General features: G+C 46.1%; 2 protein-coding genes across 3 annotated transcripts; both read right to left on the bottom strand.

The window, feature by feature from the left end:
* Window positions 1-4,421: 4,421 nt before the first annotated feature.
* Window positions 4,422-9,146, bottom strand: LOC120703312 (aspartyl protease family protein At5g10770-like). Its single transcript, XM_039987329.1, has 2 exons — window positions 8,980-9,146; window positions 4,422-6,022 (listed from the first exon to the last, which is right to left on the bottom strand). Exons 1-2 carry the CDS (start codon window positions 9,074-9,076, stop codon window positions 4,731-4,733), a joined length of 1,389 nt encoding a protein of 462 aa, XP_039843263.1. The 5' UTR covers window positions 9,077-9,146; the 3' UTR covers window positions 4,422-4,730.
* A 19,336-nt stretch (window positions 9,147-28,482) lies between these two features.
* LOC120703311 lies at window positions 28,483-35,045 on the bottom strand. Of its 2 annotated transcripts, XR_005686877.1 has the most exons (3): window positions 34,905-35,045; window positions 32,430-33,967; window positions 32,050-32,339 (listed from the first exon to the last, which is right to left on the bottom strand). XR_005686877.1 is itself a non-coding variant. In XM_039987328.1 (2 exons), the coding sequence occupies exons 1-2, from the start codon at window positions 34,999-35,001 to the stop codon at window positions 28,726-28,728; spliced, it is 306 nt and encodes a 101-aa protein (XP_039843262.1). In that variant the 5' UTR covers window positions 35,002-35,045; the 3' UTR covers window positions 28,483-28,725. The 2 variants fall into 2 exon arrangements, 1 of the variants encoding a protein (XP_039843262.1); XM_039987328.1 differs by lacking the exons at window positions 32,050-32,339; window positions 32,430-33,967 and adding an exon at window positions 28,483-28,934.
* Window positions 35,046-65,169: the final 30,124 nt, after the last annotated feature.

The raw sequence follows: 65,169 nt of genomic DNA, 5'->3' as shown, positions 1-65,169 counted from the left end.
TGACGTAATAGGAGTGACCCCTTTGGAGACAAAAGGAGCAGACCCCATACATCAGAGTGAATGAGATCAAAAGGACGTTGCGATACAGAATCACTCGATGGATAAGGGAGTTGCAACTGTTTACCGAGTTTGCAACCCATACAATGAAGTGCGGCATCACCAGATACAGGACCTAATGCACCACGGCCCACAAGAGTGGAAAGCCTCAAACCAGAGAGATGGCCAAGGCGATGATGCCACTGAGCAAAGGTAGGTGCAGTAGCAGAAGCGGCAACCACAGGGGTAGGTGAGGTGGACGAGGGACTCGCCACAGTGGACGAGGGGAGGCGAAGCCAGTCAAGCTCCCAAAGAAGCTGAGAGTCATGACGCCGAGGCCCAGTCCCCACAAGAAGGCCCGTGCGAATATCCTGAACACAACAAGAGTCTGACTCAAGAATGATCCGACATCCATGATCAGTGATCTGGCCAGCAGACATCAGCTGCATAGTGAGGTTAGGAACTTGTGAAACTGTAGGCACATGAAAGGAAGATGTTGAGAGAACACCCCTTCCAGTAACAGGAAGAGAGGTGCCGTCAGCTGTCTGAACAACGAGAGGGTGATCAAGAGAGGACAAGGAAGACAGCTGGGTAGAATCTGGAGTCATGAAATGAAGCACCAGAATCCAGGAACCATTGAGACGATGTGTCTTGGTAAGGATGCAATGGTGGTAAATTAGATGCACGAGCAGAAACAGCTACATTGAGACGGCGGAACAACGTGAGCAGCTCTTGCTCTAGGGCAGAGCCAGAGACAGTGGTGGAAGAGGCCATCACCGAGACCAGAACTGCTGAGCTCACTCTGTACCTTTTTTTTAAGAGCTGGGAGGCTGGAGAGCAGAGCAGGGACTCGAGCAGGGGAGTGAAGCAGCGAGGGCTCGAGCATGGGAGCGCTGGAGCGTAGGCCCGCGAGCAGAGGCGCGCCGGGGCGTCGCAGGGGCGGGGCCGCGCGGAGACGAGCAGATCAGGCGGAAAACACGCCGTGCAGGCGCGGATCCGGGCAGGCGGTCGGGTGGTGCGCCGGCGGAGGAGCCGGGCCGGCGGTGGAGGAGGCTCGGGCCGGCACTAGGCGGGCGGAGGCGCGGGACGCACGGAGGCGCATGGAGGCGCAGGCCGGGCCCAGGCCCAGCGGATCCAGGAGGCGCACGGGCCAGGAGCGGCGCGGGCTCCGGCGGCGCGGGTCCCCTGCAGGGAGATGGAGCAGAGGAGCAGCAGAGCAGAGCGCCGCGGCCAGGGGCCCAGCGCGCGCGGGGGTGCAGCAGAGCACCTGCTGCGAAGGCCCAGCGGCGGCCTGGCGGAGCAGAGGAGCAGGGCTCGGCCCCTGCCTCGGGGCGCGTAGGCACGGGGCCCGGGATGCGGAGGCGCGAGCGCCGCCGGGGCGCGCAGAGGCGCCTGTGCGCGCGGAGGCGCGGGTGGGGGAGCGGCGGGGGAGAGGAAGAAGAAGAGAGGTGGAGCTGCTCTTCGCCGGCCGGCGGTGGCTGCTCACCGGCGGGTCGCCGGTGGCACGCCGGCAACGGTGAAGGACCTAGGCTAGCCTTAGCTCTGTTACCATGTTAGAATGAGCAACTCAATCTATTCCATGGCCCAAAGGGGCAGAATATACATGTGTACAATATGCAAAGAGGCCCTCCAACTAAAGGGAAATACAAGAGAGATACACACAGCACATATATATCTAACAATAACAATAGTGTCTCAATATGATTCCAATGAGCAAATCTCACTCTGTATTGAACTGTATCATTGTTTTAGTCATTCCAAGCATTTTGCTTAGTTCATTATAGTGGCTTAGATGCTCTGTTCGGCAAGGATACTATTACGATCTACCAAAGATAGTATGGATTAACACAAGGGATAATCATAGCATGGGATCATGAAGCTTCTTTCTGTTTATGCATTAGGTCTTTTGTTATTCTTTAAATTACAGCGATCAATTAACATTTTGTTACTGCTGGAGATTTAGTTTTGTGTGGCTGAAAGGGAAGAATTAGACTTACTTAACTCACTGATTTTGGAGGTATTGATGTAATGGATTTTGTCTTCTTAACGACAGATTTCTTAGGTATTAGCTGGCCAAATGGGCCACTCAGCATTGCACAGCCTGGATGGTGTAGGAGCTAGAGGTCTTTATCAAGATCAGCTGATCATGATGAGTTTAGATAAATTCAGTGGTAAATCACTGCGCTCAGCAGTCAATAACCCATTCCTTTTGTGGAGACCCCTATGATCTGCATGCCTAGCTCATCCACCATCCCAGGCACAAAGCTGGCACAAACCCATCAGCGAATTTGTGGCAGCTATGTGACAGCTATTTAGTATCTTGAACAACACTATTGGTATGGCATGGCCCTATGTGAGGTGCGATTACCAGGGCTGACCTCCCCACAATGGAACACAGTATGCCTGCTATGATCCTCAACTTGTGCCTCATGTTGTCACGCATGCACATGGCCACACCGCACATTTCTATGTTCAAGGTGAGCAACTGGACTACCTATCCACCATTCTGTGATGGAGCTCAAGCAACAGAAGCAGCTCCTCCATTGTCAGATTTCAAGTGCCCACGTGTCATCAAATATTGAGGGAAAAAATCGAGATGCGCACATCCAAAGTGTGGCAAGCTAAATGTATGTTATTCGAAGTGTAATATGCAAATGTGAATTATTTACAACCTAAAAAGCAGCAACCAAAATGCACATGAAGCAGACTATCTCGGACAAATACATGGTTAGAATTTGTAATAATTATGAATTGTTCCGTGAGGCCTGTACTTGTGGATAGTCTGCGTCATGCTATTCCATTTCTTTTCTAGTGTTCCAAGTTTGCAGATCATTCATCCATATATTATGCTTAGCGAACATAATTTGTCTCAAAAGATATTTCTGGTAGGTTTTTACTATTATTACTGATACTTGACGGCGCGTGAGCATTTGTATACACTGACAGTGGAGTTTTTGGCCTGCTGGTTGTGTTGCTTGAGTTTCAGCTTTGCCCTCATGACCAGGATTGTAGGGGTGTTTGGCAGAGCTCCCGTGAGCTTTTTCTGGAGGAGCCGTGGCTCCTCCAAATTGGCTCTGACTGCACTGTTTTACACTAGAAAACAGCTTTTGAAGGAGCCGGCGGTGAAGCTCTTCATGGAACCGTGCAAAAAAAACCCCTTGGAAGGTGGATATATAGTCCCCCTTCTCTCCTTATAGCATAAAAATAATAACCGATGGTCATAACTCATGAGATCCATCCTCAATGGAATTACGATAAAAGAATTGGAATTATTGACATGATGATTATTATATTTAGAACTATGAGTTTTGATGTGAATACTTACCTTGATCATCTCTTGAGATAAGTCTGGTACTTAATCTTCAGGTTTTTTTTTTCTGGCAACAATCATCATGAAGTTTGCCAAATTATCATAAGAAAATGAGAGAAGAGTGAGAAAAGAACAATGGGCAGATTGACACCAGGCTATGGCACCATGCTCATGCTGGTTCATTTAATCCTCTTAACTTTTTCAGCTTGGCCAGCTCTGAAAATTCAAAATTGTGACTAACGAAATGTTGAGCACGGCTGCTAGAAGTCCCACATGCAAGCCCGTTTGGTCCCTTTCAAAAGCACTGGTGGACAGTCGGGCGCATGCTGAATAATGCGGTCTTTCTTTGACCTGGCCCAATCACTTCCATAACCTTAATAGGGCCCTGACTGAAGGTGATATATTACCAATAAACAAACTCTGAAGGACTCCTAGTGCCATCCGTTGGTACTAGTCGAAATGCTTAGTAAATCATTTCAGCCGTGTCAAAGGTCCATGAAGTAAAGAACTTAGCAATAATGTCAAAATCATGATGGTGCAGAGCGTTGCACCATCTGCTTTTGCACGACACAGGGACCACTAATATCGTAAATCATTTCATCTGATAATACAGAAAAAAGCTCCTAAATTAATTAATTTGTTTTCTAAACCAGGATCAAGGGTGCATTTTTTTTCTACATGATCCATCATGAAACATGATTGCTTCATGTGGACATGTATGCTATTTGGCTTGAAACGCGTCATGTTATGAACCTCCAGTACCATACGCCATCTCCTACAACTTGATCGATTGAACTTCAAAGATTTGATATTTTTGCGTCTATGATGGTCGCAGGGTGCGTCTATGCAAGGAATCCATCGTGCAAGCCATGGTGTACGGTGTGCATTCTTAGGGGTACCAGTTTTTATTATACTAAAAAAAAGGCAGATATCGGGGCATCTACGTCATAAAGTTGCTTCCCATAACGTCCTGATGCTACAGTAACGACGGCAATGAACAGAAAAAAGAATTGAACAACGGGCTTGGGGATTTGATCATTTGCTATCTATTAACAAGAACGTGCATAAGGATGTATAGACCAAACCGTACAGTCATCGCATTTCTGTGTTTGTTACCATACACTTGTTTGACACTTCGAACGAGCTGTATAAATTCAGACACTCATTTTACCTATAATTGATGTACAGTTTACAGGAGCATAGAATCGACAATTCGGTAACTTGTAACACAATAACCTTCATCAACTTGAAATTTACATGTCGATGAGCATGTTCCAATCAATTATAGGTATATGCATTTCCAATCAATTACCAAGCCTGAGCTGACCCTGCCATGGCATCGCTCACATCCACGCGTGCTGCGGTGCAGTGTAGTGTTCGCCCTTCAGCTGCAGCCTCCGGCCGCGAAGCCGATCCTGGACCGCGCGACGTCGTAGACGACGCTGAACGTCTGCTGCTGAGTGTTGCCGACGATGGCCGTGCTGTCCGTGGGCGCGAACGCCAGGCACGTGGTGGAGTCGTCCACGTCGATGAGCACGTTCCTCGTCGGCAGCTTCAGCGCCGCGCCGCCAGCGAACGCCATGCCCACGGCCGGCGCGCGCAGCCGCGACGCCTGGCCCTCGAAGCACGTGTCGAGGATGGAGAACGCGGGGGCGCGCGCCGCCCCGCCCATGGCCGCGGCCACCGCCTCGCTCAGCGCCGAGTACACGCTCGTCGGCAGGCGCGTGATCACCGTGCCCGAGTCGATGATCGTCGGCAGGCTGCTGTACTCCGACGGCGAGACCGCGAGCGGGCTCCCGCCGACGGACATCCCGGACAGGGTGACGAAGTAGAGCGAGGCGTCGAGGGAGCTCGACGCCATGGGCGTGTACGAGTACTGCCCCGGGTTGTAGGAGCCGATGGTGAGGTGCCCCGTCGACGCCGACGTCGGGAGGCAGTAGGAGAAGGAGTAGCCGAGGCTGGGCGCGAGCTGGGAGAGCAGCGAGAGCTTGTTGCGCGCGAGGCCGATGAGCCCCGCCGAGCGGCCGAAGAGCCCCTCGTTGTCCTGGCCGCAGCCGTAGTAGAAGCCGGGGAACCTGCTGGAGCCGAAGGAGACGGTGTCCCTGCTGAGGTAGCCGACGGAGAAGGAGCTGTCGCCGTAGCTGGCCTGGTAGACGCAGACGTTGGAGACGGAGCAGGCGGACGGGTTGAGCGTGGCGGCCTCGAGCTCGTCGCACTGCGACGCCGAGCACGGCACGGCGGCGTAGGTGCTGGACGCCCTGGGGTCGAAGAGCGGGCCGGCCTGGCGGTGGCAGGACACCACGCAGGGCGAGCACTGCAGCCAGGTGAGCGACGAGCCCGTGTCGATGACCATGGCGTAGGAGGTGGCCGGCGTGCCGAGGCCCAGCTGGGTGATGTAGTTCCCCACGCCTATGGACGCGCCCGGCGAGAGCGGCACGGTGGCCAGGGAGTCGCCGAAGTGGTCGCCGGCGGCGGCCTTCTTGCGGAGCGACGTCGGGCGGCGCAGCGGCGCGTCATTACTGGTGGCGAGGCGGGAGGCGAGGTGGGCGGCGCGCGCATCGTCGTGGGAGAGGATGGTGGAGAAGGGGAGGTCCGACGGGAGCGGCGCCGGCGAGCAGGGGCTCTGCGGGTGGTGCAGTATCAGGTGGAGCCCCGAGCTGTTCCGGTGCGGGAAATCTGCAAAAAAAAAAATTGTAGACGCCTACAAAGTTAAAAAGGAGTGTTTACTTAGATTAGATGTGTAAAAATAATCTTGATACTACCGAAAGTGCCGATCTAAATTTAAAATCCATGAGCAAGGCCGCAAGGGGCATCGTTGTTGGTTGCAAACGAACTCCATCTCTACGACACAGTCAATCTTTAAGATTTCTCTGTCGTTGGTGTGTTTGTGTATGTGCACACGTACGTGTTTATGAGTACCGTGTTTTCAAGTAAAGAGGAAGTAGACTTTTCTTTCGGTGCCTTAGTTTCGACATACTGCATCTGAATATGCAAGGAGTAAGCTGCATTAGAGAAGAACTCAAGACAGTGGTCCCTTATCTGATCGCTGGTAGGAGCCCATCTCGCGTCACTGTTCCAGGCAACAGTTTAATGCAGCTACCAGCTAATAAAGCCCGTTGTCAAGCTATAGGGTAGTTGCCGTGCGCCGCTGCCTCTTGATGATCACTGTGCCCCAAATTCTGGCTGCTGGTGCCGTCTGCCGTGGTCTTGTCGATCGCGGGAGGTGACTGAGACAGCGACGCACCACCAGTTGAAAGAGATTACGCAGCAGCAGTGTAACCTCGCTACTACATTGCAACCCTAGCTAGCTTACTTGATACCTTGGCACATCTACATCGTCCACGTTCTTGAGCATCTTTGACCCCATTTTGTGGCCCATATGCAGGCCAAATCTGGTTGCTTTGTTTGGAACCTCTCGGTGTGTTTTGAATTCCATGGTTAGGCCGATAGTTTTGGCATTAGCCAAGTGTACCTTATTATTATTGATAGTGCGTGCCAACATGGACGCAAGTGGTCGCTAATATATATAAGTGCTATTTTATTTGGACATCGGAGTGGTCCCAGAAACATAATTTTGACTAGTATTTTTTGTTATTATTACAACAAGATATATACAGAACATAGAAAAAGTACACATTAATTTACGAAGCTAAATTCTTAGGCACATGCTCGTATCATTTTCCAACACGCAAACTAGCTAAAAAATGAGATGATTTACTTATAAATAGGATAACCCATGCAAAGAATGAAACCAAAAGTAATGTGCAACATGCTGAGAGCTAGCTTCCGTTAGTTGGAGACAAGAGTCTAGCTATCACCAATAAGCAACATGGCTTACGCGCGCGCTAGGTACGTTTACACCTATCATGACCCCCCAAAGAAAAACGTCAAACCGGGTAAAAAGGCGAGGCTGACACTTGATTTTTAAAGGATGGAACGGAAAAACGGCTCACGCAAACATCTAATAATTTGCTCTCCTTTTTCTGCCTAACGTACAGACGTACGGCACAGTACCAAACAAGTACAAAACAGTTTGGAAATGTACTGTATGATGTGCTGTAGCTTGAATAAGCAATCAGGCCAATCTCAATAATGGGAATATTATAGGAGTGTCATAAGCATTATTAAATTTGCTGATATGACAGACTCATTATGAAGAGACAGATCATGAAATGTGAGAGGAGTGTCATCAACATTATACGCTCCTCCAGCTCAATCAGGCCAATCTCAATAATGGGAATATTATAGGAGTGTCATAAGCATTATTAAATTTGCTGATATGACAGACTCATTATGAAGAGACAGGTCATGGAATGTGAGAGGAGTGTCATCTCCATGATACACTCCTCCAGTTCAATCAGGCCTAAGGGTGTCAGTGTTGCTAATAAGATCAGAGTACAACAAACTTCATCTTTCTGAAATCTGAATATATATAGTGCTCCCTACCACAAGACGCCTGGGAGGATCGGACCACAAATACACACTATTTTCTAGTCTCCTTCCAGATAAAATCTAGTATAGGACAAATATCGTCATGCGTTTTGTTGAAATCTTTTTGTATTATAGGTCCACTTGTACATTGGATGCCTGGCAAGAAATAATAAAAGGAAAATTGTACGTACTATGCTAGGTTATAACATCAAACTTGAAGACAAACATTTTTTTTTCATCTATACTGATTGATTTCTTTGGATTAGAGAGAACATGTTAGATGATATATATAGCCAAATTAAAGATTGGAATAATAATTATAGCACCCCTGGGTCCATACTGGCATCACACCAGCCTAGCCTATCACAAGCCAAAGGACAAAATTAAAGGTGCCGATTAGAACCACTAGCTATAGTCCACAATGTCATAATCACTAATTAATCAGAATTAAATAAGAAATAACAAAAGTAATGTGGACCTAGCGACTGAAATTTGACACACCATCTACTACTATATTTGGCCGGCCATCTCGATTGTACGCGTGCATGCAACACGCATACATGTGTTAGTTGGAGCGGCTGATCGAATTGGTAGTGGCAACCATTGATCGAGCTCGATCACGAGCTTAAAGGCTTGTGGATAATCATGGTGCAAATCTGGCCGCAGTAACGCACCGCCGCCTCCCCAGAATTCAATGGATGCATTCAGTGAATCAGTGTGTCACGATGTCTTAGACAGGAGGGAAAGTCGAGGTCAATAAAAGGACATGTGATCTCTGAAGAAAATCTATGCTAACTGTTATAAGTTTGTTCTATGTTACGAAGAAGACTACTACTTTAGGCCTTATAAATGTTTCTAAAATAAAAATATGCGGCTGCAGAGAACTAGATTTATATCTCGATGAAATCAAGAACAAAATTTCGTTTCACATCTCTTAAACTGTCATCACTGTTTTCCTTAAAAAAATTGTCGTGATTGTTCAAGTTCAGAAGCTCTAGCTGCCAACCGAACCTACTCTGGGCCGTATATATAGGACCTGGGGTAAATGAGTAAATCTAGTCCTGCTGCTCAATAATGTACTATAAATGCAAGAGGGCGCAGTTTATCTAATTATTAACACAATGGTTCAAATTAAAGTCACTGACATACTGTCAAAATAATTACCAGCGCACTTTAGCTACAGTGTAGAAATTTATATGTACCCCTGATTTGGGAGGCGCAGACGCTGGTGATGTCCCGGGCAGGAGCTGCGACCGTGAACAGGAGGGAGCCGGCAAGAAGAAGAGGAAGCAGCTCCATGGCGTCCTGAGAAAAGCCAGGCCACGGAAAGCTTCCTCTTTGAGGCCGTGCCGTGAGCTCAGGCCATGGTGCTTTGTGGCCTTTATATAGTGAACTAGAGATTCCTGTGTGATGCGTGCGGTGAGTGGGAATCTCGCCAGTAGCTTTCATCATCACCTCTAATTGAGTTGTCATTTCGTCTCCCAAATGATTTAGTGTGCTAGCTAGTTTGGTGAAGAGGACCAATCATGCCCGCTAGTATATAGTTACACAGTTTAATTTCTTTGGCTCAGTTGTGTGTAGACTGTAGAGACGCAGCCAAACATCTGCAGTGCTATCTAATGTTCTGATGATTGATGAATTTACATGAAACGATTGAATGCCTTTGTTGCGCCTGCTCTAGGGTTATATGGCAAAATTTATCACAAGCCACTGCACTTTGCTGTAATTTATGACAAGTATCATTACACAATTGTGGATTTTGCCACATGAGAGATTTTTGAAAGCGACTATTGTTGGAATATTTGGGCTAGATCCATTTATTCAGGGCTCGTTTGATTTTTTGAGTTTAAGTCATAGGTCCCGTCACATCGCATGTTTACACACCAATTAGGAGTACTAAATATAAATTTGTTACAAAACTAATTTCATAAGTCACGACTTAATCACGAGATGAATCTATTAAGCTTAATTAGTTCATAATTTGACCATTAGTTGCTACAGTAACTATCCGCTAATCGTGCATTAATTATACTTAATAGGTTCATCTAGATCCCTAATTATAACTTATGCAATTAGTTTTATATTAAGTTGGCATCTGAACAATATTTAAATTGGCATCCGAATATTCGATGTGACAGCAACTTAAAAGACTAAACGAGGCCTTAATAATGAATTGAGAATTAAAAGACTGGTGATTTAATGCTAGGGAATTTTTTCCATTGGAAAGTAAAGACTGTTAAATGGTGTTGAATTGAGGGAATAGTGGTGCAAATTGATGGCCATTGGAAAGTTAACATCCATGTATGTGCTGATGTATCCTCATTAGCAAGACTGGAGGAACATTGCGGGTAAAGTAATGCCCACAGTTCTTTCAGTATGTCAATCATCTGAATGGTGGGTTGACACGAGAGCTAATATCCATGTATGTGCTGATGTTTCCTCATTTTCTTCTTATCAGTTCGGAGGGACTTACTCCTTGCTGATGTGGAACGGATCGTATGTGCGTGTTCTTGGTGCTGGTACGATCGATCTCAAGCTTACTTCGGGAAAGACCTTGTGGCTGAGGAACGTGCAACATGTCCCCACCATCAAGAAGAACTTAGTCAGCAGCTCTCTAATGTGTAGAGATAAGTATGGGAACTTTGTTGGTAAGGTCTATGATAGCGGAGATTTGTTCTGCTTTTCTTTGTCTACTGATTGTAATAAAGTTGTGGACAATATTGTTAACGTTGATGAATAAATTGTTTGGCATTTGAGGTTTTGTCATGTTAATTTTGGTTGTATGATTCGGTTAGCAAATTTGAGTTTAATTTCTAAATTCACTTTAGTAAAAAATTCTAAGTGCCATGTATGTGTTGAATTAGAACAACTGCGCAAGCCTCATTTGGTTGTGGAGGCGAGAAACTTGGCCCTCTAGAATGAATTCATTCTGATCTGTGTGAATGAAACTTGCAAAAAAAAATTTCATGACTACGATGGATGATTCGACTAGATTTTGCTATATTTATTTATTGAAGTCGAAAGATGAAGCATTACACTATTTTGTAATCTATAAAGCTGAAGTAGAGAACCAACTTGAGAGAAAAATAAAAAGAGTTAGGTCAAATTGTAGTGGTGAGTACTTCTCAAATGTTTTCACTTTGTTCTATGAGGAATATGGTAATATTCATGAAATGACGCCTTCCTATTCACCTCAATCAAATAGGGTTGCCGAAAGAAAGAACCATATTCTAATTGATTTGGTTAATGCCATGTTAGATACAGCGGGACTTTCCAAGGAATGATGGAGTGAGACCATTTTGAATACATGTCATGTTCTGAATTGTGTTCCTATGAAGAATATAGAGAAAACACCATTTGAAAAATGGGAGAAGAAAAGGCTAACACTTTTTTACTTACGTACTTGGGTCTGTTTGGCAATGGTTAATGGGCCCATAACTAAAAAACGTAAGTTCGAGCCTAAAACTGTGGATTGAGTTGGTTATGCTATTCATAGCAAGGATTATAGATTTTTAGTAGTAAAATCTGGAGTACCAGACAAGCATGTTGGCATAATTATATAGTCCAGATATGCTACATTCTTTGAGGACATCTTCCCTATGAGAGAGGAAACCAGCATGGCTATTCTGAATTGTCTATTAACAAGGAACCTGCTGTTTTGATAGAACACAATGAAATACACATGAGGAAAATCCTAAGAAGGATGGCAATGAAGCTCTTACAAGGAGCAAGAGACAAAGGTCTACGAAGTTCTCAAAGTCCTTTGGTGATGATTTCATTGTGTACCTTATGGATGATACTCTTAGAACCATCGAAGAGATATATTCTTCTCCAGATTCTGACTACCAGAAGGAAGTAGTACGAAGTGAGATGGATTCTATTATATCCAATGGTACTTGGGAAGTAGTCGAGATGGGTGTAAACCTATAATATGTAAGTGAGTGTTCAAGAAAAAGTTTAGGCTCGGTGGTATGGTTCATAAGTACAAGACGAGGCTTGTAGCGAAGGATTATAATAAAAAAGAAGTATACTTTTTAGATACTTATTCACTTGTGGCCCGATTGACTACAATTTGAGTGCTCCATTCCCTAGCAACCTCTTATGGTCATCTGGTTCATGGGATGGATGCCAAGATAGCTCCTAAATGGAGAGTTGGATGAGGAGATCTATATGGATCAGCTGGATGGGCTTGTAGAAAAAGGTCAAGAAGGTATGGTGTGTAAATTGATTAAGTCTTTATATGGCCTAAACCAAGCACACAAGCAATGGCATGAGAAGTTAGACAGAACTCTAACGTTAGCAGGATTTGTTGTAAATGAAGCTGCCAAGTGTGTGTGTACTATTGCTATGGTAGGGGCCAAGGAGTGATCTTGTGCTTGTATGTGGATGACATACTAATTTTTGGGACAAACCTCAACTTGATTGAGGAAGTCAAAGAGTTTTAGTCTTAAAATTTGAGGTGAAAGATCTAGAAGAGGCTGATTTTATCCTTAACATAAAGCTGGTTAGAGAACGTAACGGTGGGGTGACTCTTTCACGGTCTCACTATGTGGAAAAGGTTTTAAAATGCTTTGGATATAGTGACTGTAAATTTGTCCAACACCTTACAATGCCAGTTTGGTCTGAGGAAGAACAAAAGGATAATGAGAGATCAGCTGAGATACTCTCAAATCTTTGGTTCATGATGTATCTGGCTAGTGCCATGAGACCTGGCATCTCGTTTGCTGTAAGCAAACTGAGCTGGTTTGTTTCAAACCCGGAAGATGATCATTGGAAGGCTCTTGAAAGAGTAATGCACTATCTAAAAGGCACAATGGACTATAAAATTCACTACATCGGGTGGGTACTAGAAGGGTATAGTCATTAAAATTGGATTTTTAATGCTGACGAGATAATAGCCACAAGTGGATATGTGTTCACACTTGAAGGGGGTGCTGTTTTCTAGAAGTCTTGCAAGCAGACCATCTTAACAAGGTCAACAACAGAAGCAGAACTCACAGCATTAGACACCGATACTGTTGAGGATGAGTGGCTTCCTGAGTTCCTAATGGATTTGCCGATAGTTGAAAAATTGATACCGGCTGTCTTAGTGAACTGTGATTGTCAAAATGAATAGTTCTAAGGACAACACGCTACTACACAAACTTTAACAGAGGCGGGCAAGGCAACTGCCTCGCTCGCAGGGCCTTGGTTAATCGAGGCCTTTACCGAGGCGGTCAGTCAATCGCCTCAGTTAATATATTAACCAAGGCAGTTTCCTTAGGTTGCCCGCGTCGATTAATGTATTAACCGAGGTGGTTGCAAGGCCGGTAGCCCTGCCACCATTAACGGAGGCAGGCTGCTGGCCTACCCGCCTCCGAGTTGTTTTCAAAGCGTCTCGGTTAATCCCTTTTTGTAGTAGTGACATGAAGTCTTCAAGGCATGTGAAGAGGCAGTTAAAATCTGTCCGAAAATTGAGAAACTCTGGAGTGATAAGCTTGGATTATGCTCAAAGGGCTAAGAATCTGGCAGATCAATTCACAAAGGGTCTTTCACGTAATGTGATAGACAATGCATCCAAGGAATTGGGATTGAGACCATGTGAGTTACTCAATAGTTGTAACTTGTCCTATGTGATCGAAGATCCTGTGAGTTAGGATGGTGAGACAAGCTATTGACTGACTGAGAGAAGAGAACCTTCAAAAAAGGCTCATTCCAGCGGAGGTGCATTTCTCTTCTAAACTGTGTGACAAGTTGGTGAAAACCTTAATGTGATCCAAGTGGCTCAGTGGAGCAGAGATGTTGGCCTACAGAACATTTCAAAGGATTGCACCTATATGAGTTCGACTGCTATAGTCACACTCTATGAGTTTGGGTAATCTCTACATACTCATGAATAGGCCCGAACTATGACTTATAAGCTTGAAACCGCGAGGATGTTGTTGCAGTCCAGTACTAGAAAAAGGGTTTTTGGTAAAGCTTATTCGCACAAAACTGTTAATTCAAGGCATAGACAATTGATCAGTTGTGAATGAGTGTAGCCTTTGCTCTATGTTGGTGTTCAAATTCACAGTCCCCATCGAAATACTAGTATATAAAAACAGCAGTGAAACTGAGATCATTTCTCATGTGTCTTGTAATTTTTGCTGGGGATTGTTGGAATATTTGGGCTAGACTCATTTATTCAATAATGAATTGAGTATTAAAACACCGATGATTTAATGCTAGGGAATTATGATACATGAGTAATGGTTATGGTACAAATTGATGGCCATTAGCGCAGGCTGGGACATTCGCACCTATATAACGAGGCAACCCCTCTCATTCTGCGACTCCTGCATGATCAAGATATTGCTTCTAAGGAGATCTCTCACTTCTCCCTTGTTTTTTCTACTGGTGCTACACTTTCATTCTCAATGCAACTTTCTACCCACATAGAAGCTTCCGTTAGCAGGCCTCCGCAACCTCCTAGTCTATGTGATTCTGCTCGGGATAGACATGCAATAAGGTTTTTGGGAAGTGTATGTGTACGTGACTGCTTGTTGTTCGACTACTTCAAGCTTCAACACATGCACGACAGCTTCCGACTACAACACGACTTGTTCGACTACTTTCTGTAAGAGTTTTGTTGACGCTGATCTAGTCAACACACCGGTGCGCTAGAACACGCGGATCGCAGACGATCTTCACCGGCGAGCTTCAGACGGCAACCAGTCAGATCGGTAGGGGTCTGACCCTAACCCTTCAACTCACACGACAAATCACTAAACCCAAATTTTTTCCTGTCAGTTTGGGCCGGACCGGTCTGACCGGTCTGGGCAACCGGACTGACTGGTTGGGGCTGAGACAACCGTTTTGTTGGGGCCCGCAGCATTTAAATCACTCTCTCTCTCTCCCTCACCAACTCACTCGCCTCTATCGTGCTCAGTTCGCCCTCCCGAGCTCTCCCCCTCCCCAAAGCCCTAAATCCCCAATCCATCATTTCCATTTGATTCCAATGCCTAGGAAGGACCAAATCGGCGAGGGGAAGCTTCCTCTTCGCGATTCCCTCCCTGGGGAGCAGTGGATTCAAGTTCTTCGCATGAAAAGGACTCATCCAAGGTACTCTAGCTAGGAACGAATCGATCTCCTTTTCTAGATGATCTTAGGTGATTTCCTCTGGTCAAAAACGTCTAAATGTATCCCTGAACTAGTGCCTAGAAGGTTTTTAGAATTTGTGGCGATTTTCGCCGCGCTAAGGATTCCATCTTTTGGTCTGGGTTGGACCGGTCTGACCGGTAGGGGTCCGGACAGTCCGGCCATTGGATCGGAAACTCCGGGTTTGTGGTGATCTAGACATTTCAGAGTTAGGTCCGGATTCTCCGGACTTGGGAGAACGGATACTCCAAGAATACGTCAGGATACTACGGATTTTAGGTATCGAGGCGCGCACAGGCCAGACCGGTCTAACCGGTGCTAGCAGAGCTGAGAGGGTTGAGTTGGGGTTAGTTGGTGCAATTGGTTAGAAATTAATGTGGTTAATGGTTACTTGTAATTTTTATAAATCATGCATGACTTTCTCATGTCATATGCATATGCATACATGTAGCAGCTGCCGCGGAGGAGGTGATATACGAGGTGGTTGCGGAGACACAGGAGCCGCAGGGGCACGCACCGCAACAGGAGGATCGTAAGGAGTTGGACCAAGGCCCAGCTCACCCCAGTTCTGAGCAGCAGACTCAAGGCAAGCCCCGGTGCATGACCTACTATTTTAAATTATGACTCACTATATGTATTTATTACTTGTGCATTACGTTTCAGTTGTTGTTTGAAACCTTAGTTGCATGATCCCTAGGTTTTCCTGGGCCTTCTACTAGTATGGATAGGTCGGTAGCATTGCTATGCTTAATAGGGCTCGATAGAAGTCTTGTGATTTTTCTGTCACTCGCGAGATATAGGATTTTTCGAAGTCGAGTAATTTCCGGTTACTCGCGAGATATAGGTTATATACTTATATTACAGTATCTGAGTTATTGAATTGGATATGGAGGGTTGAGACCGAGCGGGGATGATGTATAGGTATGACAGCAGGACAGGGTTCCTGGGTGCCTTAGCCCCGTCTATGTCGGTTAAGGACCGGTCGTTGTCGGCAGTGCTGATCGGGGATTGAACTGAACTAAACGCATGCCGGGAGTAGGAGGTAGTCGAAACCGGTAAGTCTAGTACTGCCTCGCTTCGAAAGTACAGAACTGCATCACCACCCCTTAGGACGAGTCGAGTAGTCGCGGAGAAACGGGATGCATATGTTTACTTTTGGTGGTCTCACGTTGAGCTCGGCTGACTATATGAAGGTGGGGTGGTTCTGTAGTTCGAGGCGGGGAGGGGAAGGGTTGGTGCGTATGGTCCGACGGGGCATACGCGTGCCGTGTTGGTTAGGTCTACCTTGCAAGGTTAAATCGAATCGATTCGCCGTGTCTCGCGGTTATGAGGGCCTTGATCTCTTTGCTGCATCGTAGTCTCATGATAGAATGAGGAGGATATGTATAAATATGACAATGAACACATGGAATTATTATTTGATTGCACCAACATGTTTGCTATAGTTGATTCATGCAAACATTAGATTGGAGTTAATTTGTATAGAATCTGGAGCTAAAATACTGAAAGTAAGGAATTACTTTAGTCGCTTTTCTGCAAAATAACCACCAGCCAAAAGCCTTGCATGTCTAGGTATGTGGGCTATGTTCACCTGGGCACAGTTCAAGGAAGCTGTCAGGGCACATTATATCCCTGCAGGGGTCATTCATAGGAAGTTCACAGAGTTCTTGGCCCTAAAATAGGGTAACAACAGTGTCGTACAGTATGCTCAGACCTTCAACAATTTATCGTAGTATGCGGGCTACCATGTGGACACAGATGAGAAGAAGCAGGCTTTCTTCAGGTAGGGGATCAGCAGTAAGCTCCAAGATCGTCTGGCTATGGTCAACTTTGACACCTTCAGTGAGCTGGTCAACGGTGCTATCATTCAGGAGGGTACCCACTTGGCTCACAAGGCAGAGAAGAAGAGAAAGGCGTCGACGGTGAGATCTTCGAGCAGTACTTCCCAGAGGTTTCGCTTGGTGCAGTCGGGCCCACAGCGTGCCCCCTTTCAGCACTAGCCACTACAACAGTGGGGATACAGGCCCCCTCAGTACACTCAGCTACAGGGGACAGTCAGACCTCCTGCCCCTCAGCAGAATGAGCAGAAGGTCTGGGTGCAGCAGTCGGGGGTGCGCCCCAATTTGTTTCCGTGTTACAACTGTGGGCAGCCGGGTCACTTTGCACGGAACTGCCCAATGCCACCCAAGCAAGGCCAGCAATCGAGCCAGCAAAGTCAGAAGCAGAGTGTGGCCCACTTCAAGTCGGGGCAAGTGCACTACACCACCCTCGAGGGTATTCCTGAGGGTGCTCCGGTGATGTCGGGTACGTTTTCAGTGAATGAATATCCTGTTACTGTCCTGTTTGATTCTGGAGCGTCTCATACTTTTATTAGTAAGGAGTGTGCTATTAGACTGGGGCTGAAGATAGAGAGTATGCCCAAGCCGTACCATATTCACTCACCTGGGGGAAAGTTAATCACCAATCAATTTGTCAAGCAAGTACCCCTACAGTTGCAAGGAAAATTTTTTCCTACGGCCCTGATAATGTTACCAACCCAAAGGATAGATATGATATTGGGCATGAACTGGATGGAGGGTCAGGGAGTTAGTCTAGACACGACCTCACAATCTGTGCACATCAAATCTTCTATTCATGGGTGTATGACCTTACATTTGAGAGATCATATGTCTTTGACACCTACGGTGAATCAGATTGAGGGTAAGAAACTAGCAGGCATACTAGTGGCATGTGAGTATCCGGATGTCTTTCCGGATGATTTGCCTGGAATGCCTCCTGATCGTGATGTGGAGTTTGCCATTGAGTTGCAACCGGGCACGGCACTCATTTCTAGAAGGCCTTACCGGATGCCACCCAATGAGTTAGCCGAGCTGAAGAGGCAATTGCAGGAGTTGCTTGATAAGGGCTACATTCGTCCTAGCACTTCACCATGGGGTTGTACTGCACTCTTTGTCAAAAAGGACCAGAGCCTCAGAATGTGTGTGGATTATCGGCCTTTGAATGCTGTCACAATCAAAAACAAATATCCTCTACCCTGGGTTGATATATTATTTGATCAGCTAGTCGGGGCTAAGGTGTTTTCAAAGATTGATCTTGGCTCGAGTTATCACCAGATAAAAATCAGAGCTGAAGATATTCCCAAGACAGCCTTTTCTACTAGATACGGGCTCTATGAGTATCTAGTCATGTCATTTGGGTTGACAAATGCTCCTGCTCACTTCATGTACCTCATGAACTCGGTATTTATGCCTGAGCTGGATAAGTTTGTCGTGGTTTTCATTGACGACATTCTTGTCTATTCCAAGAATGAAGAAGAACATGCAGAGCATCTTCATATTGTTCTCCAGCGCCTCAGGGAGCATAAATTGTATGCCAAGTTCAGTAAATGCGATTTCTGGCTTAAGGAGGTTCAATTCCTTGGCCATGTTATCTCTGAGGGCGATATTTCTGTTGATCCTAGCAAGATTCAGGATGTCCTGAATTGGCGGGCACCCACATCTATGTCAGAGATTCGGAGTTTCCTTGTGCTAGCAGGATATTATCGCCGTTTTGTACCGGACTTTTCAAAAATTGCTAGACCCATGACTGAATTGCTTAAGAAAGGGTGAGATTTAATTGGGTTGACAAATGTGAGCAGGCTTTTCAGACCCTGAGAAAGCTTCTGACATCTGCCCCTGCCCTGGCTCAGCCGGATATTACTCGGCTCTTTGATGTATATTGTGATGCATCAGGTACGAGTCCCCACTGTGTCCTCACCCATGTTTAATCCTACCGGCTATTATTCGGCCCTTGATATGTATTAAATGTAACAGGTACTGGCTTCGGCTGTGTACTCGTGCAAGACCAGAGGATAATTGCTTATACTTCCAGAGCCCTCAGGCGGCATGAGGAGAATTATGCCACACATGATCTGGAATTGGCAGCAGTGGTGCATGCATTAAAAATCCGGCGCCATTATCTTCTGGGCAACCCTGTTCATATATACTCAGACCATAAGAGTCTCAAGTATATCTTCACCCAGAGCGAGCTAAATTTGCGCCAAAGGCGATGGTTGGAGTTGATAAAGGATTATGACCTGGAAATTCATTATCACCCGGGCAAGGCTAATGTTGTAGCCGATGCATTGAGTCATAAAGCCAGTTGCAATTTCATCTCAGCCACAATAGTGCATGACACTTTGTGCCAAGAAATGGAGAAGATGAACTTGACTATGGTGTCTGAGGGTACTCTTGCTAATCTTACCCTCACTCCAACACTTCGAGATCATATTATTGCGGCTCAGAAAAACAATGTTGGAATGGGAAAGATTAGGCAAAGGCTTGGAGAAAATGACCCTCGAGTGACATATTTCCATCTAGATGACGAGGGTGTTTTATGGTTTAAGAACCGACTAGTGGTACCTAAAGATCTGGAGCTTCGAAAGCAAATTCTCGATGAGGTTCATCTCTCTAGGTATTCTATCCATCCAAGCAGTACTAAAATGTACCAAGATTTGAAATAGCGGTTCTGGTGGACAAGAATGAAGCGAGAAATTGATAAATATGTGTCCGAGTGTGACACCTGTAGAAGGGTTAAGGCGAGCCACTTGAGATCAGCCGGCCCTTTGTAGCCATTGAATATTCCATCCTGGAAGTGAGAGGACATTAGTATGGATTTCATTGTCGGTCTACCCAAAACTTCCAAGGGGTATGACTCGATATGGGTTATTGTGGATCGTCTCACCATGTTGGCCCATTTTCTACCGGTAAAGACCACACATACGGTGAAGCAATACGCTCAGTTGTATATGGACCGTATAGTGAGTCTTCATGGAATTCCAAAGACAATCATTTCAGACCGGGGTGCTCAGTTCATTGCCCGGTTCTGGGAGCACTTTCATGCCGCCCTCGGCACTCAGCTCCTCCGCAGTTCGGCTTATCATCCCCAGACTGACGGCCAGACAGAAAGGATAAATCAAATATTGGAGGACATGCTTAGAGCATGTGTGCTCACCTATAATAAAAAATGGGACGAGTGCTTGCCATTGGCCGAGTTTGCTTATAACAAGAGCTATCAAGAAAGCATCAAGATGGCTCCATTTGAGGCCTTATATGGACGGAAATGCAGAACGCCATTGAATTGGTCAGAAGATGGGGAGAGAACTTTCTTTGGGCCCGATATGGTAAATGAAGCAGAAGAGCAGGTTCGGGTTATTCAGGAAAATTTGAAGATTGCCCAATTCCGACAAAAGAGTTACGCGGACAAGAAGCGTCAATCTATCCTGTTTCAAGTGGGGGATCATGTCTATCTGCAGGTATCTCCAATGAAAGGGGTTCAACGATTCGGTGTGAAGGAAAAGCTCGCACCTCGTTATGTTGGGCCTTTTCTTATTGTTGAGCAATGTGGGCCAGTGGCATACCGTCTGGAACTCTCTGCTCACTTATCCGCAGTTCATAATATATTTCATGTATCTCAGCTCAAGAAATGCCTCCGTGTTCCCACCAAGATTGTTGCTATAGAAGAGTTACAATTGGAGCCTGATCTGGTATATCCATAGCACCCAGTGAAAATTGTTGATTGCAAGACTCGAGTCACTCGAAATCATACTAGCAACTTCTATAAGGTGCAAAGGAGTAATCACTCCGAGCGGGAAGCTACTTGGGAGACGGAGGAATTTGTTCGGACTAAATGTTCGGAATTGCTACAAGCCTATCGAGGTACACACCAATTTCTAACTCTCCCTTTAGCCATTCAATAAATCTCGGGACGAGATTTCTTTTAGGGGGTAGGATTGTAACACCCATGTGTTAATCCTCGGTAATTAAATTAACCATGGTCATTAGTTCAACTCACATGACAAATCACTAAACCCAAAATTTTTCCTGTCAGTTTGGGCCGGACCGGTCTGACCGATCTGGGCAACTGGTCTGACCGGTTGGGGCTGAGACAACCGTTTTGTTGGGGCCTGCAGCATTTAAATCACTCTCTCTCTCCCTCACCAACTCACTCGCCTCTATCGTGCTCAGCTCGCCCTCCCGAGCTCTCCCCCTCTCCAAAGCCTTAAGTCCCCAATCCATCATTTCCATTTGATTCCAAGGCCTAGGAAGGATCAAATCGGCGTGGGGAAGCTTCCTCTTCGTGATTCCCTCCCTGGGGAGCAGTGGATTCAAGTTCTTCGCGTGAAAAGGACTCATCCAAGGTACTCTAGCTAGGAACGAATCGATCTCCTTTTCTAGATGATCTTAGGTGATTTTCTCTGGTCAAAAACGTCTAAATGTATCCCTGAACTAGCGCCTAGAAGGGTTTTAGAATTTGTGGGCGATTTTCGCCGCGCTAAGGATTCCATCTTTTGGTCTGGGTTGGACCGGTCTGACCGGTCGGAGGGACCGGTCTGATCGGTAGGGGTCCGGACAGTCCGGCCATTGGATCGGAAACTCCGAGTTTGTGGTGATCTAGACATTCCAGAGTTAGGTCCGGATTCTCCGGACTTGGGAGTCTGGATACTCCGAGAATACGTCCGGATACTACGGATTTTTTATATCGAGGTGCGCACAGGTCAGACCGGTCTGACCGGTTTGGTATACCAGTCTGACCGGTGCTAGCAGAGCTGAGAGGGTTGAATTGGGGTTAGTTGGTGCAATTGGTTAGAAATTAATGTGGTTAATGGTTACTTGTAATTTTTATAAATCATGCATGCCTTTCTCATGTCATATGCATATGCATATGTGTAGTAGCTGCCGTGGAGGAGGTGATATACGAGGTGGTTGCGGAGCCACAGGTGCCGCAGGGGCAAGCCCCGCAGCAGGAGGATCGTGGGGAGTTGGCCCAAGGCCCAGCTCACCCCAGTTCTGAGCAGAACACTCAAGGCAAGCCCCGGTGCATGACCTACTATTTTAAATTATGACTCACTATATGTATTTATTACTTGTGCATTACGTTTCAGGAGTTGTTTGAAACCTTAGTTGCATGATCCCTATATTTTCCTGGGCCTTCTACTAATATGGATAGGTCGGTAGCATTGCTATGCTTAGTAGGGCTCGATAGAAGTCGAGTGATTTTTCTGTCACTCTCGAGTTATAGGATATTTAGAAGTCGAGTAATTTCCGGTTACTCGCGAGATATAGGTTATATACTTATCTTACAGTACCTGAGTTATTGAATTGGATATGGAGGGTTGAGACCGGGCGAGGATGATGTATAGGTATGGCAGCAGGACAGGGTTCCTGGGTGCCTTAGCCCCATTTGTGTCGGTTAAGGACCGGTCGTTGTCGGCAGTGCTGATCGGGGATTGAATTGTACTAACCTTATGCCGGGAGTAGGAGGTAGTCGAAACCAGTAAGCCTAGTACTGCCTCGCTTCGAAAGTACAGAACTGCATCACCACCCCTTAGGGCGAGTCGAGTAGTCGCGGAGAAACGGGATGCATATGTTTACTTTTGGTGGTCTCACGTTAAGCTCGGTTGACTATATGAAGGTGGGGTGGTTCTGTAGTTCGAGGCGGGGAGGGGAAGGGTTGGTGCGTGTGGTCCGTTGTGGCATACGCGTGCCGTGTTGGTTAGGTCTACCTTGCAAGGTTAAATCGAATCGATTCGCCGTGTCTCGCAGTTACGAGGGCCTTGATCTCTTTGCTGCATCGTAGTCTCATGATAGAATGAGGAGCATATGTATAAATATGACAATGAACACATGGAATTATTATTCGATTGCACCAACATGTTTGCTATAGTTGATTCATGCAAACATTAGATTGGAGTTAATTTGTATAGAATCTGGAGCTAAAATACAGAAAGTAAGGAATTACTTTAGTCGCTTTTCTGCAAAATAACCACCAGCCAAAAGCCTTGCATGTCTAGGTATGTGGGCTAAGTTATACCCACTGGTCGGGTAAGTCTTGCTGAGTATTAGTTGCTCAGGGTTGTTGCCACCATTAATTTGTTTCAGGGCACCCCGACGTCGATTTCTGCCCCTGCTGCGTCAAATTTATCCGCCGAGATGCAGAGGGGTGGGAAGTTGTGGAGAGAGACCAGTAGACTATAAAGACGGCGGGTTGCACACTTGAGGGCAGAGTGTGCCGTCCTCAGTTTTGTTCAGACCGGTTTGACCGGTCTGTGGACCGGTGTGACCGGTCTGTGGACCGGTCTGACCAGTGTATACGTGGGGAACCCATGCACACCGGTCTGACCGGTGGGATGCACCAGTTTGACCGGTGGTGTTAGGCAGAACCTCTAGGGGTAATGTAGTATAGTCTTTTCCTAGTGTAAATTCTAGTTTTATTTATTGGAAGACTTGTATATCAAGTATGTTTTTAAACCCGGTTTATAAAATTATTGTATCTGAATTTGGTCTGTAAGAAGTTATGTATTATTTGTGTCGCGTTGTTCTATTTTCAAGTGTTATGTCGTGCTTGTACCATCTGCGCCCGCCTTCGCGTGGGACTACCGGTGTTGTTTCGATCGGGACATGGGTTGAGAAAGGACCGTCAAATTAAGCCATTAAGCTAATGTGCCCGATGTGTTCAAATGACGGCCATTACACTTAATTTAGAGTTTTAATTTGACAGTTCCGTCACAGACGTACCCCTTCAAAATCGGGTTACAAAAGGACTCTTAATCTAAAACTCTTATCCTACTCAGATTACAGGCCCAGACCGGTCTGACCGGTCAGACCGGTCGGCCTCGGTTATTGCCAATTTTGGCCTCGAACAAGTTCGACTGGTTCCTCAACATGTACGACTACTACAACTATTTGGCGTCGCAATCAACTACTTCCAGAAGTCCGTACAACTTTTTTTTACGGTGGCCGGTCAAAAGGTAATCCGCTCCCACAAATGGAGTGGGGCTACTATAGCATTTGACCCGTCCTAATAATGCATTTCTAAGGGCGGGTGACGCCATCACCTGCTTTGCCTGTGGAGATAACTACTATTTCTAGGGGCAGGTGATGGCAACATCCTCCCTACAAATGCATTCCTAGGGTCACCGCTCTAAAATGATTTTCAAGGATGGGTGATGGTATGACCTGCCCTTACAAATATTCTCAAGCAAAAAAATTCATAACTTCTTCATATGATCTCGGATCACAGCTACAAAATTCTATTTTGCGAGGCACTTGAAAATCGACTAGGAGGGGGGCACAATTTTTGACCGCCTCAATTAATGCCTAACCGAGGTGGTTATTTTATATTAATCGAAGCTGTTACACTAAACCGCCTCGCAAAATAGATTAACTGAGGCGGACGCTACTAATGTGACCACCTCGGTTAATAGACATTAACTGAGGCGGTCATCCTTATTTAACAGCCTCGGTTAAAGGTTAACCGAGGCGGCCAGTGTAACTCAACCGCCTCGGTAAAAAAGGTCCAGCCCGCTAGCCTAAATGGTCCAGTTGCAGGCACAAATATATATAGCTCTTAGGGTTTGGAGTCCACATTTCTCACTATCTCTCCCTCTCCTTCTCCACAACCGCCACCACCCCCTCTCCCTCTCACCCTCCCTCTCCCAGATCTCCCTCTCACGCTCCACTAGCAGAGGCAGCCCAGAGGGGCGGCGGCGGCGGCACCGTGGCGCGGTGGCGGCAACCCCGCGGCTACTCGGAGCGGGGGCGGCGGCAGCCCCGAGCGACGGCACCGCGGCGGCGGCTCTACAGCTGCCCGGAGCGGGGGTGGCGGCGGTCCCGAGCGACGGCCCTGCGGTGTGGCGGCGGCGGCCCTTCGGCTGCCCGGAGCGGGGGTGGCGGTGGCCCTGAGTGATGGCACCGTGGCGCGGCGGCGGCGGCTCCCCAAAGCGGGGGCGGCGGCGGCCCCGAGCGACATCACCATGGCGCGTCGGGCAGCCCCGAGCCGTGGCGCGGCGGTGGTGGCAGCCCCGAGTGGCGGTGACGGCGGCGCGGTGCGCTGGGCAGCACCGAGCGGCAAAAACAAAAACCCATGACGGGCAAAACACCCGAGCGGCGCTGGGCTTTATTTTATTTTTTTATTTGATTAATAGAGGCGGGCAAAAAACCACCACGGTTAATGCCGCGATTAACCATGACATTGGCTCCGAGGCGGTTGCAAAAGCCGCCTCGGTTAATGCTTTTTGCCCATCATGGTAAAGATTTGTGTTGTGGTGGATGAAGATAAATTTTATACCAAAATTGTAGAGCTCGATGAGATCTTAAATTTTGTAGTTGAGAATTTTTTCATTCTAGATCATTTAGTAGTCCCAAAAATTACTATATGTTCTCTAGATTCAAAATCTACAAGTTTGGATTTGTTTTCAAACAACTTTGGATGTAGAATGTAGAGTAGTTACATATCAAAGCTTTAGTAGTAAGATCTAAATAAAATTTTAAAGTTTGTACATTATTCATTTAAGAAGGTTTAGTGTGACAAGATCATTGGTTAGCTGTGTCCTACATATGGCTATGACTATAACTTTGTAGTGTGGTGGAGAGGAGGGTACATGCGAGGCTTGAGGTAAGCGGTTTGAACCTCTATTTACGCAACTGGGCATATTTTATCAAAAAAATTGTACTTCAATAGTAGAGCTAGGTTATTTTTCCTTTTTAATTTTTCTGACTTAGAGTTTTTTTCTATTTTTTTATTTTCTAGAAAATAATTTGTAGGGGCATGTTATGGGCTTACCCGTCCCTACAAATTGATTTGTGGGGGCGGCAAATGTATTTGTAGGGGCGAATAACATATCCGCCTCTACAAATCAATTTTTAGCTAAGAGAATTAGGAGCAAGTATCTCACCTACCCCTAAAAATATGTTTTTACCTGCTCTTAAAAATTCTTTTTGTGATAGTGACTATATCCCAAAATTTCTAGAATGAAAAAAATATTATGGGTATATAGTATGACAACAACTACTCATACAATGGTGAGTACGTGGTCTCATAATTCTTAATTTTTTGTCTATGTGGTGGTTTTTTTGCAAATTGTATGAGTAGTGTGACAACAACTGCTCGTACAATGGTGAGTACGTGGTCTAATAATCTCTCCTCCCACTCTTTCTTTCACATCATAAAAAATCCTACGTGGATATGTATGAGACAACATATATGAGATTGTTGACGTGTAGCAATGTGCTTGCCCTAAGTCAAGGTGCCTTTCTGCTCCGCTCTATGGGTCGGCCTTGCAGCATATATGCATTATTTCTATGAAACACATTATTAGGTCATTATTTCTATGAAATTTTAAAAAGATGAATTTTTTATTATATAGCAGATTCTTTTCTATAATAACCATGCATCTATCGCAACCAATACAAAATGGTCTTTAGGCCAAAACTGTTGTTGACCCCCCCCCCACACACACACACAAAAAAGGTTTGTCGCTCACTTGAAATCAAAGAAAAAATTCTAATGCATAGTCCTAGGGCAAAAGATCCACGTGGTGCCATCAAAGGTGCAATGTCTACAACAAATTGCAGGCAATCGATGATGAAATGAGCCGACGCTGGAAAGGAAGAGACGAAGGAGTATGTCGGGCCTTTGGGGCCGAAACGACCCTAAAAGAGCGTCGTATCCGGTGAAGCAGAGGAGCTGACCAAGATCGCGTTGGCAAGTTATCATGTAGGTCGCATCGGCAAATGAGTCTAGGTTTAGGCTATAAATAGTAGACCTCCGTCTTTTATAAATTTTGATCAACCACATTCAAATAAAAACCTTTACCTTTACGCATCTACTTTTCATATCGGTCATTTCGCCAAAACCCTAGTTGCAGTAGACTTTTCTTTTATGAGTCCTTCTCAGCAAGCAAGGCTGCATCGGCTTGGACCTCTGGTCTGTTGGTAAGTTTCGAGCTGAGTCGAGTTGTGAAGATAGGCCCAGGTTGAAAGCGTATCGCTTCTTTCTCTGTCTATAGCGCTCAAGTTATCGAACACGTTAGATCTTAAGTTTGCAGCGCCTCGCTCTTGCCTTTATCAGATTTGTTCACAATTTTGTCGATAAAATTTATCACCTTGTTAGATTAATCCACTTAGTCTAGCTTGTTTTAGCTTTTATCATAAGTTATCGGTATGTGCTTAGATCTTACTAGGTTAATCAGTTTAATCTAATTTTTTTTAAATTTTTACAAGTTATCTAGCTTAGATCTTCTTGCTGTCAGCTCTCCTCATGATCTGATCACTGGAGTTGATTGGATCTGGATCTAGGTGTTGCTCTCAAGTCACGTTGCTTTAAATGTAGCTTGGTCTCTTAAATTGGCTGGCTAGCCGATTGCCTTTCGGAATTTAATGCTTTCCTCCTTGTCAATTGCATGTCAAATTGACTGGCATGCCAGCGCACACCACGCGCGCCGACTTGATTCCGTACTACGGAGAAAAGTAAATCTCCCCGGCCCTAGCGTACGTGGTGCGTGAACCATGAAGATCTATTCGGATAACGGATTTTTGCGTCAACACATATAGTGGTAAGGCTTCATATCATTCGAGTTTTGACTAATTAGGTCAAGATGATGGGTATAGGCTCCATGATATGTGTCATGTTGGTTTCATGATCAATAGCAAGAAAGCTGCCATCTTACCAACCACATGGCCATGTTGCGTGTACCTTGAACGGTGGGGTTATCAGAGCTTCAAGTCAGAAAGAAAGGACGTTCGTTGGGCATGTCCAAGAGTTTTGGTGGCTGCTTTTGCGGCTATGCTTGTATGCAATCGGTGCACCCTGATAAGGATTTCAAGTTGTGCTGTACTGCGGAACAGCTAGCTTGCCCGGAAACAGTATCACGAGACTACCCATCGCGGTCAAGATAGCAGTAACAACGCAAATGATTGCACCAAACCCTGTTTTGAATGAGGTTTGAGGAAGCAAATCTCTAGGATGCACAATGTGTAGTAGAAACTGAATCCTGAATATTTCAAGAACGTTCTCTCTTCAAAACGGGTCCTAAAATACAAAAATATATGTATTTCAAGGTCAATATAAATATACGTTTATCGTGACTACTGATTACACTTTTAGCATGCCTGTCAACAAATAGAGTTTAAGCAAATTCCTATTCAAGCAATGGATTATATTGGACCAATCCAGGCCAATAGAGTTTATTAAGTGAATTCTATCCACTTAGCTCCAGAGCTTCTATCCACTTATTGCACATGAGATATTAATTGTGCACACATTTCAAATATAGTAGTACCAAACTATCATGTGTTTTAAAAAAATCGTATCGTACCGATAGCATCACAACAATGCAAACAACAATTTCGTATTAGGTACATATATACGTTGAATCGACCAAGTTTTTTAAGTCCTTAATTACACAACCAAATGTACCAAAATAACCAAAATAATTTATAGCATTTTACTTGCTAAGCAATAAGGAATCACCATCTGATTGGTAAAATAAAAAAAAAATTCTAGAGACATTATCGGGAGAGCCTTTCGTCCCTGGTCTTTTTTGCTATAAGCTGATGTGCGTGGCAATTAAAGGAGAAACTTACCAACGTTTCAAATTGTAAGGAAAATGGCCTCATTAGACCATTATTGATATGTTCTGTTTATGTCCTGCGTTTTGATTTTATTAATGCATTGAGTCGAAAAAGCTTGGGTGTTCTTTTTGACAGGATTTGCTACCATCTTGTTGCTGACTTATAGCATTGCTTCTGCTGTACCGCCACTTTATATGGTGTCACAAGAAAACTCAAGGATCGGTTTCTTATAAATATTTGTTATCACAATGATTGTGATTTGAATCAGAGTTGCCGCTGAAATGGCCTACATGGAAAATATCTTAGGCTTTATCCCTTATCCTCAATTTCTATATGTCAAACGCGCACCGCTCGGTGGCCTTCTAGGCTTTCCACGTCAGTCAAAATAATTTTTATCGTCGGATGGCAAATCAACTACTTGGCCTCCACGACTTGGCGTCTTCAACTGCCGTCCGCCTCCTTGGTTTTGTGGCGCAAACCAAGAAACCCGCCTTCCGTCGCCGCTTGCGCCCTCGATCCAGGAGTGGACGCCACAGCTGCCGCCCGGTCCGAGCTCCGGTCCCGGCTGCCCTTCACCGCTGTCCACCGCACGGTCCATCGGCCACAGCACCTCCACGGCAGCTCCCCGTCGACACTCGACGCCCGTGTACCTGCAATCCAAAGACCAAGCGCATGATCACACCGCACGGTTGACAATTCACTCATCACAAGCAGGATAGAGTACTCAACATTCCTCAGAGGTGAGACAGCGACGCACCACCAGTTGAAAGAGATTACGCAGCAGCAGTGAATCACCAATAATACTGAAGAAAACGGCCGCCAAGAAACAATGGCTGAGATATATAGGGAGTGCGAGTGACCCGGCCGTGACTAGCTGTAACCACGCTAATACTACAATGCAACCCTACCTGGCTACCTAGCTACTTGATGTATACCTTCGCACATCTACATCGTCCACGTCCTTGAGCATCTTTGACCCCATTTTGTGGCCCATATGTAGGCCAATCTGGTTGCTTTGTTTGGGACCTCTCGGTGTGTTTTGAATTCCATGGTTAGGCCGACAGTTTTGGCACTAGCCAAGGGTACCTTATTGTTGATAGTGCCACGCAAGTGGTCGCAAATAAGTGCTGTTTTGGACATCGAAGTGGTCCCGGCCGGAAACATAATTTTGACTAGTATTTTGTTATAACAAGATATATACAGAACATAGAAAAATATACTTTAATTTACGAAGCTAAATTCTGAGACACATGCTCGTATCATTTTCCAACACGCAAACTAAAAAAAATGAGATGATTTTACTTATTATTTATAGGATAACCCATGAAAAGAATGAAACCAAAAGTAATGTGCAACCATGCTGAGCTAGCTTCCGTTAGTTGGCGACAAAGAGTCTAGCTATCACCAATAAGCAAGATGGCTGGAGCGCTAGGTACGTTCGTACACCGATCGTGACCCCCAAAGAAAAACGTCAAACCGGGTAAAATGGCGAGGCTGACACTTGATTTTTAATGGAGGGAACGGAAAAACGGCTCACGCAAACATCTAACAATTTGCTCTCCTTTTCCTGCCTAACGTACAGACGGCACAGTACCAAACAAGTACAAAACAGTTTGGAAAGGTACTGTATGTGCTGTAGCTTCAATATGCTATAAGGGTGTCAGTGTTGCTAAGATCAGAGTACCACAAACTTCGTCTTTCTGAAATCTTAATATGTATATAGTGCTCCCTACCACAAGACGCCTGGGAGATCGGACCACAAATACACACTTTTTTCTAGTCTCCTTCCAGATAAAATCAATAGGCCAATTGTCATGCGTTTTGTTGAAAGCTTTTTGTATTATAGGTCCACTTGTACATTGGATGCCCGGCAAGAAAAAAAAAGGAAAGATTTGTACGTACTATGCTATGTTATGTTAAACATAAAACTTGAAGACAAACTTTTTTTTTATCTATTTATTGATTTCTTTGGATAAGAGGGAACGTGTTAGATGATATAACCAAATTAAACATTGAAATGATAATTGTAACACCCATGGGTCCATACTGGCATCACCAGCCTTATCATGACAAGCCAAAGGACAAAGGTACCAATTAGAACCACTAGCTAGGCCACAATGTCATAATCACTAATCAGAATTAAATAAGGAAAACAAAAGCAACAATGTGTATAATGTGCTTAAAGGCTGATCGAATTGGTGGTGACAACAATTGATCGAGCTCGATTACGAGCTTAAAGGCTTGTGGATAATGATGGTGCAAATCTGGCAGCAGTAATGCACCGCCGCATCCCCAGGATTCAATGGATGCATTCAGTGTGTCACGGTGTCCTAGACAGGAGGGAAAGTGGAGGTTAATAAAGGACATGTTGTGATCTCTGAAGAAAATCTATGCTAGCTGGTATAAGTTTGTCTGTTCTCTGTTACCAACCGACACTTGTGAATGCTCTAAAACAAAAATAGGTGATTGCAGAGAACTATATTTATATCTCGATGATTGAAATCAAGAGCAAAATTTCGTCTCTTAAACTGTCAGCACTGTTTTCCTTGAAAAATTGTCGTGATTAAGTTCAGAAGCACTAGCTGCCATCAGAACCTGCTCTGGGCCGTGAATTTTTTATTTTTAACATTTTTAAAGATTATTTTAAGTTTAAACCGGTAGAGGTTATATTTTCACCTCATAGCCTATTTGGTCGCGCCGCTTCCACTGGCGCGACGGGTAGGCTCTGTCGCGCCACAGCATGTGGCGCGACAAGAGGGCCACGCTGGCCGGGCGAGCCAGCGATGCGCCATGGCGGCGCTGATGTGGCGGCCCTGTCATGGCGCGACAGAGAGCTTGTCGCGCCATGCGGCCTGGCGTGACAAGGTCAATGGCCTGGGCCCGCGCCGGCCCCCTCCTCCACCACCCTCCCACTGCTCTCTCCTGTCCACCTCGAGCTCATGCGCGCCTAAGCGCTCCGTCCCCACCTCCCCCCCCCCCCAAATCCCCCCAAATCCGACCATTTTGGGAGGGATAAGTTGGGGGAAACGTTTCCCACTCGTTGGTGAAGGTATTTCCTTGTTTCTTTCTTTGTTTTAGTGTTTGTTTTAGTAGTTAGTAGACGAAAATAGTGACCTAGGGTTTGAGTTGTTGAGAAATCTTGAAGTATTTGAATGTTTCCATTAGATCAGATGTTTAGATGACACACAAGGGATACTCTGCCCGCAATTTTGACGTTTAGAATTTGTTGTATTTATTGAGTTGTGAAGTTAGTAATATTATTATAGGCAAAATAGTATATTTTGGATGTATGCAATTCAATTTTATTCCATAGTATATAGGCAAGCTAGTATAATCCTTATTTTTTTTGTTTCCTTGAGTATTTTGGTTATTTCACATGTCAATGGAATTTGTGTAGCTACAATGAACGATGCCCGGTACAAGCGGCTTGGTGGTGGAAAGTACCCATCCGAGTATGATGAGGATGCCCCAGTCCCTCCTACCCTTCCAGTTCTAGTCTGTCGTTATGAACCGGGCAATCAACTAGCAGTAGTGCAGCAATCGAGGTATTCCAAGACTGCCGGTAGAGCATTCTACATATGCAAGTGGAATTATCTAGGGAATCCTTGCCACTGCTTTTCTGCTACGTGCCCCCAAGAGCTGCTCGCCATGCACTGCACGAAAGCCTAATCGCCGAATACAAGAAACCCAAAACGGAATCCAACAAAGACGAGATCACAGGGACATAGTGCAACGAGCATACAAATAGTGCATCACACACAGAAATAGTGCAAGATCAACACAATTTATAGGTTTGATAGTGCAAGTTCAACACGCATACAAATAGTGCATCACACACAGAAATAAGTATCTAGGTTTGATAAGATCAACACACAGAAATGATACACGCACACATAGACGATCACGAGCATCTAACGGCGGTGACGATGTTGCTCCTGTGGGCTGAACGTCTCGTTACGCCGGCGTGCGTGTCCAGGCTCCGTGGGCAAGACATTGGCGCTACCAACATCGGTTCGGTCACATGCACGGCGTGGAGGTGCTGGAGTTTGCAGCGCCTGCATGGTTGAAATTTGGGTATATACTCAACCTACACCTAACAATATCATTTTGCTCAATGCAACAAAGAGTGCTTGAAATAACTGTACCTGGCTTGATTCGCCCTGAGTCTATGTGCTTGGAGGAGCATCGAACATCTGTGACATCCGAAGAACCTCAAAGTCCGGGTCTTCATCTCTTGAGTCGCTTTGCGCGTCGGAGTCGTCCGTGTGTTGTGGAGACTGTATAGCTTTGCCCCTAGAACCGGCACGTGACCCCGTCCTTGATGTCGAACACGAAGGAGTTCTAGCGGTCGCCTGACCGTAGTGAACGCGAAGGAGTTCTAGCGAAGGAGACTGCTGTTTCGCATGCCATGCCTTCGAGTACTTTACCCTGTAACAACTAAAGGCAAAAATCGACTCCATAAGAGAAGGAACCGATGTGTCACTATCTTTCTGAACAATACCAAGTATCCGGTGGGCAAGATAACGTGCGGTGCACTGTGCATGAACTTGCTTCGGTTTCGAGGATGAGCAAGTGTGAGGCTGCCTTACATTGGTGATCCTCCACTGACCCATGCCCCTAACAATTCGAGCCCAAACACCCCAGAGACAACCCTGCTTGCATAGCACGTCGTAGCGTACTCTCTTGTCCGAATGAACCACATTAAATGGCTGATGGTGACACACTGCATAATCTGCCAAAAAAACTGTAACTCCTGAAGGGAATTGAACTTCATGCCCTTATGAATCTCTAGACTGTCACTGTCAATTACACACTCACTTTTAAATATATTTGAGTCACAAATGGCTCTATGGATCCTGCTAAGGTCCTTTTCCTTTGAAACCGCTAGAACTTCAACATTGGCTAGCTTCAACATGCGCAACTCTTTGGCGGTGTAACAAAATCGTGCATCATCTTTATTACCAGCCCTACCCATTGACCCATCCCTACACTCCCCATCTCCATGTTCTTCCTCATTAGTTGCCTCATCTCCAGCGCCATCATTATTTTCCTACTCTACTTGGGCTCCAACTACATTACCCTGCGGTTCTTCTTCCCCCGTCTCTTCATCATCATCCTCATCATCACTACTATCGTAATCATTGTCCTCTGAACCCAAAGAAATATCATCATCTTCATGCTCCGCTTCCACCGCCTCCTCCTCCTCAAAGGTACCATCGTCAAAATCATCGGAAGCGACGGCCTTATCAAAATCAGAAGCACAAAGCGTAGAATCCACATTTGGTACATCTTCACAAACAGTAGACCCTTGAGTCAGACTATCAATACAAATTGAAATTTCATCTACTCTATCAAATGGGCCCTGTGATCTAGTTCTACGAGTTATTTCAACAACCACCTCCTAGCAAACCACATTTGTATGGTCAACTATATCCTTATACTGCCTCCAATGCGTCTTCGATTCCAATTTCATCAATACATAATGTGATCTAGCTTTACCATAGTCAAATCTGCCCCTCAAAAAAATTTCACATGGTTCACAACAATGCTTTGAAACAACACGGTCTACCAAATCTTTGAACGACGGAGGATTATCAAATAGTTCGACATCCTCCATCATATTGTCAAACTCTCCATTTTCCTTAACACTACCACCGTGAAACAATCGAACTAATCGGTCCATCTACAAAATAAAAACAACATCTTATAGCTTGTTCACTTATAAACAAAAAATACACTACACAAACAAATTCACATCACCTATTATCCATGAATCAAACTCATATTATCCTTTCCACTACTCAATCCTACAAATTATATTAAACGAGCCATGCAAGTAATTCCTCACGTCAAAATCACGAGAAGAGTACCATCTGCATATCACCTAAACCTCCAATCATGATTATACTAACAACAACACCACCATTTCTCACATCAAATACAAAACCCTAAACACCACAAACCACTAATAACTACAAATTTACATGATTAGAGGAAGAGAAAATGGGAACAATACCTTCGAGGAAGGGTGGGAAACGTCCCCCCCACTCCCCCCCTCTCATCAAAATGCCGGATTTGGGGGGCGGCGGCGACCTGGGCGCCGGTCTGCTCGGGGAGGAGGAGAGAGGAGTGGGAGGGTGGGGGAGAAGGGGGCCGGCGCGGGCCCAGGTCATTGGCCTTGTCGCGCCAGGCTGCCTGGCGCGACAAGCTCTCTATTGCGCCACATGCGTTGGCGCGATAAGGCCGCCACGTTAGCGCCGCCATGGCGCATCGCTAGATCGCGCGGCCAGCGTGGCCCTCTTGTCGCGCCACATGCTGTGGCGCGACAGAGGCTACTCGTCGTGCCAGTAGAAGCGGTGCGACCAAATGGGCTATGTGGTAAAAATATAACTTGTACCGAGTTAAACTTAAAATAATCTTTAAAAAAAGGTTAAAAATAAAAAAAATTCCTGGGCCGTATATATAGGACCTGGGGTAAATCTAGTTCTATTGCTCAATAATGTACTATATCTGCAAGCGGGCACAGTTTATCCAATTATTAACACAATGGTTCAAAGTCACTGACATAGTGTCAAAATAATTACCAGCACACTTTAGCTACAGTAGAAATTTATATTTACCCCTGATTTGGGAGGCGCAGACGCTGGTGATGTCCCGGGCAGGAGCTGCGGCCGTGAACAGGAGGGAGCAGGCAAGAAGAAGAGGAAGCAGCTCCATGGCGTCCCCAGGATAAAGCCAAGCTGCGAAAAGCTTCCTCTTTGATGCCGTGCCGTGAGCGCAGGCCATGGTGCTTTGTGGCCATTATATAGGGAGCTAGAGAATTCTGTGTGATGCGTGCGGTGAGTGGGAATCTCGCCGGTAGCTTTCATCATCACCTCTAATTTAGTTGTCATTTCGTCTGCCCAAATGATTTAGTGTGCTAGTTTGGTGAAGAGGACCAATCATGCCCGTTAGTATATAGTACGCAGCAGTTTAATTTCTTTTGCTCAGTAGTGTGTAGAGCGAGTTACGCAGCTAAACATGTGCAGTGCTATCTAATGTTCTGATGATTGATGAATTCGTTGGAAATATAACATAGAGGCAATAATAGAGATGATCATATTTTTTGTATTCATAATTAATAAAGTGTTTCTTGAATATCCATGAAAGGCAACTTGTATTGATTGACAATTATGTGAATTGTTTGTGAGACTCTTTACTTGTATGGTTATTCTAAATTTTATCCCTAGGCGAAGTTTATGTGAGGATACACATGAATATCAGACTAGCACACATATTGGTTGATAACTATGTTTCACAAGTCATGGACATAGAGATGTCAAACCAATGATGTGGGCACATGTGTGGACATGCGTCTAGATTGACCCAACATGAGAAGTGGTTCTCTATTTACACAATATGTACGCTATGTCCTTAAACCTGAGATTGTCGCATGTACTCAAGATGTGAACCGACTTACTTAAGAGCCATCAAATGCTACTCCGTAACTGGTTAGTTATAAAGGTGGCTTTCGGGTTTGTCAAGAAGCATGCTGTGAGACATGGTCAGTCGAGATGGGATTTGCCCCTCTCTATCTGAGAGAGATATCTGGGCCCCTCGAGTGAGACAGATCAAGAAGTGCATAGCTATGCTAGGGTTAAGTGTTAACTAAGGATCTGAATCACGGCATCGAGAAAGAGAGGTCAGCTTAGAGCTAGACCAAATATCGTGAGGCAAAAGGAACATCATATATATGATATTGTGACGGCTCGTCTAATATGATCTTTACGTGCGCATAGAAGTTGACATGTCTTGCTAGAGGCCGCTGTCTACTATTGGGCCGAGTAAGAGTACTCGGGCCATGTCTATTCGCATGTGAGCCCATAGAGTCACACACTTAAGGGGATTGAAGCCCAATGAGGATGAGATTCGAATTGGACCTGGGCTTAGGTGCACTAATGGGCCTCAGCAAGGAAGCCCATTAGGGGGCGCCCAAGGTACCTATATAAGTAGGGGTGGGGCGCATGGAATTGGAACCCTAAGCCTTTCCTCGCGCCTACACCTGCCGCCGCTCGTGTGCCCAAGCCCTAGGTCGCCCTTGCGGACCTAGCAGTCTGGAGCGTGACGCTTCCTTCACCGTACGTGTGGATACCTTGGAGGTGCTGCATATGCTGCACAAGAACGAGCAGCACGTAGGGAGGTTTTTGCAACTGCACTGCCGGTTTCCACCTGCACTATACCGACGCGCTTCAGAAGTTCCACACCTGCGCGTCTAGTGGTATTCCCGTGATCTACAACAGCAGTAGTTCCTGGTTTATGGGGTAATTTTTTTTTTGTTTTCGCTACCCATATCCCTTCAGAATTTACATGCAGCTATTGAATGTCTATGTTGCACGCGGGCTGTGGTTAGAGCATCTTTAAGAGAGTAGCTATTTTTTTACTCTCTATTTGACTCTCCTTTTAACTCTCCATATTGAGTTGCTTAGTCCAACAGACTCTCCATTTTCCATTCTCCAAATCCTAACTGCTCTTTCAACTCTCCCTCTCCACACACACACTGAAGTGTAGGTCCCACGCATCATCTCCTTTCTTTCCCTTTCTTTCTCGGGCGGCGTTCCCGAACTATGAGGATTGCTTGCTATCAAGGGGCATACCACAGTATTCTGCAAGTCGAGGCACATGTGGTGACGCACTTGGCGTGAACAGATGATGGCTGGAGCTCGCCGGAGATGAGGTAGAGCGCAGCGGCGCATGCTGTCAGCGTGGCTGTGGTGGTGCACCGGCGGGGAAGCATGTTCCTCGCCAAACGAGCTGCTAACGCGAAGAGTTAGTGGAAGCACATTGATCTAGTCGTCGAGGCGAACCCATTTTTGGTATCGATTGGCCCTGTTTTGAGAGTTGGATGGTGGCTCACTGTTCTGCTAGGGCGGCGCCATGGCCGGCGGTGAGGGAGCTCCGTCACGCGTCCTCTCTAGTGGTATGCATGGCCAGTCGGTGGTGGGATTCGGTGGAGGTCCTCGTAGGCTAGCTGTGGTTGCGAGCTGGTTTTGGTGGGCGAGCTGGGAAGAATCAAAAAGGGGCGGTGAGCTTTGTTCCGGGTTGGCAATGGCGAGAGAGGCGGCGATTCGCCGATGCACAGCTCCTTTGGTGGGGGCTTGGTGTGGGAGGGCGCGGGAGGGCGGGAGAGGCGCGTGCCAAGCGAGATGGCGAGGTGGACTGGCTCGCGATCTTTGACGAGCGAGGGGGACTGGATGCCAAGCCTGTTGGATGACGACTTTACTGATCATTTTCTTTTTTACTGATCCCATCTGGGATAAAGAGGCCGTTGAAGTTGCTCTTATATGGAAAAATTTATCACAAGTCACTGCACTTTGCTGGAATTTATGAATTCATAGTTTGACATGTAACATTACACAATTGTGGATCTTTTCCACATTGAAACAGCCAGCATTAGAATATTGTTTTCTTTGACTTGGCGAGAGATTTTTTTGAAAGCCACGATTATTATACCCTTTGGCCTGCAACCCTATCTCCAATTGTTCTACCTTTATCGATGACCCACATAATCAGTTTTTTATTTTAATTTTAACCCCTTTAAAACTAATATTTTAAAAATAATACCTCTCAAACTAAATTTCCAAAAACTAGCTCTTTAGTTACGAGTTGCGCCACGTTGTGTGGCCCTCTCGAATTAAATTCCATGTTGCCTTTGGTGTAACTAAAAAGGCTAATTTTTAAAAAATTTAGTTGGAGGGGTTATTTTTAAAATATAAGTTTTAAAAGAATAAAATTAAAAATAAAATCCTCGTTGCCCCTGGCCCCTGCTTATGCGACCCCTGCGCTGCTTCTTTTGAGCCATGTCGCCTCATCAGTCATCACCAAAGCTCAGGTGCCTTTCTGCTCTGCGATATGCTTCGGCCTTGCGGCATATATGCAGACAGATAAATGAAGCATCATTATTAGGTGATTTTTTTTATTTTTAACCTTTTTTATTAATATTTTAATTTTAGCCCGTATTGGTTTTTATTTACACGCCATAGCCCGTTTGGTCGCGCCACTTGCCCCGGCGCGACAGTTAGCCTCTGTCGCACCACTGCATGTGGCGCGACAGGGTTGACACGCTGGTCGGCCGAGGCAGCGCTCCACCACGGAGGTGTTGACGTGGCACCTCTGTCGCGCCACATTAAACGGTGCGACAGAAGGCTTGACGCACCAGGCGGGCTGGGGAGACATGGCCAATGACCTGGGCCCGCGCCGGTCCCCTTCCTCCCCCACCCTCCCTTTCTTCTTTCTCCAGCCCGACCCCGAGCGCCGCCTCCCCAATGCCGCCGGCCACCCGCCCCCCTAGATCCCTCCCAAATCCATCGGTTTAGGGGGGAAAAGTGGGGGGAAACGCTCAGGCCCCTCCTCCGAAGGTATTGCCCTCCTTCTCCCTTCGATTTACAGTGTACATTGGTAGATTTTAGTTGTTGTTGTTGATTAGGGTTAGTTTTTTTGATTTGAAGATAGTTGTTGTAGATGGTAGTATGCTCATGATTGGATGTTTTGCTTATACTCAGATGATTCTCTGCTTCTGAATTTAACGAGAGGAGTGACCTGCATGTCCCATATACTACATTTGCTAGGGTTAGATAGTGGCAATGAGATATTAGTTGGAGTAATGGATAATAGGCTACGTACAAGTACTTTTGTAGATGATTTAATTCCATGCGTATGAAAGAGAACTTTTTGGATTTTTGTATTTTGTAGATGGACCATTTAGTTCGAATTTTTCATGGTGGTTCGGTTAATGAACATGGAGAGTTTGAGAATATGCTTGAGGACGTGCAAGTGTTTGATAGGCCTCCATCCTTCAAAGATTTGGTAGATGTGGTTTCAAAACACAGTTGGGGGGGAGGTGCAATTTCATTTAGGGGCAGCTTTGACTGCGGTAAAGCTAGGCCACATTATGTTTTAATGAAGTTAGAATCGAAAACGCATTGGAGGCAGTATAAGGATATTGTTGACCGTGCAAATGTGGTTTGCTTGGAGGTGGTTGTTGAAATAACCCGTACAACAACATTAGAAGAACCAGTTGGGAGAGTAGATGAAATTCTTGAAATTCCATTTTCTATTGAGAATATGACTCAAGAGTCAACCTTTGTAGAAGATGTCCCAAATCCCACTTGTGCTTCGTATAACAATATGGTAGTCGCTTCCGATCATTTGGGGCCAGATACCTTCGAGGCACAAGAAGACACGGATGCTGCAGATGATGATGATATTTCTTTAGGTTCGGAGGATAGTGAATACGATAGTAGTGATCAAGACGACGATGATGAAGACACTGGGGAAGAAGAACGGGTGGGTAATGGTGTTGAGGCCCAAGTAGAGCAGGAAAATGATGCCGGCGATGGAGCCAACACAATTGATGAGGAAAGAGGTGGAGATGATGAGTCTAGGGATGGGTCAATGGGTATGGCTGTTAATAATGATGATCAACGATTTAGTTATACCGCCGAGGAGTTGCGCATGCTGAAGTTAGCCCATGTTGAAGTCTCTACGATATCAAATGCTAAGGACCTTAGCAGGATCGATAGAGTCATTTGTGACTCAACTATTTTTGAAAGTGAGTGTATAATTGATAGTGACAGTCCGGATATTCGCAAGGGCATGAAGTTCAATTCCCTTCCAGAGTTACAATTTTTCTTGGCTGACTATGCAGTGCATCACCATCGACCATTTAATGTGGTTCATTCGGACAAGAGGCTATGCTGCGATGTGCTCTGCAAGCAGGGCTGCCTTTGGGGTGTTTGGGCACGTATTGTTAGTGGCACTGGTCAGTGAAAGTTAACCAATGTAAGACAGCCTCAAACATGTGCATCGTCGAAGCCGAAGCAAGTTCATGCACAGTGTACTGCACGTTACCTCGCTCATCGGATCCTTGGTATTGTTCGGAAGGACAGCGACACCTCAGTTCCTTCGCTTATGGAGTCCATTTTCGCCTTAAGTTCTTATCGGGTGAAGTACTCCAAAGCGTGGCGTGCAAAGCAACATGCTATAGCTCTGTTGTGGGGAGATTGGATAGAGTCATATGCCAGGGTGCCCAGGGTCTTGACGGGCATGTCCCTCTTCAATCCAGGCATCAGATGGTTCACGTACACGGGAAACATGATGCTCCCTCACAACGGAGTGTACAAGCATGTTTTATAAAGGGTGTTCTGGTGTTTTGCCCAATGTGCTGAAGCATTCCAGCATTGCCGACTTGTGATCCTCGTGGACGCCACATTCCTGACAGGTAAATACAAGGGGGCACTAATGATGGCCGTTGCAGTGGACCCTGATAGGCAACTAGCCCCTCTAGCATTTGCTTTGACCAAAGGAGAAAACAATGATAGCTGGTCTTGGTTTATGAAGCTGGTGCAGCGGTATGTATTGGGCCCCTCTAGGCAAGTTTGTATGACATCTGACCGGCACCATGGTCTCCTGAACTGTGTTAAAGAGCACATGGATGGATTTCCATCTCTTGTGCATAGGTGGTGCATGCGACACTTTGCTGCCAATATGTGGAGGCGTCATAAAAAGAAGGAACTAATTGGGAAACTAAAGTTGTTGTGTTCAGTGCGCACGGAGAAAGCTTTTGAAGAAAAACTTGCAAATTTAGAGAAAGACATGAATGGGAGGGCGAAGGAGTGGTTGAAAGGTGAAATGGTGGACAAGGACAAATGGGCTCTTGCTTATGATGAAGGGGGGTGGCGGTACGGTATCATGACCACAAACAATGCTGAGTTAGTAAACAATATATTCAAAGGTATTCGATCAAGACCTGTTGCTGGCATTGTAGAGTTCTTTTTCGAAAAGTTGAACGAGTACTTCGTCGATAGATGGGGGAAAGCTCGGAGTTTGATGGATAAGGGTGAACAGTGGGGACTAATAGCGCATGAACACCTTGGGGATGCCGAGAATAGATCGGTGAACCAACTTGCAGCGCCATACGGGCCTGAAAGAATGATTTATGGTGTTAGAGGAGCAGGTGGTACAAATATAGGAGGTGAGAGTCATGGAGGACGCTGCAAGGACACTTTTCGGTATTTAGGTTCGATGCTACAAAAGGATGGCGACATTGATGAAGATGTTAGGCATAGAATCTCAGCTGGTTGGTTGAAATGGCGTCAAGCTTCTGGTGTCCTCTGTGACAGGAGAGTGCCACAAAAGCTAAAAGGTAAGTTCTATAGGACAGCGATTCGCCCAGCGATGTTATACGGTGCTGAATGTTGGCCTACAAAAAGGCGACATGTCCAGCAACTGAGTGTAGCAGAGATGCGGATATTACGGTGGTTTTGTGGGCACACAAGAAGGGATAGAGTCCGGAACGAAGCTATTCAGGAAAGGGTAGGGGTGGCACCAATTGAGGAGAAATTTATCCAACATCGGTTGAGATGATTTGGACATGTCCAACGGATGCCTCCGGAGGCGCCGGTGCGTAGTGGGGTGCTAAAGTGTGTTGATAAGGTAAAGAGGGGTAGAGGTAGACCTGAGCTGACTTGGGACAAGTCGGTTAAGAGAGACCTTAAAGATTGGGATATCTCTGAGGAGCTAGCTTTGGATAGGAGCGCTTGGAGACTAGCTATCAATGTGACTGAGCCATGACCTTTGTGTCTTTTGGGTTTCAACTCTAGCCTACCCCAACTCGCTTGGGACAAAAGGTTTTGTTGTTGTTGTTGTTGTTGTAGTCATGGAGGACGCCATTACAAAGTGGACCTCAGATCTGGAGAGAGCACTTGCATGACTCCATAGTTGTTACACCTTCCATGCTCCCACCTAATAACGGCATGTAGGGCCCGCGGACTTTGTTTCAAAAGTCCCACTTATTTGAGTCCGTTCTATGCTCGGTCGAACACAATGAAAATATGGGAGCCTAGTTTTGAGCCTTACCTCGATCCGTCTCAGTGGCCGGAGTACAAGGGAGTAGAGTATGTGCCGGATGCGTCACTATTGAAACCTAAAAGAGGAAGGAGGTGAAAGAAAAGGCTGAAAGGTGATATGGATGAGGCACAAGGTCAGGCTAGTGCTGACTACGGGACTGGTGACTTCGATGAGGACAAGAGCCAAAATCGTTGCTCGAAGTGCCATAGATTTTGTTCCCAGTGCAAATGTAAGAAGAAAAAGAAATCAAAATGGAAAAGAATGGCTCAAACATGTGCAAGACAAAGGATAAGACAAACCCAACGCAGAGAGGTATAGTAGATTGAGATAAACATAATAGTTTATTTGCACTTGCCTTTTTTTGTTGCTATCATCTATTGTTTTACTTAGCATAAACATTAATGCATTTTTTTTATCAATTTTGGTGTGTTATTGATCATCAGTTCATTAATAATTGCAGGATGGCGCACCCCACGTTTCCCCTACTGGAGACGTTCTACGACTCCAAGCACCGAGCACACGTCCTAGTTGACCACAGCGAGGTATGTCCTTTTGTTAAAGAGTACTTCATCTTGTTTTCTTTTGTGTCCTCTAATGTGTCTTTTTTACCCGTTTCAGTTGCTTCAGCCACTACATGCACGTACTCACTCCCCACTAAGGTGGGATGCGAGGTACGTGCCATACCTTCGCCATGCAGGGATGCTACCTCTTGCTAGGGTTGTGTGTGCGGGTCTGTCAACGATGGATGCACCCCTGCTGAGTGCTTTTGTGGACCGTTGGAGGCCGGAGACACGTAGCTTCCATTTGCCTTGCGGGGATGCCACTATCACTATGCAAGATGTGGCGATGATTCTTGGACTCCCTTTGGAGGGAAATGCAGTTACATGTATCATATAGACTGATGGATGGAGGGATATGGTAGAAGCACTGGTTGGGATCCGGCCATCAGAACCACCTGAGGGAGTAAAGGACAGGAAGACCTCAGGGGTTAGCTCGGCTTGGTTGAGGCAGAGTTTCAACCATTGTCCTCAAGGAGCCCCTCAGGATGTCGTAGAGCGCCATGCCCATGTATGGTTGTGGCACCTATTTGGAGGATTCTTGTTTCCTGATGGTTCCGGGAATACTATCTCATGGATGATCCTTCCAATTATGGGACAACAGTGGGAAAACATTGCACAGTACAGTTGGGGGTCGGCAGCACTTGGCTGGTTGTACCGACAGCTATGTGATGCATCTCGACGGGTTGCAAATGACTCGAACCTTGGAGGTTGTGCGTACCTCTTGCAAATATGGATTTGGGAGCGGTTTCCAGTCGGCCGCCCTTACCGGGGGGAGCTTGAGGTAAGAATTAAGATTCTAAGATCATTTTGGGTCCTTGCATGCTATTTGGTTAATGTATCAACTAATTATCTCATTTCGTAGGTGTGGCCGCACCATGATGAGGAGTCCAGGCCGACCGTTGCTTATTGCTGGAAGAACGTGGGAGCCGTAAGAGGGGATCCTGTGCATTGCTACGTGCGATACATGGATGACCTAGACTGCCTCACACAAAATCAGGTATAAGTATGGTCATCCGAGTTGGGGGTTAAATTTATTTGTGCATACTCGTACTAATTTTGAACTTGTTCATAGATCTTCTAGATGCCATACGATAGAGCCGAGCTGGAGGAAATGGGCCTAAGTGACATATGCACACGAGACAACCAATTCTGGAGGAGTCGCGCGCCTTTGATTTTCTTCTTTGTAGTAGAGCTCTACTTGCCGCACTGTGTGAAGAGACAATTCTCAAGACTGCAAGACTTTCCTCCAGAGCCTATTTCAACATCTCAAAGCTTGCACAATTATGTTTTCTGCCTTCTTGGTCATTTGTTATTATGAAGTACTTAGTTTGTAACCTAACTTTGACATGGCAATTTTTCTATTATGTCAGAGTTGATAGGAAGAAAAGGTACATAGAGAATGATTGGCGAGTGAAACACACGGTGCCACTTGCGCAATGGGAAGAAAGGCAAAGGATGGATCCCGAATCTGTGCCCGCACATAGGCACAACCACTACAAAGAGTACCTTCGTTGGTTTCATTCCATGGCAAGAGTTTCATTGAAGCCTCCACTAGAAAATGTTCCTATAGAAGACTGTGCATACACAGACGATGACGATGATATCGTCAGACGAGTACGATGACATCACTCGTGAGGGAGTTCAGCCGGAGAGGGCCCCTTTGCAGAACTACATGGTAAGGCAAGCAATTTTTTTCAAAGTGTAAGCAACCGTTGTCTATCTCAGACGTTTCAGGCACAGCAACTCGGCCGTCTCGCTAATGAGGCCGGTGTCGCAATGGCACATGCTAGCCAAGGAGGAAATGGAGGGGGACACCTACGGGCGTTTGCCGAGGTTAGTTAATTCATACTTAATTGGAATAGCTTCACATTCGGTTCAATACCTCGTAATGATCTTGTTTTTGCATAACAGAGGGTCCGCCGGAGTTGCAAGCGGATGGCCGCAAAGCTAAATTACATGGCTGAGCCGGACCAGGCTTTCGCACCTGGGGCACATGTTCCCGGAGGTTCTAGTGCACATCACACCTCTTCGAGCACAAGGACACCAATACACTACGGCGCGGCCACCGCTACAACTCCTTCGCGTTCGACATCGAGAATGGGCTCACGTGCCGCTTCTAGGGGAAAAGCCATACAAGAGCCACAAGAACCAGAAGACTCCGACGCGCAAAGCGATTCAAGAGATGAAGACCTGGACTTCAAGGTTCTTCGGATGTCACAGATGTTCGATGCTCGTCTAGGCACGCAGACGCAGGGCAAATCAAGCCAGGTACAATTGTCACTCATTCGTTGTTGAATTCAGCAAAATGATATTGTTTGGTGCAGCTGAAGTTTATACACAAATTTGGACCACGCAGGCCTTGCAGACTCCGGCCCGTCGACGTCGTACACAAGACCGAACCGATGTTGGTAGCGTCAATGTCTTGCCCACAGAGCCTGGACGCGCACGCCGGCGTAACAATCCGTTCAGCCCACAGGAGTAGGAGCAACGCCATCGCCGCCGTTAGCTGCCTGTTGCACTCTTTGTGCGTGTATCATTTCTATGTGTTGAGAACATGAAACCAAGATACTTATTTCCGTGTGTGTTGCACTCTTTGTACGCGTGTTGATCTTGCACTAAGAAACCTAGGAATCGTGTTGACCTTGCACTATTTATGTGTTTGATGCAATGTATGTAAGACCATCGCACTCTAGCAATCTTTGTATTAAATATTTATGTGTTCGATGCAATGTATGAAACCTATGAACCAGCAGCCAGCACTTGGTGCCTTCAGACAGCAGGCAGTTCTATTGGGCGATTTGCTTTTCAGTCGTAGCAGGCACTCGCAGCGAGCTTTCTTGGCTCAAACATTGACAAACCTGGGCTGATTACTGTCGCGCCAACTCAACTGGCACGACTAAACTGATCTGTCGTGCCAATGGGGATGGCGCGTCAAAGCCTGCCACCGACGGAAAAGGCCAAGCCTTATTCCCAGCCCTATCGCGCCATCAAAATTGGCACGACCAAGTCGTCCTGCCGTGTTGGCACTGCAAAAACGCTCTGTCGCACCAATGTCTCCGCTCGCCCAGAGTGGGCTGTTTTCGCGAGTGGTTGGCGCGACAGAAGGCCTGTCGCACCACTACAATTGGCGCGATAGATGTCTTGTCGTGCCAACGTCTCTGCTTGCCCAGAGTGGGCTGTTTTCGCAAGTGCTTGGCGCGACAGAAGCCCTGTCGCGCCACTACAACTGGCGCGACAGGGCTCTTGTCGCACCAACGTCTCCGCTTGCCCAGAGTGGGATGTTTTGGCGAGTGCTTGGCACGACAGAAGCCCTTTCGCGCCACTACAACTGGCGCGACAGGCCATCTGCCATTAAACTGCATTGCTATGTGTTGTTATTGAGCTTGTATGGTAGTCTGTTGTTTCCAGCAGTCTTTTCAGCTTTGCACTGTTGGTCGTCATTACGCTTTCTAGTGTCAGATCATATCAAACTTTTCCGCTTTGCACTGTTGATGGTCAGTGCGCTTTTCAGTGTCTGATCATATCAAACTTTTCCTCTTTGCACTATTGATGGTTAGTGCGCTTTTCAGTGTCTGATCATATCAAACTTTTCCGCTTTGCACTGTTGATGGTCAGTGCGTTTTTCAGTGTCTGATCATATCAAACTTTTTCGCTTTGCACAGTTGATGGTCAGTGCCCTTTTCAGTTTCAAATCATATCAAACTTATCAGCTTTCCAATGTTGGTCGTCAGTGCGCTTTCCAGTGTCTGATCGCTTCAAACTTTTCAGTGACATGTCATATGTACTACCGGTGTACCGCTACTAGTAATAGCCTTTTCAGTCATGCATCATATGTACTACAGCTACAGATAGCCTTTTCAGTAATGTCCACCATGCCAGGATCGAGGTGTGTCCTAGGTGTAATATATAAATATCTCGACCATGTCATTCACGCTGAACATTGTAAGCAGCCATTGAAACCAAAACTAAGACAAACCACGTCATGGATGCAAGGGCCGATCGATCCGCCTCCTCCGCACCCAAACTTAGAAGTGAGAACCAGAGCATTCTATGGTGCGCACAATGCCCTTTCAGTTGAATTATGGCCACCATGCCACCATGGAGACGATGCTGTTGTACAGGTCTACGAGCATTTTGGTGATGCCGGAAGACGGTTCTTCCGTTGCCCTTACTACGAGGTTTTCATATGTTTCACCTGTCTCTTGTATGCAAATTTATGATGAAATGTTAACATCTAACTCTTTTTAATTGAATGTAGACTAGTGATTGTGGGTTCACTTATTGGATTGATGGCCCTATGGAAGTTCATGTCCAAGAATACATACGTCACCTGCACGTATGTAACCAGCAAAAGGACATAGATATCAATATGAAGCATGATCAAATCAACCAACTTTTACATGAGAATCAAGAACATACCCATCGCCTCAAAAACATTGAGGCGGAGAAGTCGACGATGGCCGAGCGCATCACTCAACTGGAAGAAGAGCTGCGCCAGGAGCGTGCCAATAATTTGACGCGACGCTTCATGCCACCGACAGTTTCGGGACGGCGGAACTATTATGGTTAGAGGAGATGCATATCTATTTGCAATGCAACAATCTTGTAGGTGTCATGTATCGTTCTAGTTCTCTAGTTGGCACCCAGTGCATCTACTATTCTATATTCGCTGTTGGAACATCATGTATCGTTCTAGTAATCTCTCTCAATATTGAAGGTGTCATGTCCTTTTCGATGCAATCCTAAATTATGTACCCATCTAAGTTGTAATCCTCAATTATGATATCTGTATCCATGTACCATGCAATATTAAATCCAAAAGTTGTAGTTCACAAATTCGAGATCACCCTGCATTGCATCTCGAACTAAATAAAACATAGTCCCAATTTAACAACCATACAAAGTCCATTACACAAACAACATAGTCCATTGCACAAATGAGATACTTAATTAAAGTCTCTGACACATAAGTCTTGTATGTGAAATTACAGTCTGAAACTCAAACAAAGTCCATTAAACAAATAACATAGAATGAATACGATACATCCTAAAACGAGTCGCAGTCTGCAAGCAACTCGTCCTCACCCCAATCATCATCTTCATTGCCCACCCAATTAGGGATGTCAACTGCTTTTCCTTTCCTGTCAGACTGGTGATCCTGGGCAGGTAAGTCTCCTACAAGTGCCTTCATTGCCTCCATTTGAGTAGCTCTAACACCCAAAACCTTCGTGCTCGCGGATGGCACATCCTTCTCAACGTTGGGCACCTTGTCTGGCAGATCGGCAACTAGAGCCTGCATTGCCTCCATCTGAGCCTCCTGAGCTAACTCCTCCATCTTTTCCATTTCTTCCTTCCTCTTGTTAGCCTCCAATTTCTGAAAATATTCTTCCCATGAACCCTTTGGGTATTTAGCTTCCGGATCAACAGTAAAACCTTTCTTCGCTCTTTCCTCCCTTAACCTCTGCCTCTCCATCTCCTCCTCCTTCTTCTTCTTCTCATAATTTGCCAAAAGCTCCCTGTTAGTGAGGGGCCGTGGGTACTTGCTTCGGTTCCTCCTCCAATAAACAATGCAATCCTCAAGAGTTGCCTTTTCGGCTGCCTTCTTTCCATACTCATGCCGTAGGTCTTAGAGTATAGACCCTGACAGAAATGACTCAAGGGGCAAAGTAACTTGGTAATCCTTTTTTATCTTTAGTTTTCTATTTAAAGTGTCTCTAGATTTCCAAGGCTCTTTTGTTCTACCCAATTGCAACATTAGCTCATACCGGCCTTCGAACCACTCCCAATCACATGTCCTTCCCTCCTGAAAAATTATTCAGACCCAAATATTCAAAAATGTTAATATATCAAGTACTAGCACAATCACAGAATCATAAGGAGTTTCAACTTTCTGGTTAATATACGAACCCAATACTCTCCGTAGCTATTGCCACAGTAATACCCGTAGCCAAGTTCAGAAGGAACTACGCCTTTTGTGTGCAGAATACCACACTTGCATCGAAGACTAGGAGTAGTTGTACATGGCCATGGCTTCTTCACACTCTCAAAATCTCGCACTTCCTCTTCTGTGGGCCAATGAGATCTCGGACCATAAATATACTCGTTGAAGTCACATGCCAGCCATCCATCCTGCATGGCACATAACATTAGCCACATAATTACAGCAAAATGATAGAATCAATGCTACGTTACATGACACTTACACTAGTCTTTAGCGTGCATCTAAAAAAGGGAGTGACCTTTGGAGGGACACCAATATTAGACCTTTGAAGCTTGGCACGAACACCGCAATGACATTTGGGAGGATTGCTCACACGATATATAGCAGCTTCTTGCTTCTCTTCCTCTGTCATCGGTGGTTGATTTGGTGGGGGAGGCACCCATTGTCTAAACTCATTGTACGGCCACGACTCCGAGGGATAATAAGGGAACAGCCGGATTCTAGGGTCGAACTTATCCGGACCATCGATCCACTGAAAGAAAAAGCAGTGGAAAGGATTCATTAAATCATTCTACTTGCATACGTAGAATGCTCTACCGGCGGTCTTGGGATGCCTCGATTGCTTCACTACTGCCAACTGATTGCCCGGTTCACACCGACAGAATGGAACTGGAATGGCAGGAGGGACTGGGGCATCCTCATCATACTTGGATGGGTACTGTCCACCACCAAGCAGCTTGTACCGGGCATTGCTCATTGCCATGTCTACTGTAGCTACATAAATTCCATTGCCACGTGAAATAAACAAAATACTTGAGGAAACAAAGTATATGCAAATTATTGACAATATACCAGCATGCAAAATATAATGTGTACATTCATAAAACTAGGGAATAAAATTGCATGTAACTCATATTAACCTTTCACTACTCCTACAAATTATATTAATCGAGTCATGCAAGTAATTCGTCACGACAAAATCACGAGCAGAGTACTATCTTCGTATCACATAAACCTCCAATCATAGTTATACTAACAACAACACTACTATTTCTCAATTAAAGAACCTAACCCTAATCATAAAAAACCACCAATAACTAATAATGCACACGGTTAAAAGAAGAGAAAATGTGAGCAATACCTTCGGGGAAGGGTGGAGAGCGTTTTCCCCCACATTTCCCCCCTCAAAATGCCGGATTTGGGGGGGGGGATCTGGGGGGCGGCGGCGGACCCCTGGAGGAGCTGTGGTCGGGGAGGAGGAGGGAAAGAAAGGGAGGGTGGGGGAGAAGGGGCCTGCGCGGGCCCAGGACATTGGCCTTATCGCGCCAGCCCGCACGGTGCGATATGATTGTCGCGCCAGTGCATGCGGCGCGACAAGGACGGCCCGCCATCACCCCCGTGGCGCAGCGCTGGCTCGGGCCGCCAGCGTGGCCACCCTGTCGCGCCACATGCACTGGCTACGCCTTGTAAATAAAAACCAATACGGATTAAAATTAAAATATTAATAAAAAGGTTAAAAAATAAAAAAATGGCTTATTAGGTCGCTATATCCATGAAATCGACAAGATGAAACTTTTATTATATAGAAGATTTCTTTTCTTTAATAACCATGCATCTACATATTTCAACCGATACAAAGGAAAAAAAATGTGTCGCTTACTTGAAATCGAAGGAAACAAAATTCTAATGCATAGTGTCCTAGGGCAAAAGATCCACATGGTGCCTACAAAGGTGCAATGTCTGGAACAAATTTTGGCTACGCATATTAAGGCTTCAAATCATTGGAGTTTTGACTAATTAGGTCAAGATGATGGTTATAGGCTCCATGATATGTGTCATGATTGTTTCACGATTAATAGAAAGAAAACTGCCATCTTACCAACCACATGGCCATGTTGCGTGTACCATGAACGGTGGGGTTATCAGACCTTCAAGTCAGAAAAAGGACTCGTTGGGTTTTAGTGGCTTCTTTTGCGGCTATGCTCGCATGCAATCGGTACATGCTGATAAGGAATTCAGTTAATTGGGCTCTACTGCGAAACAGCTAGCTGGCCCGGAAACAGTATCACCCCCATCTGACCACCGGTCATGCACTGTGCCAGAAACTCTTATTAGAGATGCGGCTGAATACATATAATTGGTGGCGCGTTTTCCATGTCACCAATGACTCCTCGTCGGTAACGTCTCCTTTGAGACTCATTGATGCCGCTCACTAAAGCAAACACACGTCTGCTCCGAGCCAGATCAGTGACGCTTTTAGACAACATGCATGCATCACTTATATTATCTTTAAGGTGATGCTGCTAGACAAAATGTTCATCACATATGTTCATTATTACGGGCAGTGGATAACAAAATGGCTGCACATCACAGGCAGCAACTAGTTCATCACATGCAGTAGATCTAGGCATCCATCAGATCCAGCAACTAATTCAAGTTTTAAATAAACACATGCAGCAAAATAATAAACAACAAACGTAACGAATGCCCTAGATTAGGGTAATGGAACTCCCCTTTCCTATCTATGACGTGGTGCATGATGAATGAGGTGATATTTTTTCGAATGGTGCACATCTTCGTCGAGGGGAGTTGTCAGCACTTCGAACTCCGGTGTATTAACGACAAGGATAGAGTCAACGCGTGGTAACTTGCAAAATGACGAGCTATACACTATATCAACATAAAATTTTCAGATCATATGAACCTAGCTACTTTGTAAATGACAAACTACAAGAGATGTAAAAAGGATGGTTTAGAACAGTACCATAGGATCTAGCACAGCTAGTATTTCCATTGCTTCCATCATGTGATTGGCTGTGTAGAAGCCACAGGCATTTCTAGGAGGTTGCTGGTGGTACTGCGAAATATTTTTACACTGTCAGATTTGCATCCAGTGGCTCATCCGGCAAATTACAATAAATGTTCATATCTAATGCTATACAAAATAAATAAATAGCTACCATGGATGATCATGTACATCTGCCCCAAGTTCACATCGAATGTTGCAATAGAAACCATTATAACTAATTTTTTTTGAACTATTGAAATCTCCAATGGCCAATAATGTCCAATGTTGCAACTAGCAAGCATATGACTTCTGTGCCAGAATTGCAACTAGTAAATGTAAAGTTGTTAGTTTGATCTCCACCGGGCTAGTCCAACGACTGGGCCAACCTTGACTCGCGTCCTGATCGGGGACGCCCAGCCCAAGATGAGGCTGGTGGGCCCCCGTCGCGCAGCCCTATAAAGTGGAGGTGGGGATTAGAGGCTCTGGTCACAAGGTTCGCCGCCGCCACTATAGTTCCCACCATCCAAACCCTAACCCGATCTAGAGAGGGGGCGCTGTTGCGGCGGGAAGTCCACCGAAGCCACCGTCCTTGCCACAGTGAGGACGTTACCGCCCTGCACAACGCCGCCAACGCCCGCGACTTCGAACCTCTCCGGCTCGTCCACGACTCCGCCGCCGGCTTTCTGGACATCTCCGTCGGGTTCGTCTTCGACCATTGATGGTATGTTCTTCAAGAATCAGTGAGTAACCCACCGATCTACTACCTAATCGATCTAAAAGGTCTAACAATGGTATCAAGAGCCAGGTCTAGTGAGTAGATCGAGATGGGTTGGATTTGACCACGAATCCAAAGAAAACAGAGTCTCGATCTTGGATCGAGAAGAAACAAAGAATCGATTCGATCTCGGATCGGAAAGGCTAACCCTAACCCTAGAGAAAAGTAGCGGCGGGGCTTACCTGAGCTCCACCGCCGGTCATAGCCGCGCGGCACAGCACCGCGCGGCAACGGCAAGCCGGCGCTCAACCGGCTCCACGCGGAAAAACAAGCTCGGGCCGCCGCTTATCACCGGGATGCCGGAGGCGCGCTCGTGCGGATCCCAAAGGGCACCACCGAGGTGCCGCTCGACGGCGCCGCACGTGGCTCTGGCCGCACGCATGCACCAACGAGGGGCGCCACGGCGGCACCGCCATCCTCCACAGGTCGCCATGCGCGGCCGAGCCTCTGTGCGTTGTGGACGGAAAGGGGGAGGAGAGAAGGAAAAATCGCCGGTATACGGCGGCACCATGGCGCCGAGCCGAGCCCAGCGGCGGCGCCGCGGGTCAGGCCTGAGAAGTAGGGAGGCAAGAATGGAATTAGGGTTCAGGGGGAAGAAGCCGGCCGGCGGGTTTTTTGTTCCTGCGAGGATGACGGGCGGCCGTCGATCGGCATCGGACGGCCAGGGGCGGTCGGGAGTTAGAGCACCCAGTGGAGCGGGCCGCGCCTAATTGGGCAGTGGGCTGTGCTAGCGCGCGTCTGGCCCGCGTGCGAGGAAAGGGCCTTGGGCCGGATTTTCAAGCGGAGGAGGGCTGGCGGCGCTAGGCGCATGCGATGCGCTGCAGCTGGGCCGCCAGCCCAGGAGGGTGCTGAACGGGCCGAGCGCCGCTGGACAGCGCCGAGCGAGCGGGCCGCAATGCCGCACGGACCTTTTTGCAATGCTGCGCAGGCCAGATGTATAGTGAAAATTTAAGAATTATTCTTATTCTTTTCAGAAGCCCTTTTTATGATAAGTTTTGTATAGTTTTATCTCTATTCAAATTTGAACCAACGGGATAATTTGTATTAGAGAATGGTAAAGTTTCATAGTGATGATGCTTCCGAAAATGAATTTTTCATGTTTCCGCGGCAAAGTAATAGTTTCATCCTCTATTTAAATTAGAACCAACGGGACAATTTAAATAGAGGAGAAGAAAGATATTGGTTTAAAGTTAATTATGATATTGTTATTTTCCTACCAACGTTGATGATAACAATATTATAATTTTATTGTGATTTTATGTTCAATGTTAATTCTCTAAAATTTTTGCATCATGGTGATTAATTTTTGTTTTGGCACCATTTTGCCATTGTAAATGTCAAGTTGAGCATTAGTTTGCTCTTAAAAGAAAAGAAATTTAAAGTTTATTATGATGTTGTCATTTTCTGACCAAAGTTGATAATGGCAATATTATAATTTTTATTTTAGTTATGTGTTCTATTTCAGACCAACGGTGATATAGAATTGAAAGAAAAGGAATGTTGTATGTTTTAATTTTGACCAACATTAAATTAAGACATACAATTCTTCCCAAGTAGAGAGAAATTAACAGACAAAAATCGATGTTTTAATTTTGACCAACATTAAATTAAGACATACAATTCTTCCCAAGTATTGAGAAATTAACAGACAAAAATCGATGCCGATCAACACTACAGATAAAGTTTTGAGGTTACTCAGCTTTATAGTTGAGGTTAAGAAAGAAAAGTGCTTGTTCCATTCTGACTTTAGTTGATATGGAAAAGAGATGCAACTGTTTTCGAGAGGTTTTTGGTTTTTCTCTCACTAAAGTTTTTGTAATATAGAGATTTGTTAAATTTTCTGATTAAATTGGAACCAACGGGAAGATTTAATCAGAAAATAAAGTATATATGCATGTTTTAGTCATTATGACCAAAGTTTCTTCGTCCTTCAACAACAGTAAAGATAATGGTTGAAATGACTTTGATGCATGTTCAATTTGAGCAATGTTGAATTAAACATGTATTACCAATGCATTTAAAGTTTTATACCGCATGTCGGAAAAGGTTTTGGCACTTGTGCCATTCATATCCTGCATGACAGGAAAAGTTGTGATGACTCATGTGCTGCTTGAGTATCACATAAAAGTGAAGAAGTCTGGGGGAGCTTTTAAAGCTATCCCAGCAATTATCATGCACTGTTATAGTGACATGTTGAATAGTGACTTGGAAAGAGTCGAAAGACAGAAAAAAGTTATATGCGAACCAAGATTGCAAGCATGACTTGCAAAAGTATAGCGAAATGAAGAACTTGATGAGTTCTTGAAAGTGCAACAAATCAAGAACTCTGAGGAGCTCTTGAAAAGGAACGAGGAAATGGTACTCCCATTATTTTGTATGACTTGGTCATATGAATAAAGTTCTAGTAATTAAAGGCTCCTCGTTCACATTCACAAGTGTTAAAAATAGTTTCGAAATTATGGCAGCAAAGTTTGTGCCATATTTCGAGGGGGAGAAAGATTAGAAAGACAAGAAAAATTAAAATTTAAAGAGAATTTCCCCGCAAAGTTAAATGCGATGCATTTTTAAAAGTAAGGATGATCTATTAAAGTGAATATGACCGAAAAGGGAGTACAACGGTCATAATATTGATACCCTAACCATAAAAATTAGGAAGAAAAGAAAGTTGAGCCTCAAAACATCCGAAAGAAAAGGTGGTGCTTAAAGCACCCTTTGAGCCTCAAAACATCTGAATAAAAAGGTGGTGCTTAAAGCAAGGTGGTGCTTAAAGCACCCTTTGAGGCTTGTAAAGAACAAACCCAAACAAAAGTTTGAAGATATTCCATCTTTGCAATAGATGGGATAATCTGGGGGAGTAAAGTATGCCGAGAACTAAGGCTTGAAGAGAAGTGGGACTGTATATTCTCTCCTATGATTCAAGCACTGAAATTGTCTCAACATATGTTTTGACGTTGTATGAATGTCATAAATTGAGTTGTCTCATTCATCGATGTGGCGAGAAGCCATGGAAGATATAATGAGACCTAAAAGTTCTAAATTTATTTTGGAACATGGAATAAGTTTCTAATAGAGCCAAGACAGTAGGCTATATTGGGTCTACAAGATTGAAACATGACTTCGGAGGGAACATCAAAAGTTGCTAAGCACTACTTATGACAAAAAGTTTTGTTCAAAGAAAAGAATAAGTTATAATGAGACATTTTATTCAGTCTCATGAAAGGATTCTTTTAGAATCATAATGCAATTGATGGCATACTATTTTTAGAATTGCATTAGATGGATGTTGGAGCAATATCTCCCGACGGAGATTTGCTCAAAAAAGTATATACATGACATAATCAAATGGTTCTTTTTGTTGTGGAAAGAAAAGAACATCGGAATACCATCTGATGAAATCAGATCACTGAATAGTGATATCTAAAATTTTATGAGAACAAAGAAAGTTTTGGATTTTAAGTAAAGCTCAAGATGACAAATTGCAAATATGCAAAGTTCAAAGATGGGAAATTTCTTTTCCCGCAAAGTCCAAAAAAAATATTATTATGATCTCTAGTTTTGATAGGAATAATCTTGGTGAAGAGTCATTCGCTCTAGGAAAGGAAATTCACTGGGATAAAAGAAAAAAGGGGGTATCAGGACATTCACAGAGAGCATACATAGAAAAGAGTTCTAAAGATATATAGTATGCATGCGAGTAAGCCTACGCCTGTCCTATTGTCAAGGGTAATAGTTTTGGAATTTTTAGGATTCCAGGAACCGTTATATGATCGATCAAAAGGAAAAGGTTCCATGTGCTTCAGCTGTTGGAAGCAAAATTAGTGCTCAAAAGAATTTACCTTGACATAGCTCAAGTATCCGGGACATTTTGGCAGAAGTTCAGTCCAGCAATAGATCACTGGAATGGAGTTATAGAATGTTTTGCAATTTTGCAAAGTATTATCAGCCTCATGCTAAGTAAGGAAGGAACATGTGCTTTCAAAAGGTTGTGAGTAAAAAGAATTAAGTTTTGGCGAGTTTAGTGAAGCCCACAGTAGTAGCTAACACTCGCGTTTGGAGTTTTATTGTGGAAAAGGTCCAAAGCAAAAAAAAAATAGTTGTGATATTATGGGTCGTGTACCCAAAGTTTAGTATTATATGAGGCTACAGGACATGCAAAATGGTTGAGGAAATATTTACCCGGAATTGATAATAGTAGACAGCAGCGATATACCATTTGAATATTTTCACTCCTATGGCAACATGTCAAGTGTGCTGCCAAACACTTTGATGGTGAGTTATATGTTGCAAAGGAAAAAATTCAGAATCATATGAAAGTATTGAGCATCAAAGTATCAAGCAAGTGCTTGTGGATCCGCTTACTAAAGGTCTACCGCCCAAGTCGACATGGGTTTTACGGGAGGCCTATGATTTCTGGATTACTAAAGGGCCCAAAGAAAGGTTAAGATCTTGTTTCAATACAGAAAGGTGTATTGTGACTGTTAGTCTGGCAGTAAGTGATAACTGTCATGATGAAGCACACCCTACATACCAATCTGCAATGAGACAAGGACCAAGAGCAAAACAAGTAAAGAAAAAGTAAAGAGTTAAGTCTAAGTTGAATAGTTTAAAGTACAAAGGTGAGATCAAGGGGGAGAATGTTAGTTTGATCTCCACCGGGCTAGTCCAACGACTGGGCCACCTTGACTCGCGTCCTGATCGGGGACGCCCAGCCCAAGATGAGGATGGTGGGCCCCCGTCGCGCAGCCCTATAAAGTGGAGGTGGGGATTAGAGGCTCTGGTCACGAGGTTCGCCGCTGCCGCTACAGTTCCCACCATCCAAACCCTAACCCGATCTATAGAGGGGGCGCTGCTGTGGCGGGAAGTCCACCGAAGCCACCGTCCTCGCCACAGCGAGGACGTCACCGCCCCTACGCAACGCCGCCAACGCCCACGACTTAGAACCTCTCCGGCTCATCCACGACTCCGCCACCGGCGTTCTGGACATCGCCGTCGGGTTCGTCTTCGACCATTGATGGTATGTTCTTCAAGAATCAGTGAGTAACCCGCCGATCTACTACCTAATCGATCTAAAAGGTCTAACAAAAGTAACCAACAGGCAAATCAAAATCAGGGTAAGATCAGCACTGTATAGAGGAGCAAATTAATTTAACAGATGTGCAAGAACTTAATGGAAAATTAGTGACGTGTGAAGCCCTTATGGTCCTTTCCCTTGAGAGTACAGTATGAAAGATATGACCTACAAAGCATGGAACATTGGTTATGCTATTGTGCAACAATTTATTTAGTAATTAAAAGGAAAGTTAGGAGACAACTCACTCATCAATGACCTCTTTCAGCAAGCTATGATCACGCGGTTTGGACCTGACACAATCAAAGCACAAGACCTTACCCCAGTTTGGAACGAGTACCACTAAAATCCAAGGGCCAACAGTGTTATGGGCAAACATAATGCAGTTCTTCTTAGAAAGTCCTTTCTCAAATACTCCCCAACATAGGACTTGTCAGTTCACATGGTATAGCTCCGGATCAAGAAAGCCCGTAGGAAATGCCATCGCCTTAGTTTTCGCAACCATGTATCTAAAAATAAGGAAAGAAACCCGATGTTACACATCTAAGCTTGACATCTTGTAGGGTTAAATTAATCATGCATATAAGAATATGGAATTGTATTTACAGTGTGTAGCAGCGTAGAAGTGACACATCCAATGCATCAATTTTGAAGAGATCATATAAATTGTTGAATCCCACAAGAAAAAGATGACGTTTCCTGTACTTGACCACTATTCCATTCTTTTTCTTTGATTTACAATTTTTCATGTAGTAATCATGGAGAGTAGCTCTTTTCGGTCCAGTGCTTTCAAGCTCAGCAGCAGTTAGAATTGGCTGTCCATAGATGAATTTTGGGTTTGCCTGGGTTCATGTTGTTGCTTCACCCTTTTTAGGCTTCTTCTTCTTCTTCTTAAGCTCAGCAGCAGCAGGCTTCTCAGTGCATTTGGGTACCGGTTGCTTCTTCGGAGAGCTGGTAGGCTTCAGAGTTCCTTTGGCAGGATGCTGTTTCTGTGACCTCTCACATACAATTTTCTAAGAGCAGTTAGTGATATTGCTTTTTCTGTGAGCAATCTGCGGCAGCATCGATCTGAGGGCTTTTGTCTGGCTGCTTCTCTTGTACAATTGCACCAGCAGGCCTCTTTGAGGTCTTTGTTGCAAAAGATGTTGTGCAAGCAGCATCCTTATCTAAGCTTTTGGCTGTACCAGCATGATCCTGTGATGCAATGATGGAAGCACTCTTGGTTGGACCAGTAGGTTCCTTTGGGGGATTGACAGGAGCACTCTTGGTTGGACTAGTAGCTTCCTTTGGAGGAATGACACGAGCACTCTTGGTGGCGCCAAATAGACTCTCTCAAGGAGGAATGTGTAGTTATTGGGAGGAGGAAAGGTGTGCCAGACTTCAAGAAGATCGTTCAAATGGGAGTTCACTAGAATACAACTTCTCTACTGTACCCTTTGCAACAGAGCTTGTCCAAGCTTGATGCTCTCATCATTGGGAGGGGGTCAAGCAAAGTATCTTCAGCATGGATTCATGCCATCTCCACTTTGACCATTGCATACCCATCAAGAATCGAGACTGTATGTAGCATGGTTTGCTGTGGGGAAACCATACTGTTGGTGTTTAACCGCCAAGCCCACCGAGAGATACCCCGAGGTGGTTGATTATAGGCAGGGACTCGCCGAGATCAGAACGCGATGGTGCAAGGAACACAAAGATTTAGACATGTTCGGACCGCCAGAGCGTAATACCCTATGTCCTATGTGGTGGTTTGTATTGCCTTAGAGATTGATGATGTTTTGGAGGAGTCCCTGTCCGCCCTTATATAGTCTGGGGGAACAGGGTTACATGGAAAGTCTTAGCCAAATACTAGCAGAGAGTCCTACTCGCACGGGGTCGAGTATTTTCCTTGTATGTCAGCTAGTCCTACTCCTAATCGGATAGTTACTGTAACATCCCATATTTTTACGGTATGTTATATTTTCAAAAATGTGGATTTTCAAAAACTTTTTGTGTAGGAGTGAATTTGGATTGGATAATTTAAGCATTAATGCTATCTCCCTCAAACTCCTAGGGAAATAAAACCAAATACAATACAAGGACCTAAATGTTAGTGTGAAACATTTGGCTTTTATCGGATTTAATGCTCTACCTTGTTTCAATTTGTTTGAGTGGCTTGAGCGGTGTTTTATTTGAAATAGCCATTCAAATAAAACACAAAGGCTAAACCTAACTTGAACCTAAACCCGCTAACCAAACCGGCCCAAACCACCTTTCCAGTCCGACCCACGCGCTCGCGCGCGCCCACGCACGCGGACGCCACGCGGCCCACATCGGTCCGTTAGCCTCCGCGGCCTGCCACGACACCTTCTTCCTCTGCTCCCTTCTTCCTCCCCTTTTTCCTCTGCTCCGCCTCCGCCACGCTGCTTTCCGCCTCCGCGTCACGCCAAACCGGCGCAACGGCACCGCCTGCGCCTCCCCGACGTCACCCCGCACTACCCCGGCGACCGCCGCGCCCCGCTTTACCCCCGCACGCGCGGAAACCCTAGCCGCGGAGCCTTGGATAGCCGCCACGTCGCCTTGTGCCGCGGCCATCACATCACCGCCGCTCCCCTCGACGTCCGGGCCGCCAAACCCTAGTGCCACGCCTATAAAATCCCCACGACCACTTCCACAAAATCCTAGAGCCCCAGGGGTCCTTCCCATTTCCGCCGCCGCCACCAAGAGAGGAAGTAAAGGGGGAGAAGTAGAAGAGGGGGAAGAAGGATAAGAGGAGGACCCCTGGGAGCACCGACGCACCCCCGCCCGTACGCTGACATCGACGTTGCAGCGCTGCATGGCACGGCCTCGACGTACCTCTGCAACACCTCGTCACCGCTTCGAGCATTCCGTCCATGAGCCCGAATGGTGAGCGCCGCCGTCCGCTCTCGCCGACCTGCCCTACTGCCGGCGTTGTCTCTGGACGTCGATGTACCCACAATAGCGAGCCCTAGGACCCTCCTAGCCTCTTTGTTTGCACCTGCAGGAGCCGACGCCGCTCCGCCACCGTAGCCAGCCAACTACCATCACTCTCCCTTGCGCCGCCATGCCGACCTTGCTCGCCATGGCCATACCGCAGCCCTGGGATGCCAGGACCCATGCGCGTGCGTGTGCCACCCACGCCAAGGCGCCACCTTTGCGCGCCGCGGCGAGCCAGCTGCCCCAAACCTCGTCGGCGCCACGCCTGGCCTTGCCATACCTAGCGACCAAGTGCCCGTTCGCCGCTATCGTGGCCATGTCATGCGTGTGCCGCGCACGGACGCACGCGTAGGCGACCAAGGTCGGGCCTTTGCCCAGCCTTGCCACCCGCGCATCGCCGCCGCTGCTCTGCAGTGGTGAGCAGAGCCGCCGCCAGCCGCGCCATGGCCTTGCCATGGTCTCGCCAGCGAGCACACGTAAGCGCCGGCCAAAGGACGAGTCTTTGGTCCTATCACGTGCCCTCGCACGCTCGCCGACGCCCAAGGTCGGGCCTTTTTGCCCGCTTTGGCGGCAGAGCTGAGTCGCCGCCCCCATTGATCCTCGCCACTGTCTTGCCATCGTGACCTGGTGACCACGCCCGCACCGCGTTGTCGCGTTCGCAGCGTGGCGAGCCCGTTGGGGCAATCCACCAAGCACCTTGCGTGCGTCCAACACCCACACATAGGGCACAACACAGACACGCACACACACACACACACACACACACACACACACACACACACGAGCGGCACCGGATCCGCGGGACGCCGCATCGGATCCAACAGAGACTGACGAGTGGGACCAAGATGTCAGCGAGAGGAGGACACCGACGCATGGGGCCAAGCTTTCAGTGGGAGGAGAAGAAAAAAAAAGAAGAAGAGAAAAGGAGAAGTGGGCCAAATTCCAACCTAGCGGCCCAATAATGAAGGCGATCTAGTTCCACTTTGAGCCCACGGAGCCCGTTAACCTTTTCCTTTTTCTTTTTGTTTTAACCCGGCGCTGACATATGGGTCCTACCTGTCGGTGAGACCCAGTCTTTGACATGTGGGCCCCCTTGACCGCTGACCGTGGACCCGTTGACCTGGTCAATGTTGACAGAGTCAACACTGACGTAGCATGGGCCATGCTGACGTCAGCACCAGCCGACTCCCTGATGACGTCATGCTGACGTCAGCATGCCATGTGGCATGCCGAGAGGCTGCCACGTGTCACTGCTTTGTTTTTCTGTTTTTCTGAAATTGTTTTATTTATTTCAGAAATGCTTTTAACCTTAAAAATTCATAATAAATCATCCGGAGCTCCGAAAATTATGAAACCAGTTTCATAATTCTTCTAAAATCATGATCTACCCATTAGTGTAGGAGTTGTTGTGATTTGGGTCTTATTTGGAGAGTTTTGTGCATTTTTGCACTTTGGCCCTTATAGAAGTTCGTTTTTACGACTAGGACCCGACACCGAGGAGTTGACCGGAGGCCAGGACTTCGCCGAGACTCAGGACTACTACGAGGAGCCTACAGGTTCACGCTCATCTCCATCTTGAATCCCTATTAGGCATTGCTTGCTAGTTATGCTATCGCTTTACTTTTTTGTCATGATGAGATTGACCTGCATGGCCTTTTATTTACCGTATTCCTTGTTATCACATGATTATCTTGATTGATCATCGAATGCTTTGGCTACCATGAGGCTGTGATTGTGTGGTGTGGGAATTCGTGATCTGATAGTCTTGGCATGAGTGGAGATCCACCATATGAGGAGTTGGTGTCTAGGACTTTAGCAGGGGTGAGTGAACCTTCCCGATCTTCGGATTGGGGGCTGGGGATTGTGTGTCGGGCACATCCACGGAGCACCTGTGCCGGGTGCGAGTTCCCTTTAGGGAGACCGTTCCTTCTGGAACGGTAGTGGTATTTGGCGGGTAATACCTGTAATGGGTGCTGATCGCGGACCGTGTTGATGGACACGCACTTGGATGGAGATACTAGCCTCAGCAACTTAAGGACTCGAACTTGTGGACCTAGAGACAAAACTATGTCAAACGTGCATGTCACGTATCCATTATGAGGGTGGACCCAGTCCGAGCTAGCTACGTGTGGGACCATACCTGTAGGAGGATAGGGTATCAGTGTTAGGGGGAGAGGGCTTGACCCTATGGCCCCCGATTAGCAGGATTCGTTGGGATCCGACTGTAGAAGGCTTCAAAGTCCCGGGAAACCTCCCGCGGGTGGACGCACCCCAGATCGGGAAGGCAGAATGGTGGCCGTAGCTGTTAGTTTTGTGACAGTAGACCGGTGCCTCGGGGTCAGTCGGAGTTACTGCCAGCTGGCGTCGGGGCGAGTGGGTACAGGTGTACAACCTCTGCAGGTTGAGAACTATACGTATAGCCGCATACTCGATCATGTACAACTCTGAATCTGGCTTCACTTCTTAGTATAGTGTTACTTGCTATCTCTACCTCCCTCTAGTCTTCCTTCCTGCTCGGATAGCAGTTGAGGTGCGAGGAGCGGGAGTTCTCGCACCGAATCGGGGGTTCTTGGAGGTGTGTGTTGACTGGGAGTCCGAGATGCCGGAATGGCCTGTGTCGAGGTGTTGGTAGAAGTATATGCTTATATATATACTTGCTTACTGCTCGCATAGGGAACCCAGCCGTTCCTTTGGCAATATTGTTTACCTTTGCATCCACTTAAATGCTGCATATGGATGGTGATGTGAGCCTATTCCGTCCTTGGGGATAGATTGGCAAGATGCAGGATGTGACTCAGAGTTCGACAACAACGACGACGGGTGGTACGATTGAAGCGGTGGTACGATTGAAGCTGTGCTACGCACAAGGATGACTTTCGCTTTGACGAATTTGGACCTAGCGAAAAGGACTTTAAGCCTTCGTGCAAACAAGCAAAGTAGAAGCAAGACGAGGAAGTGGAGCTGTCGTAGAAGTAGTAGCTTCTCCCGACAATATACAATACAATAGTAGCGACCATGAATAAAAAAGCCCATAGTTTAACGAGTTCGCAGCTTTTCCCGGAGCCTGTGGTGAGAAGACCCAAGATGAAGGAAGGCCGAAGGCCTAGCTATCGCTATCATTTTCTGCTTGCATCGATTCAGCCCAGAGGGCTTGTAATGGGAGATTCGTACTACAAATCCATTGGATGTTGTAATAAATAACTCCATGAATGCACTGTTTACATTGATATGACTATGATTATTGCCTGAAATGAGTTTTGTATGTGATAGCTACTGATCCAGGGACTATCACGATGATACAGGGGATCGGATTGTCCTTATGGAAACCCGGTTCGTTTCAGTTGGTATCAGAGCCATACTTGACCGTAGCACGAACCCTAGAAATGGTCGTTAGACTAAGGACAATCTAAACGATTCTATTTATTCCTTATAACTACCTTGAACTATATACTGCTACTTTTTGATTCTCTTTTATTCTTCCTCATTGACTTACTCTCTCACCTGCGCTAACACCACTCTTATGTCCTTATGCAGATGGAGGTGATCGAGCAGATCGTGAGGGAGCTCCTCAACCACAACGAGGAAGCCTACCAGCTACACCGTACTGGAGCCCTCCGTTGGTTCGAGCGAGTCCTGAAGCAGACTGACATTGGGGAGGACTGTGTCAAGTTCGCCATGAAGAAGGAGGACTTGCACCTTTACCACAGCTACACCACCTTCTTAGTTGTGATGCCGGACCCTGCTATTCCCGGCTCGATCGGACTGTCAGCCAAGGGTACCTCTACCACTGCCGCTGTCAGCATTCAGATCGCCGCATAGTGGATGGTGAGGAAGCTGCTAGCTCGGTACTAGGAGAGCAAGTTCCAATACTGCAGTTTTCGTCTACTCCCCCGTGCGATACTTTTAGGCGAGGACCCAGACGTCGCGCGTTTGGAGATGTTCTCAACACCAGTCCAGGAGTTGAGTGGAGATAGCGCCCTAGTCCACACTATAGGGTCATACCTGCTCGGTACCGATAGCCTGTTGGAGAGTACCGTCGAGGAGACACGTCAGCTGCACTACAGCCTGCACTACGGTGATAAGCTTATACCCCAGCTGGAGAGCGAGATCCAGAGTTGGTCCAAGAGCTATGACCGTGTATCCAGGATGCTTCCCCGCTACCGTTGTGACGCACACGAGGCATGGCTACGCAGCGACCACAACAACTCCAAGTGGATCGATGCCGAGAAGAAGCTGAAGAAGGCAGAGTCAGATCTCGTCAAGATCCACGCCGAGAGGGTTGAGTGGCAGAACAAAGAAAAGGAGTACCTCAAGACTATGAGCCAGCTGGAGGACCGAGCCACGGATAGTGAAGCTAAGCGTCGTAGTATTGTTGACGGCCATTATTTCACGTTCTGGCCGTCTACTTCTCGGGAATAAATGAGCTTTACACTATGTTCCATTCATATTTTGTTTAATTCTAATAAGTTCCACGAGTTTTGGATGAGTTTTGATTTCAGGAGAATACATGACAAAAAGGGACGAAGTTGGGCCAAAACCCAGGCCGACCGGCCTATCCTGGGCCGGCCGGCCTGGCACCCCTACAAACCCTGCCACATCTTTGTTCCAGGGGCATTTTCATGAACTCAAGTGTATCTGAGCCAAGGATTGGACGTCGGTTTGATCGAATGGACCGAAAGGCTTGCACAAGGATCAAAGGCCCCACCATTCAACGCAAAGACCTGTCCAAGTCAGCAATCCACCTTCCTGGAAGATCACAAGCGTCCACTAGCAACTTCGGTGCAACAGATGGCCGAGAGGAGCCAGAGGGAGGCCGGCCGGCCAGCCTGGACTTGTCTGCTTTCGGGCAACGCAAGCTACACCGACTCCAGGAGGAAATCAGGGACGTCCACGCAAAGGCGGTAGCCAGATGGCCAAAATCCTAGGCCGGCC

This window comes from Panicum virgatum, chromosome 4K (assembly GCF_016808335.1).
Source record: "Panicum virgatum strain AP13 chromosome 4K, P.virgatum_v5, whole genome shotgun sequence".
NCBI lineage: Eukaryota > Viridiplantae > Streptophyta > Magnoliopsida > Poales > Poaceae > Panicum > Panicum virgatum.
Note: the sequence above shows the minus strand (reverse complement) of the source record. Positions and strands in the feature narration are given on the sequence as shown.

What these genes read in the sequence shown, in the direction of transcription:
- LOC120703312 (XM_039987329.1), bottom strand. Translation starts at nt 9,076, where the DNA reads ATGGAGCTGCTTCCTCTTCTTCTTGCCGGCTCCCTCCTGTTCACGGTC. An exon ending in CTGCGCCTCCCAAATCAGGG is followed by an intron (nt 6,023 to 8,979) that starts GTACATATAAAT and finishes TTTTTTTTGCAG; the next exon opens with ATTTCCCGCACCGGAACAGC.
- LOC120703311 (XM_039987328.1), bottom strand. Translation starts at nt 35,001, where the DNA reads ATGGAGCTGCTTCCTCTTCTTCTTGCCTGCTCCCTCCTGTTCACGGCC. An exon ending in CTGCGCCTCCCAAATCAGGG is followed by an intron (nt 28,935 to 34,904) that starts GTAAATATAAAT and finishes TTTGGATTGCAG; the next exon opens with GTACACGGGCGTCGAGTGTC.